Below are 71509 nucleotides of genomic sequence, written 5' to 3'. Positions count from 1 at the left end.
CTTCAGTAGAAGGTTCAGGATGTGCAGAAGCAGACAAAAAGAGTTTGGATGTCAATGGCAATGTTAAAAGGAAACAATCTGAAGTAACTTGTGAAGCACAATATCCTAACAAATCACCAAAAAATGATCACGATGATAAAAAATCATTGCCAAGCAATAGTTTGGGCTCTTTCAAGAAACCTTCTGGAGATAAGCTAGATTGGAGTGTTCTTAGACCATCTAGTGTCAAACAAAGTAGATGATTTTATTGATTATTTAATAGCAGACAAATTATGCTAGGTTTGGTTCTGTTTCAGGCCTTGGGCATTTATATAGGTAGTCGTGGTTCTGTTGGGCTGTTCTTCCGTTGGTATAAAGACCTTCACAATTTCTTGTTAAGATTCAGGAGTAACCAGATTTAGTTTTCAAACTTTTAGATTAAAGGGCTAAAACAAAAGCCTCGCGAGTGTTTTTTTGTATCATTATATATTGTATTTTATGAAACTGTTCGTCTATTGGAGATTTGCTTTTAGCAGTTATATATATTATGATATCAAATTGTAACGTGGTTACAATTGAAATATTAATTCATTTCCGTAAGGATTTGAGCTTCTCCGACCTTTTTTCTTTGGTAATTTGTTTTTTCTGAGAAAGGATTCATCAGCCTCTCCTCCCTTGATATGAAATTGTGTTATGTACATCAATGGAGGTGATTTGACTTGGCTTCCAAATAATATTCTGACTTCGGACCTTTGAATCCTCGTGTAGAAAAACGGGGACCAGTCAAACTGAAGTTGCAAATCATACTGCAATCAAAGTTAATGAAGGCTTTTTGAAATGATTGGAGTCATTGATTGATAAATTAACTTGGAAATCTCTGAGAGGCAAATACAGTATATAGTGCAGAATTGAGGACTAGATCGTAAAGGCTGCTTGTTTTTCTCACATAAGACAGTCAAAACGTGGCACATTATTAAAGATGTCCATATCTATTCCTTATATGAGAGTATTGTCTGCTACTTTTACTCAGATGTAGCTGCTGTTTTTCTGTTTGATTTGTTCATATGATTTTTACTAGATTTGGTCTCCATTGTTGTATCCTTTTTCTTATTTTTGTTTCTGCCTTTACTTACGATCAATAGTTAATTTGTGCTTCATCAAAAATGGAAATGTGTCATGTCAAACCAGCTAGAAAGTGAATTGATCAATATCTAAAATGAAAACACAAACGGAGAAAGAGAAATAGCAAAGAGTAGTTTATTGCATTTTTATAAAACAGACCTATAAGTAGATTACTAGTTACAAGATACATTCTTGACATTGCTTAAGCAGGAGTCCAAGCAGAAATGGCATTCAGAATACGCCCTTTCCACCCCTGCAAAACCCACTTGCCATCCTCTGCCACTACAAAATCTTTGTGATATTCCTTCTTCACTATTTCTTTGGCATCCTTCACCAACTGAGGATCGAAACGGACTTGCTTCAACCCAGCTCTCAGGTTCCTGACCTGCCATTGCTTGTAGGTCTCTGGCCTCTCAACCCTCTCAGCCCCCTCACACGCTATAACATTGATGGCATCAGTTCCAAACATCCCTTTCTCAAGCATCACTCTTTGCGGGTCTTCACGAAGCACATTAACCTCAAACATATCAAACAGTGATGAGAAGTGGTAGAGTGCCTCTCTGAACCGAGTCAGGAAAAAGGGTGCACTATAAGTGCCATTGACCACCCCATGGACGAAGATGTTTGGATTGATCTTCCTGATCAACTTCAACACAGCATCTCTTGGACAGTTCACTGCCACAGTTTCATCTGGCAGGTTCTTAAGCCTGTACAAACAGCTAACAACAGTTACTTCGTTCCTGTCTATCTTGAGATCCTCAAGTGTTATAGTTTCCCATTTCTGTGCAAGGCAATTGTATTCAAAAGGAACCTTCCACTTCTTGCAGTAGTTTTCCAGTCGCCTTCCGGTCTCCTCAACCCTTTCTGCAGGCCGAAAACCCGGTTGTGGAAGTTCAATTCCTGTTATACGAAGTTTTGGAGGACCTCCTTGCCTTTCTGACAGCAATTTGACAAGGCAGGGCCACTGAAAACCATAGCAAACGCCAAAGTCAATGACATGAACGCTGCTCTCATTTTTCACAAGACTAAAGATTGTCTTGGTTGTCAATAAATTTGACAACATCTGCAAAGGAGAGGATGTAACGAATAGTTTGTAAGCTTTCAGCATATCTGCAGAAGTTGCCACTTCTAGGGGCATGTATGATGGGGTCCCAGCAGCCAACCTTATCTCAAGGCCATTGGCAAAGTAATGAGCTAAACGCTGGAGTCCATCCCCATGAGGTGAAGAGTGTTGCCTTATCTGGCTGAGTAATTCATTTGCATTCCTTTGGTCAAAGCTTGCCACTGCCTGTGCACATTGAGTTAGAAGGGTCCATAAATCTACAGCTGCACCTGCTTTGGTTGACCCTTTCTTTGAACGTGAACGTGTTGCCTTTCCATTGGACCCTCCTAAATCAACAACACTCTGTGATGGTTCAATAGTAGCACAAAGTTTGGATTGACTTCTTCCACATTGATAACTCAGAACCTCATCTAAGATCTCTGGTGCCTCTGACTCGTCAGAAAAGACAGCTGAAACCTTGTTACCTCTTCTTCCTTCTTGTTCATGAGAAGCATCATCATCATCATCGCCCATCTGATGGCTTCTCTTTTCTCTTGGTGCTGAATCTGAAGCAGATTGAAAGTAGTCTTCCACCATCAGTGGCTTGGTCTGAGACTGGAAGAGATTCCAGGTTCCATCATGAAAATAACCAACAGCTTGTGACCCCCCAAATTGATCATGAGGGGTTTGTAGTTGTAGAAAAGAAGAGTCAAATTCACCAACAGTGTTAACCAAGTCAGACTCATATGAGTTATCAGTGGTGCAGCTGCTGTTGCTCTCAAAACTAGCAGTGCGACCATAATTTTCATCAGAGTCTGTGATGTCAACGCTTTCATAACAAGAAGGGTTTTGACGTTGTGATGAAGGGTAGCTATGGCCAAGGGCATCGTAGAAGGACTTTTCAGCAGCCTGGAGTCTCAAACACTCCTGCAACATGCAGGGTTTCCGCTCCAAATCATCTTCCTCATCCATGAGGATGTCGCTTATGTATCTGAGGATGGGGTTGGCATACTTGGTTACCTCCGTGGATTCTCCAATTGAACTTGTGCCAGAAGAAGGGGACGATGAATCATCAAACTCAAACCCCTTCGTTACTTGGTTCTGATTTGAAATTACCGATATAGGACCACCATAATTTTGCACAAGAGGATTCGAAGAAAACATGTTGGACTCTACCAAGAAATTAGAAGACATGTATCTGAAGAAGTGAAGATTGTTTCTAAAAAGGAGTAGGAAAGTTTGATCGGAGCGAAAGAAAGAACAAGAAACAGATGAGAAAGGGAAAAGAATAGCCCAAGGCAAGATTGAGAAATAGAAATCTAAATAGGTGCCTCTAGACTAGACTCTAGTGATGAAAATCATAGAAAATATACATGATAAGAAAGGAATGAATGAGAGTATAGAGCGTGAGGAAAGGAGAAACCAAGTACTACCTCGTAAACTCAGACAATCTACAGCACAAGTTTAACCGACAGTGGCTGATGCCATTGTTATATACAAGTTGGAATGATCCATTATATGTTTGAGGAGCAAAGGAAGGTTCTAGGAAGGACAACCAAGTCCATTAGTCAAAGCCGCCGAGCCCTTTTTCTTTTTCCTTTTGCTTTGCTACTATTTTTCATGTTGACTAGTACTACATTTTTCATGCATCATAAGAAAATTAAATTTAATTCAAATATAATATTTTACTAACATCAACTACTAATAGACTGACACGAACACGGGTTAATGGTGGAAATGGATCCCTTGACTTTGTGGTAGAGGGAAAGTTAGGATAACTTAATACATTTAAACCGTTAGATTTGTAATAAATGATCAGATTGTGATACATGTACATTTAAGTTAAAATATATATTGTACACGTGTCACAATCTGATTTATTTTTATACATTTAACAGTTGAGATGTATTAAGTTACTATAACTTTCTTTCCCCAAAGTCAGAGAATCCGGATCCGTTAATTGTTTGGTGTTATCTACTAGAAATTATTGAGTCATTGGAAATAATTTCGTGTAGTAATTGAACTTTTAATTTATCAAAAATAGTTAATAAAATTAAACTATACTAATCACTGTATCCGTGTGATGCACTGATTTATATATAAATAATAATATATGAAATAAGTGAGGTTCAATTTTAATTTTTAAATTTTTTATTATTGATTTTAAAAAATTAAAATAATAATTTTTAATGACTCAATTAAATGACATAATAACTATCATTCAAATTTTACATATAATTAGTTATAATTAAATTAAATATTTGGAAAATCTTACTCTATACAAATTTTTTAAGGATAATTTTTACAATTTTAATTTATTTTAAAATTTTTAATAATTATTATTTAATATAATTAATCTTTCATTACATCTCCTCTCTCTATATATATTTCAAAATATCAAAATTTTACACATATAAGGATATAATATCGTTTTACAATTTAATTAATAAAAATGCCCATATACATTAATATATGTATTTCTTTTTATAAAAAATATGCAATTGATAATTAATACCATTAAAATTTTGTATATTTTATTATACCTTTATAGTTTTTAATAGTTATATCAAATGAAAATTTATTTACGTAAATTTGATAGAAAAAATCATGAAATTTTTTTATTTATAATAATTTAAAAATGTACATAATTATTCGCATTAATTTAAAAGCATTCATAGTTAATAATTATTATAAATAATTATTTATTATGTCATGTTATTATAGCTTTTTGTATTAATAATTTTTTATATATATTTATGTGAATTTTATATAAAAAAAGTTGGTGGAAATTTTTGGAAAAGTAATATCTCAATACATAATATTAATTTTTAATAATTTTATTCCATCAAATATTAATAATTAGTATAAATATTTTACATGAAATTTAACGCAATAATTAATTTTAATCAAATTATGTGATTTTTTTCATTTATAATTACTTTAAAATTATAATAATTAAATACGTTAATTTTTTTATGACGTTGTTACAAAATTTTTTTAATATGTTATATAATAATAATAATATTATTATTATTATGTTGTATATTACATAATATGTTTTGAACCAATATTTTGTATTTTTTTTTGTAAAATTTTTTAATTAGTTGTATTTTAAAATTCTCTATAATATGAACTTTATAGAATTTATTTTCAATAATTAAATTACTTTTATTTTAAAATTACCCATAATATTATTTTCAATAAAAAAATTCCAACAAATATTAATAATTAGTATAAATAGTTTACATAAAATTTAACAAAATAATTGATTTTAATCAAATTATGTAATTTTTTATATTTACAATTACTTTTAAAACTGTAATAATATGTGTTTAAATTAATATTTTGTATTCTTGTAAAATTTTTAAATAATTTTTTATTTCTAAATTAATATTTTTTTATTCACAAATTAATTAATTGTATTATAAAATTATCCGTAATGTAAATTTTTTAGTGAAATATTTACAATTAATATAAATGTTTTACATTAATTTTTTAAAATATTTTTAAAGATATACTGTAATAGAATAATTTGATTTAAAAAATATATTTTAAGAAACTAATTTGATTAATGTTATAGATTTTGATTAATTTAATTTAATTATTTCTGTAGAAAATTTTAAAAATAGTTAATTTTTTTATTTGTTGACATGAATCTATAATTATTTTTATTCGATTTTACTCATTTATTTTGTCTAATTTATCATTTATATTATAAATTTATGTTAATTACTTTCAATAATTAAATTAGTTGAATTTTAAAATCATCCATAACATTATGTTCAATAAAAGGAATTTCGCCAAATATTAATAATTAGTATAAATATTTTACATGATGTTTAATACAGTAATTGATTTTAATCAAATTACGTTATTTGTTTTTTTATTTACGATTAAATTAAAACTTTAATAATTAATTAAATTAATCTTTTATGACGTTATTATAATTTTCTATATTAATGTGTTATCATATATATATATATATATATATAATAATAATAATAATAATAATAATAATAATAATTTTTTGTATAATATATTGAATGTTTTGGTGAGAGATTTTAGAGGAAAAAATACAGTAAAAGGTTTGTGCTTTATAGAGATAAAAAGATTTTTATTTTTATTTTTTTAACGTAAATATTTGAAGGAAATATGTTTTAAATTAATATTTTTTTATAAAAAATTAAATTAGTTTTATTTTTAATCTAATATTTTGTATTTTATTCACAAATTAAATTACTTATATTATAAAATTTTCCATAATTAATGTGAATTTTTTAGTCAAATATTTACGATTAATATAAAAATTTTAATTTTTTTTAAAAATATACTGTGGGAGAATAATTTTATTTAAAAAATATATTTTAAAAATTAATTTGATTAATGTTATAGATTTTGATTAACTTATTTATTTATTTTATCCAACTTATCAGTTATATTGCAAATTTTTTATTAATTATAGAGATAAAACTTTAAACATTTTTATCAATATAGTATTAATTATTTTGAAATATTTATTTTCTTTTAATTATTTTTAATATTAGTTTCTTTTATAATAGAATATATATATATATATATATATATAATGTAGAAGGAGATTTGGGGAAAGGAAGAATGAAGTTGCAAAACTTCTTGATTTTATATTATTAATAGATATCATTCATCTAAGACTATTATGTATTTGGTTGGAGTAAAATTGTACTCGAATATCTTATGGCAAAATTGATACATTCTTTGCATTAATAACATAATAATAATTAATAATAAAATAAAGAATTTATGAAGACTATAAACACAATATGCTAAACCATTCAATTATTTTTAATTCTCCATAGTCTTCTGTCTCTGAATAAGAAATGTAAATTAAAAAACAAACTCTTGCGAAGTAGTCAAGATTCAAAAGTACACACGTGGTGTGGCGAATGGTGAAAATCCTTGATGCTCAAGTCATTGAACCCATTCTATTCCCACAGAGAAACTCTGATCATATATTTTTTCACATTTTTTGAAGCGTCTATATTTTGAGATAATAAGGGGGAAAAATAAATTTAAACGTGGTCAAAAGAAAAAATGAGTTTTAGAATATTTAAAAATAAAAAGTAACATATGTGATATTACTGATTTTAAGAATTTTAAAAAAATAATGATATAATTAAAAAATGTGCTAAACCTTACTAAATAACATGATCAAAATCCATATCCATATTGTATAAAAGAAAAGACAAGGCAAGAAGCGAAATGCTCAGAGACAAAAGAATGAAAATGATTTTCCCATATTGAATGAATAAAGAGTGGGTTATATATATATAACCTAAAGGAGGAATAATAGAAATGATACACCTCAGCAAATTCTAGATCCTAGTATACAGTTATGAATAGAAATAAAATAGAGAAAAAACAGGGTACTACAGCTGTACAAAAGATAAGACTGTATAATAGGTTTAAAAAGAATGGTAATCTTAGGTTTAATTATGATTTTCTTCTTCTTTTATAGTAAGAAATTAAAGTTGACAAAAATGTCTTTGGAAGCAACATTGAAATCCATATAGTAAAAAATAAAAGTGGACAAAAATATTACACGAATTCTTTTATATTCTCATAGGTTACTGATATATAAAAAATGAATGGTCCGGCATGGACTAACAGAAGTCACTGTCACCCACACGGGAAATAATTACTAAGCGTTCTCCAATTTATTTTTATTTTTTATCTTGAGTGTTCTAATCTATAGTCTCCATTCTATGAATGTGAGATGTAAATCTTAAAAATAAATATACAAATAACACCCACTCACCTACCCATGCGAAGCAGTCAAAAGTGATCCTTGACCACATCGATATCTTTTATTCATATAATCTTTTTATGAATAAGAGAAAAGATAAAAAGAAAGAAGATACTTGTAAAATGAAATAAGTTATGCGATTAAAAAAATATGAATTATAAAATATTGTTTTAATTGACGTATAACTCTTGTAGAAATAACGTTTGTTCTCGTATAGTTGTAATAAACTTTTTTTTTTTTTTTTTCTGAATGTGAACGCACCCGAATGCAATGTTTTCTTGCGTCGCATGATTCCTCCCCATGATGAAGTAATTGACTTCTCCTCAAAATCTTAGGCAAAAGAAAAGGCATTGTTTGGCGACAACAACGGATTATATTATATAAAAGGGTTCATTCAAAGCAAACTTTTTATTTTTATTTTTCTATGCATAATAACATAATGATTTAGACGCTATTCGTGTCATATATGACTTCCATTTGAAACTTCAACCATGTCGTTTTTATGCTTCAATAAAGTCTAAGATATATAGATCCAGATACATACCCCCTGATATAAGTCCTTGTGTTGACTTCCTCTATGTTTTATTTGTCCTTATGATTTGATGCCAAAATTAATACTTTCTGAGCCATAAATGCACATGTTTATACTTTGACTAATCTTCCAAGTAATAATCTTGTGAAAGAAAAATTGTCTAACCAACACTTTACCACTTGTCTTTTTTATTTTTCCACAGTACGTTAAAGAAAGATGGCTAGAATTTTGTCCTACTAGCAAAACTGTTAGATGGCGCGTAAAGTGGTGTAGAGATTTCTCTCCAATAATTTTAAGAGAATATCCTACATATCCATAACTATATGTTCATTTAGGAGATTTGATTCTCTTATGTTCTGACCTAAAGTTTTAACTCGAGTAGGTAAGGAAGGAACATAGTTTGAGTACCTCATCACTAATCTGTCTGTCTACTCGTAAAGTGTTGCAGTAAAGAAAAAGTTCTATAAAATGGATAGTGATATTATTCAAGTAGTTTTGGTTATTAATTTGATAAGTTGAAGAGAAAAAAATGAATGGAATCTGCATTAGAATATTCGCTAACAAACATCCATAATGCATCTTATCATGAGACTACAGGCAATTAACCTGAAAACATTCCAATTCTTGGTTGAACCAAATGATATGACCTATGAACCTGGACAACAAATCTTGACTATTAAGTTTTAGTTCTTTAGTGGACTTATTGGGATAATAATATAATATCTGCCCTAAACTTGTTTTCTTTACCAAAATAAATTTGAACCAAATGTGGCCTTGAATATGAGTTTCGAATATGGATTGCACCTAACAGCACTCAGTTTAAAAATACAGAAATAAGATCAAATAGGGCCACGCAGCCATGCATAATTATCCTATATGCTCTCAAAGTAAAAGGGTTCTTTCCAAAAGTTTCCAACCGAGGAGACAGATGCATGCCCCCGTGAGATCCAAATGTGTCGTCCAGCACTAAGAACAACATAGATTAGTGGAACCAAAATATTAATCAACACAATCATGGGAAGGAGAAAAGTGACGTTCGATAAAGAATAGCAGCCAGGCCACCACGACCAACAAAAAAAACAAAGCAAAACAAATAATATCTCTCACACATTATGCCATATCTAATAAGAGTTCTTAATTATGTTCTTAAATATAATAATCATTTCTTGTAAATATGATCACTACAGTAATTAACAATCCTAAATAGATTTTAGGATTGGAGATGCTGTTACATACTTCTTTTAATACGCTTTATTAGGGGTCTAAATTTATTAAAAATAATGTAATGAGAAAAAAAATAATTTTCAATAAATTCTTCTCATTACGTAGTGTGTTAAAAAAATAACGTTTCTAGCATTTCTTTTTGAAGGAATGAGCTCACGGAGACACAGACACTGTCCTGATCCATGGGATTGGGGGGAAGTGTGGTCCAACATTAATTACCGAATGCCAAAATAAAAATCATTGAAGTGGTTGTCAAAAAAAGAGTCAAATTTCTTTTCTTATTTTAAAGAATCAGAATCTGTATAAAGTAGAGAATACAAGAGAGTAAGAACAAAGTGTAGATGTACGAATACAGGTCCACAATCAAATTGACCAACGCACGGTTTGATTGGCTTTACGAAACACTCAACCGCACTCCCGTCTCATCTATTAGTTTTCTCAACATAAAACAAAGTATATATATATATATATATATATATATACTTACTTCTAATTTTTATCTTTTTCTAACTCTATTTTTCATAAATTGTTAATGTAAAAAGTTGTATACTAATACTATCAATAGTATGACTTTAAATAGTTATCCTCCGCTTGGTGGGATTGATTTAATAGGGACGGGTGAATTAGAGTAATTTTTTTCTTAAAAAAAATGTGTTTGGTAGAAGATATTTAAGAGAAATGGTGAGAAATTAGAAATGATTCTCACATTATTTTTATACCCTATCAATTGAGAAAGTTTTTGTGAAATTTGAAAGTCAACATGTAAAATTATGGGGTTAACCTCGTAGTTACTATTATATGTTTTGTATTTATTAAAGACTTGTTATATTCAACTATTTTCGATGATAATGGATTATGTAATTGATTATATTTGACTGTTTTTATTAAACACTTACTATATTTAATTATGCTTTAATGGTAATGGATTATACAATTCACTATATTCAACTATGTTTGGATGCTAATACATTATGCAAGTCATCATATTTAATTATATTTGAATGCTAATGCATTATGCGATAATATATGACTAATATAAGATAGAATAATCAGTTATGCTGGTAACATAACCGATTATGCTCCTAGATTATACATAAAAAAGATTATAATTCAAACTATACATGTAATTGTAGAGAGGATAAAATAATAATTAATTAACATTATTTATGTAAAAATCTAATTATGTAAAATACAATTTTAAAATACTAATTTTTTTTTATTTCTCACATAATTTTAGTCTATTAAATAATTACAAATTTTACTTTATTTTATACATATTTCAGTATTTTCTATTAAATCAATTATCACTTATTCTCTCGTATTTCTTTATTCCTACCCTTCCTCAAACAAAATGTTAGTATAAAAATCAACATACTGATCTTATATGTATAATGTATTCTTTTTTTTTTGGTAAAAATAGGAAACATTACAAAGATGGCCGCAATGAGAATTGAACCTAGGTCCTCATACTTCTAACTACTCCGACCCCTCCCCTCCCAACCACTATTTGACAAAATTCTATATATGTATAATGTATTTGTTCCGGCCACGAGGTGCACTAGGGTTTTTTCCTAGGTCAGACCTCAAAGTCAGAGCATTCAAGAGTGTAATCTGCCTTCTCAACTCTAGGGTTTTTTCTTTTATAGTTTCTTGTTTACGGGCTTTATGGACCCCGAGAATGTAGGGATTTCCTTAACCGTTTTGATCTGGCTAATATTTGGTAAGGGACAGTGGGACCTTGCCCTTGCTATCGGGTAGTCCCTGTATGCGAGAGTTGTGTCGGCCCCCGACCGACCATACTCGTACTGAGGGTACAGTCGGGTATTGGCCGAGTTGGTTCTTGTAAGTGGAAGGAATCGGAAATATACCGACCAGGTTAAGTAGAGAAACCAAGTCGAATAATAACCGAACCACTCTTAGAGGGGTGATCGGCGAGAGCTACTGTCGGCCTGACATATCGGCGAGAGCTACAGTCGGCCTGACATATCGGCGAGAGCTACAGTCGGCCTAACATATCGGCGAGAGCTACAGTCGGCCTGACATATGTAGTAGGCAGGTTAGAATCCGACCTGGACCGTACACTAACCCTCCAGTGCTGAGCCTATAAGGCGGAAGGGCTTTGCTAGACAGGGGGTCGGCTTAGCCATGGCCGACATGTCCCTCGTGGAGGCCCCTAGTCGGGTTTCGTCCTGGACCGTACATTAGCCCTCCAGCCTTGAGCGTGCAAGGCGAGAAGGCTTATCCTCAGCCGATACATACAATTAGATTCTTGTTGAGCACACTTTTATGGCTAAGGCAAGGGACAGACAAGGAAAATTCACTGACTCGTTATCTCAATTCGTGGCTCCTCAGGCTCTGGTAGGGGATGTGAGAAAATTCACCCAGTTAAAAAGCTTCAAATGGAGTAGTCGGTTAACTATCCGACTCAGTCACCTTGGGTTATTGAAATACCGAGTCGAAATTCACCAAAATCAAGTCGCCTAATTTCTGACTATAAATGATGAGAAAATTTTTTTGTTACAATGAAATTCGACAATCCGATCGGCGAAATACCAACTCACAAAATGAGTGGAAAATTTTCCGAGTTAAAATGAATCCAACTAATAGCCCCCATGCCCACCATTCCGAGAGTGAAATAAAAAGATGTTCTTCTAGCTAAGATGTGGCATTTTTGGCTGAGGTGTGGGACATGATAAGCCTACGGGTCAGACAAATGCCGATCTCTCTAGAATGATTTAGTATTTTGGGTGTTCTCTGATGAGTTTTGCTTCCCCCTAGTTCGGATTTTTACCGAGCGATCATGAATTTGTGTCTTCGAGTTATTTTATACTCGCCCAGTCGGATTTTTACCGATCAATCATGAGTTTGGTCTTCGAGTTATTTATACTCGCCCAGTCAGATTTTTACCGATCAATCACGAGTTTGGTCTTTGAGTTATTTATACTTGCCCAGTCGGATTTTTACCGATCAATCACGAGTTTGTCTTCGAGTTATTTATACTCGCCTAGTCGGATTTTTACCGATCAATCACGAGTTTGGTCTTCGAGTTATTTATACTCGCCCAGTCGGATTTTTACCAATCAATCACGAGTTTGGTCTTCGAATTATTTATACTCGCCCAGTCGGATCAATCACGAGTTTGTCTTCAAGTTATTTATACTCGCCCAGCCGGACTTTTGCCGACAATCACGAGTTTGTGGTGCCTTCAAAATAACACATGTTAGAAATCATATAAGATAAATAAGGGATGATGTTTATTAGGATTCAGGAATTATTGGTTTGCGGTGCCTCATTAAAAACCTTCTCAGCAAAAAACCTTTTCACATTTTTATATGGAATAAAAATCTCTTGGGACGACCCCAGCTTCTCGGCTTTCAGCTGCCCTTTTATTGATTTGTCCCTCCTCCGTCTTGATGTGACTCAGGGCGAAAGCTCTCACCTCCAACATCGTTTGACAACTCGCTTTCTCTAGCGCGATGTCGAAAGCTCCAGACCTTAAGCCCTTCTGGAACGCGATGACTGCCATCCTTTCATCCAAGGACGCTATCCTCAAGGCGACCTCATTAAACCTTTGCAGAAAGTCCTTCAACGACTCCTCCTGCTGTTGTTTGAGATCAAACAAGTCCGACGTGATCGGTGATTTCTTCTTGTTAGCGGCGAACTGTGTCATGAAGAGCCGACTAAAGACATCAAAGTCGGTGATTGATCGGTCAGGGAGACCACTAAACCAATCCAGTGCTGCTTTTTTGAGTGTACCCATGAATAGTTTGCAGCGGACTTCCATACTTCCTCCATAAATCAACATTTGAGCGCGGAAATTCGTCAAGTGCTGACTGGGATTCTGAGTTCCATCAAAAGGTTCGACTTGGGGAATCCGATGATCCCTCGGGATGGTCTCGGCCTCTATGGCCTCCGAAAAAGGTCGAAAATCCCTGGGGACTTCCATCATGACATCTTCCTCCACCGTCCTGGCGTTGGCCGTTATCATAGCCTGCATCTCAGCCTCCTAATCTCCTCGTTTTCTCGTTGAATAGCCTCCTCTCTCTCCCTGGATCGTGCATTCTCCTCCCTCAATCCGTTGATCAATGCCATCATCTCCTCCATGGTAGGTTGTTGTGAGTCGTTGTTGGATGTGCTGCCTCTCGCCATGGTAAAGTGCGGGTTCTCCTGTGTTACTTGGGGTGTAGGAAAAGTTTCACCGTAGCCCCACGGTGGGCGCCAAAATGTTCCGGCCACGAGGTGCACTAGGGTTTTTTCCTAGGTCAGACTTCAAAGCCAGAGCATTCAAGAGTGTAATTTGCCTTCTCAACTCTAGGGTTTTTTCTTTTATAGTTTCTTGTTTACGGGCTTTATGGGCCCCGAGAATGTAGGGATTTCCTTAATCGTTTTGATCTGGCTAATATTTGGTGAGGGACAGTGGGACCTTGCCCTTGCTATCGGGTAGTCCCTGTATGCGAGAGTTGTGTCGGCCCTCGACCGACCATACCCGTACTGAGGGTACAGTCAGGTATTGGCCGAGTTGGTTCTTGTAAGCGGAAGGAATCGAAAATATATCGACCAGGTTAAGTAGAGAAACCAAGTCGAATAATAACCGAACCACTCTTAGAGGGGTGATCGGCGAGAGCTACAGTCGGCCTGGCATATCGGCGAGAGCTACAGTCGGCCTGACATATCGACGAGAGCTACAGTCGGCCTGACATACGTAGTAGGCAGGTCGGAATCCGACCTGGACCATACAGTATTCTAACTAATTTTTTATATATAAATAATATACTTTAAAATTAAAGAAAATATCTTTTTATTGTTGACAACATTTTCTTTAAATAATCACTACATCGTATATTAAAAACAAGCAAACACTTCATCAATAAAAGAAAGTTTAGGAAGAAAAGCAATAAATATAAATAAATAAATACAAAGGCCATCCCAAATTACTTGAAAAGTTGAAAACAAACAACTGTCCCCGGTTCTAACTGTTCATGGTAAACAGATTTTGGCGTTGAAAGTAAACTGTGTTTGGATTCCCGTTGATTTCAAAATTGCGACAAATGTAAAATATTCTCTTCATAACTTTCTTTTCCCTGCAGGTCAATAAGCTAGCTCATACTGCCTCTAAAATTCCATTACACTAGAAGTAAAAAAAGGTAATTTTTGTTTCAATCAATTTCATTTGAAATCTTCTTTCGGAAAGGAAATAATCATTCAATAAAAGTCTATACTAATTAAAATGAGACCAGGTTCAAAGGTCTAGATTCAACCATATTATTTCTCTTAATTGATAAATATCTGAGATTAGTCAACGAACGGCATCCGAGGGAAGTTACAGCAGCGTTCAATAAAAGTAGGAGCTGAATTTAACTTTTTTTTAAGAACTTTCAAACTGTGTTCTAGGTGCTGCAAGTTTAACCAGGGAAAAAAGGCTTTGAGAAGTTGAGGTATGTCAGCATTTGTATCCACGAAGAACTTAAGTAGCTTATATGAAATTTCGTTCCAGTTGAGCAAATTACAAGCCAATTTCCATTGAGATGCGTCGAGTGTAAACTGAGAGAGCATCCTAGACGCTGAAATAAAATTAAGTTTCAATAACAAAGAAGCAAAAATTGTCACTGTAAAGTGTTAAGCTTGATGAAATAGTCAACCCATCTATTCCAAATCAATCAAATCAGTAGCTAGTTTTATCACGCGATACAAGATATCCTGCAAAAATCTTTTACCAACTTTCTTTTACATATCTGAAGTTCCTATAATACATGTCGGTCAGACAGAGGAAAAAGAAAAGGAAAAGCATCGTAAAGAATAGTTTGACTACTAATGTTGGGGTCCTTATCATCGTAGGATTTGATGCTAATCTGGAAGGAAATTCTACCACTGTTATACAGGGTGACCCGGTGCAAACCTGGGAAGAATATTCATCACAGTTCACAACAGCCTAAGGTGACCTGAAACCGTAAAAAAGAACACAATTAACTTTTCACTGTAACATCATATATGCTGATCTAACTCTGGTAACTGCCAAGCGTTGCTAGGATTATAATCCAAAACTAAACAAGGACGAATCATATAAGTGAAAAATTTAGATATCTACAAGTGATCCTTAGAATCATACCTTCAATCCAGTAATAGTTCTGAAACAAGAGCTAAGTGACATATCATCATGCTGGCACCCAACAAGATGAAGCATACAAAATGCGACCCTTCCAACCTTGAAGCATCCAGTTGCAATCTTCATCAAAGACAAAATCCTTGTGGTACCATTCCTTTAACTTGCCCCTAAATTTGGCCATTATCTCCTTATCCAGCGGCAGCTGCTTAAAACCAGCTCTAGTATTCCTAGCCTGCCACTGTTTGTATGACTCGGGCCGTTCAACCCTCTCAAGAGCTTCACATGCTACAACATTCATGATCTCCCGACCCGAGAATTCTCTCTCAATCATCAACCTCCACTCATTTTCACGGGATATGAGAGTGTCAAACATATCATAAATCGAAGAGAAATGGAACAGTGCCTCCCTGAAGCGCGTGACAAAGAAAGGGGCATTATAAGATCCATTTACTATGGCGTGAACAAAAATATCCGGATTCATCTTCCTGATTAAATTCAGAACAGCATTTCTGGGACTCTTCACCTCAATTGACTCATCAAGCAAATTCTTAAACCTTATCAGACAGTTCACAGCAACCACCTCATTGCTCTGTATTTTAAGGTCTTCAATTTGAATGGTTTCCCAGTTTCGTGATGCTATGGCGTTGTACTCAAAAGGAACATTGAAACGCTCACAATACTTAGCTAGACGACGGCCGGTCTCCTCAATTCTTTCAGCCGGACGAAAGCCAGCTTGGGGATACTCTATTCCTGTGATCCGCAGCTTGGCAGGCCCTCCACTTCTACTTGATAGAAACCTGATAAGAATTGGCCACTGGAAGCCATACAGGATACCAAAATCAATTATATGAAGCGTTTCTGCCTTTTCAGCTGTTTTCAATATCATTTTATTTGCAAAGAAATGTGAAAATTTCTTGAAGGGGCAGGCAGATATGAAAACTTGGTAAGCTTTCAGGTAATCAGCAGCAGTGAACTTCTTGTGGCTCATGTAAAATATCTGTGTTCCAGTTCCAGCACCAACCAAGCGTGCCTCGAGACCATTGGCCACATAATGAGCCAACCTCTGGGAGGCATCACCCAAGGGTGTAGAATGCTGCCTAATCTGCTTCAGCAATTCATTAGCAGTCCTGTTGTCACTGGCAGACACAGCCTGTGCACACAGAACCAATAGGGTCCTCAAATCCACCGTTTCCTTCTTCTTCCCTTGCTTCTTGGAACGAACCTTCCCTCCATCAAACACATGGGTTTGCTCACTCTTTGTGCTACCATCACCCACTGCCACGGGTCCACTCTTGTGTTCAGCACAGAGTGGCACATTTTCAACACTCAGCAACACCCGATCAAACATTTCTGATATTTCACTCTCTTCCTCAGCACAACCTGCGGACTGCTTGTTGCTTCTTCCCCCTTCTTCTTCATCTTGGCGCGCGTGATTCTTCCTACTCTTCACCCCATGTGAATTATTATTCTCCATCTTCACAACCACCCCTCCTCCCTCTGGCTCTGCAGAGACCATGGTGGTGGTGGTGGTGGTGGTGCTATTGCTCTCCAACCCAGTGAAAAGTTGAGGCCTTTGAGGAAGAAACTTGCTAGCCTCCTCCAGCCCTCTTCTAAACTGCAACATGGAGTCTGCATCACTGAAAATATTTTCCGCCATCAGCTTGCTTGCCGCAGAAGAATCTAAATCCAAGACTCCATCGTTAACTCCAGTCAAATCATGCGGTGGAACAAGAGAAGAGGAAATGAAAGCATCAGCAGCAGCAGAAACAGAAACAGGTGTGTCAGGTGAATGAGGCTTCAAATCTTGAGAAATGGCGGAATCAGTGGTGGAATTTGAAGAATTCCCATCGGGGCTCTCCAGAGGGTGCTGATTAGGGGAAAGAGGAAGCGCTGGATCCAACTCCAAGACATCGTAGAAGGATTTCTCAGTGTGTTGCAGAGTCAGAGGGTCGTAACACATGCAGGGTTTCTGGTCAAAATTCTCTTCCATGAGAATTTGACTTATGAACTTGAAGGTTTCCGTAAAATCAGTATCTTCCTCGAGGGGAGGATCCGCCACCGTGGCGGCGGAGGAGGGGTCCGGGTTTAACATTGAGTTGGCAGAAAACCCAATTGGCCCCACATCGGATTGATAAGAAAAGTCCCAGTTCCCTTGATGGTCAAAGGCGTAGTCGGTAGCAAGAGAGTTTGGATCCATGTGAAGTGGTCATGCAGGTGGTAAAGAAAACAAAAGAAGCACCTGAAACTGAAAGGTAATGGAAGCGAAGGAAGAAGGAGGATGGAAAGTGTTTGGCGAAAGTCGTGAAAGAGAGTTATTGTTGGTGAATGGTGAGGTCTGAGGTGGGTGTTGAGTTAAATAGGGATAGGGATACGCCTTCCTCTTCCTCTTTCACGTCTATCTTCCACGAAGCTATCAGCTATCAGCTATCAGCTATCAGTATGAATAATTTTATTTTTATACATCCAATCAAACCAACACCGTTTCCTTTTACTCCCCTGCCTAGTAAACTTTTATTTTTCTATTTTTCTTTCTATATTTTATATTTATCTTCTTTCATTGTTTTTTATTTTTTTTAATTGAGTATTAAATATATCTGTGTTTATTTTCATCTGTTCATAAATTAATTAAATATTTTTAAATAAATAAATAATAATTATAAAATTATATTAATTAAATTTATTTAATATATTTTTATACAACAAATATATATATATATATATATATATATATGTGAAGAAAGATCCATTTACTTTAAAAGTTAGCTTATTTAGATTTATTCTATTTAATAACCCATATTTTATATTAAATTTCAACGATTCAATCGTTCAATTTAAAATTCTTAATGTTAGATCAAGTTTACAAATTAAAAAAAAAAAAAAAACTTGAAAATCATCTGATACTTCGTTTCATTAATTCAAATTAATGTTAAATTAGTTTTATGATTATCCGTTAATTTAAATTAATGAAATGAAGTATTAAATGATTTTTAAATTTTTTAAAAATTTGCAGATTTGATCCATGCATTAAAAACTTTAAATTCAACAATTGAATTATTAAAATTTAATGTAGAACATGAGTTATTAAATAGAGGTAGCGTAAAAAGACTCTTCTCTCTCTACATACATACATACATACATATATATATATATATATATATATATATATATATATATATATATATATATATACTTAATAATAAATTGTCTTAGTTACTTCAAATTGTACACAATTTTAAAAAACAATTATCTCTTTCTTTTTTCTTTCAAAATAAATCATTACATGTCCTGTTTATCAAGTTTTTATCATGAGTTTGAATTACAAGTGTAGGATTTAATGATTGCTATTTTCGGGATAATTTAAGGTCATTTTTAGCCAAATAATGTTAACCTGGAAACACCCATTGTTAAGCATCAATTACACCATCAGGCAACGAAGTTGGCACAACACTAAAGGGTTGCAAGACAACCACTTGATGATTCATAGTCAAACTCTCACGCCTCATAATTCGCAAGGTGATTCTACTATTGCGAGACGTCTTTCTTAAGCCATTTAGTTTAACTATCATCCGACAAATATGGGATAACGTGATGACACTTTTAGGGGACAAATGCTCCCGCCTTAATATTCACACGGCTACCTTTCAGTCACCTTGTAGATGTTCTTGAGCTAATGGAATCGCCCAACAAGATGTTGTACTGCTTGACGAGCTTGGACAAGACAATGTCCATTTATTGTATCAATTCAGATCATGCAGCAAATGAGTACAACCATAGGGCAATATAATTTTCCTTTTTAAAATTTTTGTTGATTATGTTTTGAATAAAATGGAGAGAAACAAGAATGTTAAAGACTTACTATTTTATTGTTGAAAGAGCATAGTAACAAGTTGTTGCATCTTTCCTTCATTCTATCAAACATCTTTGTGGTTGCTCATAGGAATGGGTAACTAATTTTATCATTGTTGGGGTTAGATGTAATAGAACTTATTTTCATGTATTTTATTGTAATGAATATAATTGTCTTTGTACTTCAATATTAGTATATTTACTTTTGTATTTGATGTTTCCTATGGTTTGATTTCTCCTGTCTTGTTTTATAATTTTGATTATCATTGGGAAATGTTATTTTAACCTTGAACTAAAGTAATATACTCAAGAAGTCTCATTTTAGAAATAGATGTGAGTCTTTAGTATCTTGGAAAAGTATTACTTAATGCAAATCACTTTATTAGATGATAAAGAGATTGACAATAAATAAAGTGATCTAGTTTTTTTCCCCCAAGGCATTAGAGTTAATATATTCCACCTCTTGAAATCTTATGAGTTTTGTAAAGTCTAACCCTAACATGTTGCTTTATATATGAAAACACCTTGTTATTACTTCTCTAACAACCTTAAATACTATTTCTTTTAGATAAACTTTATTAAGTAGAGTTTATGAACATGTGAATCTATTTATTAATTGTAAAAAGCTATAAAAGAACAAAACTCATATAGATTGCCAAATATTATGCAAGTTTTTAAAAGATTGATCCTCTACTAATTTTATAATACTTAAACAATTTGGTTTGCTTATCATGTCAATGCCATGTCATTGGACCACATCACTTCTGGAGTGCCATACCATTAGTTCATGTGAGTTGTCATATCATCATCAAAGTGTTATCAGTCTATATCAATGTTATTATCATCATGTCACATTTTAATTAGTAAAGGGGACTAAAATTGTATAATATTAAAAGTTGAAAAACCAAAATTACTTAATTAAAATAAGTAGAACTAAAATTATAAATCAAAGATAATATGAGACTTAAAAGTGTAATTTATTCAATATTAAAATATATAAAAAAAAACATGAAGACATTTGATTCATTAATAACTTTGTTAAATTTTATAATAATCTTATTAGAATTTATATAAATTATATTTTTATTAGTTGTAAGTGTAAAAATTTTAAAATGACAATGTATAATCATTAAATTTTTTTATATAAATAAATAATCTCTACATTAATTATGTAAAAGAGTTTTATATTAGCTTTTGATGATAAACTTTTATATATATACGATAAGTTTGTTGACTTTTATTTAAATAATTTTAAAATATTAAATTTTTATTTATTATAAGTGTAAAATTATTTATATTAATAATACATGACCACTAAATCCTTTTACATGAGATAAATTGTATATTGTTGTCAATCATAATATGTCATATGAAAAAATAATTTATATATTTAAAATTGTAAATAAGTTTTATATTATCATTCAATCATAACATGTCATGCGTAATATGTTTATTGATTATTATAATAAATATTTTAAAAGTTATATTAATATGATAATTTTTTATTGGTTATAAATGTAATATTATTAATACTAATTATGAAATCATTCAATTTTTTCATATATCATCGAATTGAATGTTTTTATATTAGTGGTTGAGTGTTTGAAATATATGTATGAGGGCTTAGATTTAATTTTAATTGTTATTATTATATTTTTTATTAATTAAAATATTGTTTAATTAAAATTATTTAAAATATACTTTTAAAAACATTATTATAAAATTAATAATTTTATGATATAGAATAATTTATAAGTAAAGAAATATAAAACCCTTTTTCACTATAATAATTATAATCAGTTTTTTTTATATAAAAATAAAAAGGTGAAAATTAATCTTGGTCCACAGAAAAATTCGGAGTGGTCTCTGTTTTGTCTTTTGCTGTGGTCTTTCCAATTCATAAGGAATTAAAAAGAAAAAGAAAAAAAAAGACTAACTAAAACAAAAACTGTGAGTAACAAAATGTCAGCTGTGTCAAGTGTCAACTTTCTGTTCGCCAGACATAGCATCAAGTACCGATTTCGTAAAACAGCTTAATGATATATATTTATCTAACTAAATTTTATTTTCCGTAAAAAAACTCTGTATATATTTTTAGTTAGATAAAAAAAATTACAAACCCTACTTCTAAATAACTACTGTTGAGACAAAAGAAAAGTAGCAATTAAGATAATTTAGAATTTTTATAAAAAAAATATGATTTCTTCACCTTTCCCTTGTTAGGGCGAAATAGAAGTTTTTTATGATGGGTCTCGATGATTTCTTTTCTTTCTTTGCCTTTTTAAATTTCATTCAAAGGATTGGAAAAGTTATTATTTTTATTCTTTTTTCTTCCCCTTATTTTTCTCTGCAAAATTAAAGAGAGTGATAAGAGTTTTAAATTCATGTTTGGATACTGTGAACTTAGCACCAAACATTTTTTTTTTTAATTTTTCGGTGAAAATATTTTTTTTAACCTTATGCATGAATCCAAAAAAATAAAACCTTATGCACATGATAAACTTTTTCACCACTAAACTGACCCAATAATTTTAAACACATGATAAGTATTTTAATATTTCACATAAAGTTAAAGGAATATATTTAAACACACACATACATACATACATATATATATATATATATCACATTTAAAGGAGAACCGGTTTGATTGTATCTTCAATCAATATTCCAAATAGTTACTCATGTCAGAGTGGATTTTAAAGACTACATGAATTTGTTTAACAGTAATTAAGAACGGGTCGATTTTTATTTTGTTTTTGATAAATCTTGCTTTAAAAAATATTAACTCGGTGTCTAACAAAATGTTATTTTTAGTAAAAAAAAATTTTAAAGGTTATTTAAAATGTTATATAAATAAAGTGTTTTTTTTTTTTTAATTTTAGTGTCTAGTATTATATTGTACGTAGTATTGTAAACTAAATAATAAATACAATTTTACTTGTTCAGCTGCTCAAATAAAAAAATGATCTATTTTAGAAAAGAAACATTATTATTGAGAATAAATTTGTAATGTGAGTAGCCATCCTCTTTATTTTCAAAGTGAAGAATCTTTCTTTCGATTCTTTTGCTAGCATTGAACTACATAATCATCTGAAGTATTATTATTCAGTGAGGGTTCCATAAGATCCTGTCTTAAAGCTCTGAATGGTATAAATGTTTAGTCTTCCATGAATGTAGCTGACGTGGTCTGATCGGAAAAGGATCATAATTTTCCTACCTAATCAGTTTATATAACTTGTCTTATGCATTTGTCATTTTCAATATCTGAAAGGAATCTAAACATTCCTATCTGGAACGAAGCTACTGCTTCCTAATCCTAACATGCTAAAGATGTTTGTTTGGCAAATTACACACAAAAAGGTTTAAAAATGACACCAGTTCCTCGCTACCCTTGTGCCAAAGCTATATATATCTCACGTTACATTTGTCCTCTCTATCATTAGAATCTATATTTGCAAAAATAAAATACAATCACAATTAGAATATTACAATTTCAACTCTTCATTTTTTGATCAAATGTTTATATGGTTGTATTTTATTCTGAGTCAATCTCATGTCCTGATTTATGTTTGAATACTTATTCTGGTCCTCAAAAATGTGAGTGTATCATTTAATTGGAAAAAAGAAACTAGAAAGTGATATCTCAATATAAATAACTGTTTTAAAAATTTCAGTGTTAAAGCAGCACCTGCTTCCTACAAAACAGAGACGTATACAAAATAAACTGTGAGATTATCAATATTAAAATTGTGATAGTCAACGTTCTTCGTAGATAAACTCATGTTAATTCGAATTAAAACGTGTAGTATGAATAGTTGATTGAATTGGTATTGTTTATTTGGATGTCATGATCAAACAGTGTAGTATAAATAGTTGATTAAGTTACTATTGTTTTACTTTTTCGTGTTTCTTGGTTGCCAAGCCTACAAACTTAATCCGTACGTAAACAAACGGTAAACTTTGACAAGGAAGCAAGTCTTCATTTCAGATCAGTTACGTAATTTTCTGTATGCTCTGCTGTTTGAAATTTCAGACACTTTACAAAGACATGCTAAAAGTTATATAGTATTATTTTGACACATTATATGTTCCCTTTACCCCGAATCGAATAGATTTTTATCTATATCTAAAACTTAAATTTAAAATTAATTGATGTATGTTAGATGTTTAATACACAAAATTTTAAACATTTGAAATGTAAAATTTTTAGAATTGGACATGTGTTTGGTTAACAAGTGAGTTATGAATTATTAATCTAATTTAATTTTATAAATTAGCCTTCACTTATAAATATGAGCTTTGTTACTAGTGATATAAGATATGGTGGCATATGTGTTGGTTGATATGCATTTTCAGCGTGGGTGTCACACACTAAACGCAGGCGTGACAATGATGCGGAGGCAAAACACGTTGATACACACGCTTACACATGTTGTGCACGGGTCACAGCTGAGGTACCAGATAATAAAATCAATAATATATTAATTATAATTTATTATTTAAACAAGAGAAGATGCAATGCAGAAATATCATTCTGATATGACGCACCTGAGAATTGACTCTAAGGTACTGCCAAATCAATTTTATTCTTAGTTTTAAAAATTCAACTCATTATATTGGGTTAGTAGTTTAAAAGTTAAATCCGTGAATTATTAATTAAATCACATGATTTATTTTTTATTATTTTTTAAAAATATTCATGTTAAATATATTTTATATTTATAAATTTTAATAAATTTATATTTTATCTTAAATTTTAATTTTTATCTTATTTAAAATTATCTTTATTTTTATTTTAGGTAAAGAAATACATAAAAAACTACATATTAAATTTTATATTAATATAAATTAAAAATATAAATAATATATATATATATAATATACTTGTAATTGATATCATTAAATAATATATGTAATATTTATATAGATATTATATTATTAAATATATAGTTTAAAATTAATAATATACTATAAAAGTTATTTAAGTTGTATATATTACAAACAAATACATTAGAACAAGTAGTCATTGTTATTGTTATGTTTGATAAGAGCAACTCCAATGAGAGTTGCTTGTCCAATGAAGCAACTCAAGTCTCGGTTTCTTACTATCGGAGAATTCTGACGCGGTAACATAAGTTGCTTGAAGAAGAGAGAGAGTTGTTTCCTCAAGCAACCGTTTCTTACCAGATTTCAAGCAGATCTTATTGAACATATTCGGAAACGTTTCAAAAATAATAATGATGAAAATTAATTTCGTATAATGTTTATGTATTTACTATTGCTTTATTTTATTTTTAATATCTACTTATTGTGTATTTTTTCTTGTACTTTATTTTCTTTCATCGTAGTGCAATTATCTTTTTTAATAAAAATTTAAATTTGATTCATAAATGATTAGAAAAAAAATTCTAAAAGTTAAATTTCTTAAAATTTCTTACCATTGGAGTAAATTTGTGTTTGAATTGCTTAATGCTGACATAGCACACTAAAGACTATTTTTTTCATTTTTTAATGCATGAAGCAACTCAAATGAGTTGCTTGCATTGAAGATGTCCTAAAGTTTTTTGCTCTTCCATAAGTAAGGACAAATTAAATGCATAACGAATCTAACTCAAAGCTTAGACTAACTAGACCATTGGTTCTACCGTTCTGATTTTTAAAACTCTGATTTTATTCATTCTATGCTAATTGGCCCGCTAATTAGGTTTTTTTTTATAATAAAGTTAATTAAGATTCTCACCTAGCCTTAGCAACATGGATCAAATCTCTCCAAGTAGGAATTTGAGTTAATTTGCTCTATGATTTTGTTTGAACGAGTGTTTCACATGCCCTCATTTTGGAATTACATCTCATTTACACCTAAATACGTATCAGATGTACATTTCAAAATTATACAATGTCATATATGATAAAAAAATAAAAAATAAAAACAAAAAACAAAGAAATGTGTGAAGTGAATGTATACAAAAGTATGAAAAATGAGGATTTGTTTTCCAAGCTGATTTAGGATGTGTTTTCTTGTTAAGTTATAGCTTTTATGTAATGTTCTCAAAATTGAAACATGAAGGTATTAATTTATAGTTATTGGCTTATGTAGTTTTTTCTCTCTCTTTACAGATGGTTTAAATATGGTTAAATCGTGATTTAATCCATTTCAATTCTTTAAACCGAATTAAAAATTAAAAACAGAACAAATTGTTAACTATTTTTTTAAATCAACTTTTTTTTTTATTATTTAGGTCACATTATTTTTTTATTCTTATGTTTAAGGTTGAATCAAACCGAACTGAACAGCAAGAATAATAAATTTGTATATGTTTTTTCTATTCAACCCTTAAATAAACATGTTATTATTTTAATTTAAGATTTGTGTAATTTGGACCAAATTGTGATTTATTGTGAGATTTGCTTCTTTATATATATATATATATATATATATATATATTATGTATTTAATTTAACTTTTCAATTAATAACTATTGACCCTTAAATAAAAATTTAGATACTAAAAGGATTCATGTATTGATTCAAAATTCTACTCTTATTATAATTAATGAAAATACATTTATTTTCCGACTAAAAAAATAAAGTGTTGTTTAATAAATTTGAAACAATTAATCCAATCTCCAATGCAAAAGACCCAATTGAATCGATTTAAATTTGATATTGTTGTCAAACTTATCCAAATCAAATTGCAAGCACCTCTAATATTGAATAATAAAATTATGAAAATTTAATCTTTATATTTTAAACTAGTATGAAATAAAAATATTTAATATTTTGTAAAATAGAAAAATTATAAATAAAGTTGTACTGAATTGTAAAATTCAGATACATATAATTAATACATTTTCACAATGTAAGAAAAATATAATTTTTATTTGCACACTAACAAATAAGAGCATCTCCTATTTAAATAAGTGACTCATTTTATATTAATTTTTAAGTGAATTTATACATTTCATTTTAATTTTAACTAATGTTCACTCTATTACAAATTTCTATCAATAAATTGGTTAATTTATAAATACTTTTTCCCCTCTTAAATATCTTATATTCTCTCCCACACAAAAATAATTTTAAATAATCTAAAATTATATGTAACTAAAATAATATTTGTTAAAAAATAATATTTATTTTTGATTATCACCCAAAAGATCTCTCTAACATTGAAGTATGTGTATTCTTTATAAGTTGTTATTTATTCTCTTATTTTATCAATGTGAAACTTGTTTATATCACACTCCTATCATTTGCAATTTTTCATTTTTAACATGAAGCATCCGGGTGGATATGAAACATGCTTTGACATACATTTGTGCAACAGGCAAAGAATGCTGGAGGTTGTTATCTATAAATAGTTGTGAGGCTCGGTAAGCATGCTCCAGCCTATTGGAAGCAGTCTTATGTTGAGATAATGGAGAGAGAGGCTTTGGATCTATTATAAACTTTAAAATGGATAACAAATTTCAATTTCTCTAATGTTATTTTTGAGTTGGATTGTAAAGCTGTTGTAGATAAACTGCATGATTAAGGACTTGATAATTCTAAAGTTGGTTCTCTTCTTACTAATTGTTTTCATATTCTAATTCAATTTTTACACTTTTGTGTTGAGTTTATTAGGAGAGGAGCTAATGTTGTTGTTCTTACGCAGCAATCACCAATGCTAGTCTTCACTTTATCATTACATACCTTACTGTATTTCTTCACTTATACTTTATGAAATGATGAGTTTACTACCTTCAAATAAAAATAAATAAAATAAAGCAACCGAGTGAACCACTTTACAAGCGGTTCAGGTTAATTTGTCGGTTCGGCAACTAGTCTAGTTCTATATAAAAGTTCTAAATACGAATCAATTAGCTGATATCCGACTATATTCTGCTACACATTCATACACTAATTTTAATCATTCACACCACAAACACGCGTTGTATGAGACTTTATGAGCGTAATGTTTACTTAGTGAGCAGTCACCATGTAGCTTGTAAACATGGTTGTACTTTATCTGGTAGCTCACTTGCATATAGTATTGCAGTTAAAGCTTCTTTACTAAACTAAGACTAAAATCGTTAACAGTAATTACATGAAATCCTTCAAGGTGCAAATTTCTATTTTTCATTTTCATAGATAAATAAGGAATGAAGCCAGCTATTGCCGTATTGGTAGATTGAAAATCAAAGATTTAATGCTCTGGGATCTAGTTAGTTCTGTATGTATTCCTTTTCAAGCGATTGCCCATGTCGTGGATGAGGATAACCAGTACTGCTAAGGTCAAGTTGGTCAAAATCAGATCCAGGAAAAAAAAAAACATGTGTGTAATTGAGGTAAGTTCATAAACAGTTCTGTTATTTGAGGTATACATCTGTTGAGCATGTACTAACATTAGCAATACAATACCGTTCAAGGCTCTCAATTATATTTGTTGAATTGTTAGATATGTAAGTACTAAACAAACTATATATATGTGGAAAGAAACTAACTCATGATTTTTGTCTTTCCTCATATCAAACAAAAATTGAGCTAGTGAGATTCAAGGAAAGTAGTAGCTTTGTACAAGACTAGATTTGATAATTTGGAAGAAATTAATAATATGATACTGAATGTGCAAGGCCTATTATGCTGGTACCCAACAAGAGGAAGCATGCAGAACTCGACCCTTCCAACTTTGTAGCATCCAGTTGCCATCCACCTCTAGATTGAAACTAGGGTTGTATCCATCATCTTTCAACCTATTCTTCACTCTTTCAATGATTTTGCAATCGAGAGGAAGTGGCCTCAACCCTGCTCTCATGTTCCGAAGCTGCCACTGCTTGTATGTCTGAGGCCTCTCAATCCTATCACAACCTTCACAAGCCACAATGTTCATTATCTCCCGACCATACAACTCCTTCTCAAACATTAACCTCATGGGATCCTCACGACCAACGGTGGTGTCCAACATGTCAAACAATGCAGAGTAATGAAAGAGAGCCTCCCTGAAGCGTGACACGAAGAAGGGTACATCATAGCTTCCGTTGACAATGCTATGAACAAATATGTCAGGGTTGGCCTTCTTGATCAGCCTCAAAACAGCATCTCTTGGATTATTCAACACCACGGTCTCATCAAGGAGATGCTCAAAATGAAACAAGCAATTCACAGCCACGAATTCGTTAGTCTGTATCTTGAGGTCCTCAACTCTGATGGTGTCCCATCTCTGTGCAATTGCGTTGAACTCGAATGGAACATTGAAACGCTCGCAATAACTTGCGAGTCTACGCCCCGTCTCGTGCACCCTCTCTTCAGGTCTGAAACCTGGTTGTGGCTGATCTATCCCCGTGATGCGAACCTTGGGATGCCCACCGGGGCGACTTGATAGACGGCTTATGAATTTAGGCCACTTGAAGCCATAGCGGATACCAAAGTCTATGATGTGAATTGTTTTCTTATCCTGGGTTCGATTGAAAATTGAGTTGTTGGTGAAACTGATTGCTAGCTTCTCAAACGGACACACGGAAACGTACACATGGTAGGCTTTTATCATGTCTTTAGCAGTGGTTCTTTTGGAGGATAGAACCCTGAAAACCTGGTAACCGCTTCCATCCAAACGCGCTTCAAGGGCGTTTCCAAAGTAATGTGCAAGCCTCTGAATGTCATCACCTATTGGAGAAGAATGCTGCTTAATCTGCTCTATTAACTGCCTAGCAAATGAAGGACTATTAGAAGCAATAGCCTGTGCACAAAGCATCAACTGTGTCCTCAGATCCACAACTTCCTCCTCACTCTTCCCACCAAACGTGCTTGTTAATATTGTCTCGTTGTAGAGGGGCGTGTTTGGAGGTTTACCTTTTCCTAACCCCGTGTTTAGAAGCACTTTATCAAAGAGTTCAGGTAGATCATTTTCATCCACATACGCTGCTGATTGTTTCCTGCTTCTTCCATCTAAATCGTACTCTTCACGCTCACGAATTCTCCTTCCTCTTGACACAAAGTCTTCTTCTTCTTCTTCTTCTGTCTTGATTACCACATTCGGAGGGTTTGTGAAAGAAGGGAAAAAGTTAGTGTTGGGAAGGAAGCGGGTACCTTGCTCCACGCCTCTCTCGAACTGCTGTAGAAAAGTAGAATGAAGAAAGGGATTGTGGAGGGTAGTGAAGTTGGGGGTTGAATTAGAGGGAGGAAGAAGGTTAGTAGGAAGAATAGGGCTGTGTTCATCAGCACTATAGGGAGAGTCAGCGGAATTGGTGGTACTGCTACTGCCAATGCTATAATCAGTGAAGGTACTAGAGAGGCTTTGATCGGGGCTCTCCACGCTGGGATAGTTATGAACGTGAAGGACAGTGGAAGAGGAAGAGGAAGAGGAAGAAGAAGAAGAAGAAGAATAAGAAGGTGGAGGTGGAGGTGGAGGGTTGTTGTTGGCAATAACCTCGTACAATTCTCTCTCAGTGTGTTGGAGAGCTAAGGAATCTTGGAACATGGAGTACCTCTCCTCGGTGTCGTCTTCCATCAGCATCTGCTTTACGTAGCTAAGAACAGCGGAGGAATCATTCTCGTCCAAGTAAGACTCTTCATCACAAGTATTCGTGGTCGAGACTCTTCTATCCATATCTATGAGTGGGAAGGATTGAATTAATGTGCGCCTTTTATTTATATATACATGGCGGGGATTCTCCGGAATAGATAACACTTAATTAACAGGAATAGGAATAGGAATAGGATCCAAGAATATAGATGTAACATTTATTTTTTAACTTTTAAGAGATCTCATTAAAGGAAAGAAAACCTAAAAATGCGAATAAAACTTCTTTTTAACTTTTAAGAGATTTTACTATAAATCTAAATAACATTAAAATATATTAATTACAATCTAAAAAAACACAAAAGATGTAAGTGTAACTTATTATAATTTTTTTATTGATAAATTACAATAACCTTAATTCTTTATATATTTATCCTATTTGTATAATCACTGAATTCACTCTTGTGATTTTATTATTACATAATCTAGTCCTAATTATCGCAATTATCATCTCCTATGAAAAAAAATAAAGCATTTAATAATAATCGAAGATAAAATGTTAATATTTCCAGATATTTATTTTCATCCTTCTTCCTCTTCCATTACATTCTCTCTTTAGAATTAAGATCTCCTTACAGTTCAAAATTGAATTGCAATGAATCTCCGCCACCAATTAATATTTTAATTCATAAATTTTTTAATGAAAAATATAATTAAAAGAGAATGTACGTATACGGTGAAGATGAAATTGCATGCAATTAATTATCCTCACAATTGTAGGGTATCGAAATCCCTCTTGTCTCCAAAGTCCAAACAGGATAAATCGAATATGATATTGTACAGCAATTTAAGTTATTTATACTTTTTATCACACTTTTTTAACATATATTAATACTTTTGTTATTGGCTGAAAACCGTTAAAAAAAACTTTAAAGTTGTATAAGTAACATTTTTCATTTAATAAACTTTACTCATAATAATTTTTAATAAATGTTAACTAATAATTATAAAAGTATGCTAAAATAAATGTGTTGCTAGCGTCCCCTTCTCATTATTTTAAAAATATAATGTTCATAATACTTTTTTCCCTGTGTAAACTAAGGATATTCCAATCAGTAGCCAAACCAATTTATTTCAAAACGTAGAAATTATTAAATTAAGTTTTGTTTGTCCCTTGAGAGTCTTTCTTGAAAGCACAATTAGAACTTTGTTAATTAGCATGTTTAAAGAACTAAAGAGAATTCATTTCCCCGTTTCTCTATGAAGCACTCAGGTACTAAATAATCATCTTTTTAAAATCTGAAATATTTAAATCATTATACCTCCTAGTCTTGTGTTTTGGAAGCTAACATGCTGTTTGGCTGTTGTGTACGAGGCCATTTGTTAGTTGCATCCTCTTCATCCAGAAGCCCTCAAAATGGCATGCATATGATACATCACCACATAGGGTATAGGTATGAGTTTTGATACCTCTCCAGTTTTCTGTCTCAGTGTAAGTAGCAGGCCACAATATATACACAGTAAAAGGGCAATGAGAAAGAGAATGGCCAAAGCTCAAAGATTAACTTACAAGAAATTCAGTGATACCCATTTGAAATCACCTTGAAATAGAATGTTAGTATTGAAATTTTATATTAACCATTTCTGGTTATAGTTTTATTTAAAAATGTGATAAGAGCCAATGGCTTGTGTTGAAGAATATAAAGTTATAAACGAACATGAAAAAGTAAAATTTTAGAAGTAAAATAAAATGCAATTTACTTTTAAAAAATAGAAGATATTTTTTGCATAAGATATTTTTTTTGCACAGATGATGCAAGTGTTTGAGTGAGTCAAAGATGAATGTGTACAAGAGTAAGTGGAAATCTTGAAATGTTGGAAGAAAGAGATTAACAGAAGCAAAAAGATAACCACCGGCCACCGGCCGGTTCAGGTCGAATCCAACTTTGGCAGCTTACGTTCTTTCGTTGACGATGAAATTTGTTTATATCGCTTCTGCTTATAGTCACCGGCCACTGGCTAGAGACTATAGAGTGCCTTCATTTAACACATGTCATGTCTTTTGGGAGATGAATCATGGTTCATTAATTGGCTTGCAGTTTCAACTTTCAAGCTTCAAGAGACAAAAATATCCTACAAAGTCACCACCCCGTTGTCAAATTTCATGGTACCTAAGGAGAGCAACTGACTCCTATCTCTCACTAGCCCTAGTCAAGCATTTGCATATAATAATTCATTTGTTTTGAAAAATGTAACTGTCCTTGTCGAGTCACTTTCCTCTTCCAACTATGTTTTTCATATTCACTGTAATAGAACTTCCAAGACCTTGTTTGGATTGAAAATGATAGAAAGAAAAAAGAGAGATAAATAAGATAAGAATGCTATATTCATACTATTTGCTTAAAAAAGTTAATTTAAGCATGTTGAATGTACAGAATACCAATAAATTCAATAATAATTAATAATTATTATAATAAATTTTAATACTATCTTAAAATATCATTGATCAATATAAGATATTTAAAAAGAGAGAAGTTTAGAAAAATATCCAAAATTATTTTTTGATTTGTACTAAAGATACAAATATCCATATTAATAGTTGAAGGCTAAAATTTTTAGAGACTAAATATTTTATTTTTAGGTTAATTTTTTAAAATTTTTATTTTATTCATTTTATCTTTTAGTTTTTTATAATTTAAAATAAATATTTCTAGTCATTATAATTATATTTTTCAATTCTTTTTAGTCTCTATAGTTTAAAATAGATCTTTTTATTCTCTATATTTGTAGTTTTGTTGTATATTTTGAGATATTTTAAAAGGTTAATTTCTTTGTAAAATTATTTTAAATTTAAATTTAAATTCAAAATTAAAATAATTTTATTAATTATATGTTTTAAAACTTAATTAATATTGATTTTAATGAGATATAATAATGTGACCGTTGTAATTTTAATTATCAAATATTTTAAAATTAATTATTTTTAATTCTTGTGATTAATTATTATCACAATAGTCAATATCTTCCCCTCTATAAATAGATAGAATTAGTAAGAGTTAGTAGAATTGAGCACTGCTCTCTTATTTGTTTTCTCTTTTCTAAGTTAAAAACTTGCTAGTTTAGCACACTGGGAAGATCTTGTCAAAAGTTTTTTATTTCCTTTTACTATCTATTGTTAATTTTTTTTGTAATGTGTGTTTGTGTTGATATTTTAAATGTTTCAATTTTATAAGGATATAAAAATGTTTCAACAATAGGTGCGGCAAATAAAGATACAAAAGAAGCATGGAATGTTGAAAGACCTAATTTACAATAATTCTTACAAAATAAATTTAATATAAGACACAAAATTGAATTAAAACCTTTGTCATTTAACAAAAAAAGACTGTTATAAAAAAAAATTAATGACAAGAGCAATAATTAAAAGGATTAAAAAATATAAATATAGAGACTAAAAAGATTTAGTTTTGTACTATTCGCGCCAAACACTGAACTCGAACTCGGCGCTAACCCCCACACGACATCGGATAAGTGCTACAAGACGTCGGCCAAAGCAAAGCCCCACTATCTAAATGGGCCACGACCAACCTCAGGCCCAGATCATCCCTAACCTCACCCAAGAGGGAAATTCTAATTCACATCAAGGTACGTACACTACATATATGAGATGCTTACACTATCAAACACCAACTTCAGCATCGGAATCTCTTTTGCAGGTACCACCCCTATCTCAGAACCGCCGACATACCTAGCAAAGAAGGCTCACCACTCTTGTCAAGCAGATCGTCTCTCCTGATCGATCTCAGGTAAGAACAAGTTTAAATTATAGGGACTAAATTTTTTTTAAAAAAATAAATATAAAGATTAAAAATATATATCTTAAATTATAAGAATATTAAAGGTAAAGTAAGTAAAATTATAGAAACTAAAAATACTATTTAACTTCATTTTAATCGAAAAAACGAGTAATTTGTATCTCTCCATACGTGGTTAATAGAATGTACAATTATTATTCTAAAAAAAAAAAAGAGATGACAAAAAAAAAATAGATCCTTATTAATGCATATTTATTATGAAATATTTATTGTGAAATATTTATTGTTGGAAATAATAACTAATCTTTCCCAGAAATGATGACGACATTCCAATATAATTTATTTCATACACAAAATTTAAAATAGTTTATCATGTTAATTAAATGACAAAATGGTGAAATAAATGTGAAAGAAAAAAAATGAGTATATCATTATAATAGTTATATATAAATTATATCACCAAAAATTAAAGTTAACAAATTATCATTTATATTATAATTTTTAAGGTATACCCTAAAATAATGAATAAGCTAATATTTATGTTATTATCTATTTCAACAAATTTTTAAAAGTAAAAATAAAATAAGAGAGGGGTGTAGCAAGTAATTAAAGGATAAAGTAGTAGATGATCTAAAGAGTAGTTAAAGGGTATAGTAATTCAATAAAGTGAAAATTAAAAAATGGTGTCTTCTTTTATTATAATTATTATAAATTATCTATATTTTATGATTAATATAATAAATTCCTTTAAAAAACCATTAATAAGGCGATATTTACTTTTTTATATATTACATTTTGGACTATTTTTTTCTTTAACTATGATAATAAACTGTACCATTATATTGTTTTAATTACATATAAAAAATATTTTCATTAACTGCATATAAAATCCAATTTCATACATTTTTATTTCTCATTTAACTTTCATCATCTTTCTTATATTTTTATATTTTTATATTTTAAAATAAAAATATAATTTTACATTCCACTAATTGCATATAGAATTTACAAGAAATGTTACAATATACAAAAAAATATCATTATAAATATAATATATGTAGATATAAATTTATTAAACAAATACTCACATACAATTTTAATATTAATTTTAAATAAGATTTAATAATATATTTTATTTGTCACTATAGTTTATATTTATATATTTTTATTAATTATATACTAACATATATCGTATATATATTATAGATAAAAGTACTTTTTAATCACATGTATTATATCATTACATAAAAATTCTTTAGCATCAAATGTTTTTTTTTTCTTTTATTTAATAATAATAATAATAATAATAATAATAATAAACATTTATTATTACTAGCTACGACGTGCTTTCTTACAATACATTTTTTTCCGTCTTATACCATTGGTACCTTAAAAATTTATTATAGACTCTAACTTATTTGAGTAGAATGGTGTAAGAGAAGATACCTTTTTTTAGTATCTATTTTTTAAAAAAATATATATATATAGGCTTAAATTTCACTTAAGTAAGGATCATTAAGTTTTTTTTTTATTTAATTTTTTTTTAATTTTTTAATATTTTTTATTAGAAATATCATATATATATATATTACTGTTTTTATATAATATTTAAAAAATATTTTGAAATTAAAAAATTAAACCTAATGACATCTCACTAATATTATTTTCTGTTTTACATTAAAGCTGAGGTCGCAAACCACAATATTATCATGGAATTATTCTAAATAGGCTAAATATTGTTATTTTTTTTTATTCATACAAAATATAATGTCCACAATAAAACTCGAATATAAAACATTAATTTATGTATATTATCTTAATATTACTATTTATTTATAATAAGTGATTATATATACACAAATTATATAGTTGGATATTTTTTTTATAAATACTCTTAGTATAATTTCTTTTAAAAAAATTATAAGTTTAAATTAACTTATACACTTAATAACAAATTAATTTTTTTATAAATTGAAAATATATTTTTACAAAAATTAATAAAAAAAAATATCTATAAAGTAACTTATGTATAAACTAGTTTTAGTTTTTGAAAAAATATATTTTTTATTTTTTTCCCAAGACACAAATTTAGGATTAAAAGTTGTACCCTATGCGTCATCCTAACATCGATCTAGAGGTAGGTCGAAATTCATATAATTAGGAATTTATCTTAGTATCCAAGGGATCTGTCTCGATGTGCAAAGAAGGTGTTACAATTTACGGGATCATAGAATATCAATAATATGCATTTGATAATATCCTTAAATGCTAGGATTCGTAAAAGTTAGGAGATTGCATCAATTATTGATTTAGAAGCATAAGGTAAGAGATTATGATCTCAACATGGACTTGATATATAGGAAGACACTTTCAAGTTTAAGTTTAAGATACATTCATTAAATGTTTTGGACCAGGATAGTAGCTGAAATTCTCTAACAGTTATCTCACATATTAGAACATTTTGGCACCCATTATGATCTCAACATGGACTTGATATATAGCAAGACACTTTCAAGTTTAGGTTTAAGATATATTCATTAAATGTTTTGGACCAGGATAGTAGCTGAAATTCTCTAATAGTTGTCTCACATATTAGAACATTTTGGTACTCACTATGAAGCATAAGTAAAATTCTTTTCCATACCTTAGTTGCCAGACGTGAATGGTGATTCACAATAACGAGACTACTAGTAACGTCGGAGGGTCCAATGCTGACAGCTTTAAAGGTATTGGTGCCAATAGAGCAATAAAGGCATAAAAGAAAGCAAAAGAGGTGGAAAGGTTTTAAAGGGAGGATCTTGAGGCCACAAATAACGACTCCACCCTTTGGGGGATCATGCCAACAATGGAGACGTTGCATTGGGACAATGAGAAGGCACTGAAAAGACATCTTCACTATCTACCCTTCCTTATTATGATATAAACATCTTCAAAAGTCTTCCCTTTTCCCATCCATATCTAGGCATGTCAATTTAAATGTTACAACACTCTAGAAACCTCCAACTATCTACTACATGACGAAGAGTCATTCATAGCCGACACATAAGGGGATTGTTTAATACAAAAGTTGTCATGCCACCGATCCACATCTCTCTTGTACTTGAATTACAGATAATCGAAAAGACACTTATTATTCCTTGAGGGTTGTGTACATTGCAAGTCATTCTGACATCAACTTACCGACTTACCAACCCAATGTATACATTATGGGTCATCCTAACATCGATTATAGATTGTCATATAGGTTATCGTGTTGCCAACCCAAAAACACCATTGACATATAGGCTCCTCATATTTACACATTTGAGTTTAGGAGGTTGTCTATCCTATAGGTTGCCATGCCACCAACACAATGGTGGGTCAGCTCTAAGAGACATGGCCCAACACCAACATAGTTAGGTTCTTCGTGGTTTATGCACTCGAGCCTAGGGGGTTGTGTACCCTATGGATCATCCTTACAAGGGACTCCTCTCAATGTGCAAGGAAGATGCTATAATTTACAGAATCATAGGAGATCAATTATATGCACTCCATAATAGCCTTAAATGCTAGGATGCGTAAACGTTAGCAAACAATGTTAATTACAAATTTAGAAGCATAAGATAAAGGATTATGATCTTATGTTGGATTTGATATATAGGAAAACACTCAAGTTTAGGTTTAAGTTACACTCATTAGATGTCATAAATCAAGATAGTAACTAAAATTCTCTAATGATCGTTCCACATACCAGAACAAAATTAAAATGTAAATAAAAAGAAATATTTTTTATCAAGGAGAAAAAGAACTTTTTCCATAAAAGGCTTTATCATATGAAGTTGATTGGTGACATTAGTATAACAACAATAATAATAAACCCATGATAGATTTATTTAATTTCCATTACATTTGGAACACAAACTTTCCAAACTCGTTAAATTATAAAGGAGCCAACAACAATGGTTTTAGATTCTATACATTTGGTATTTGTAAAGATATTTTTCATTTTTATTAATAATTATAAAATATATTTTTCTTTAATATTTACATAAAATATAAAAAGTACTTTTTTTCTCTCTCTAATTTATACTATTTTATATAAATATTCAAAAACAAAATATAAATTGAAAATAATATACTCATTATTTTTTTTACTTAAATATTTTTTAGTCTTTCAAATATGAGATAATTATTTTTGTCTCTCAATTTTAATTCTTTTTTTTTTAGTTTTGTAAATTGAAAAAAGTCTTATTGTAGTTTTTCTACTTAAAAATTGATAATGAATTTGTCAAAAATTTACAAAATATTAACCTATTAGTATCCTTAATAATGAAAATAACACATTAAATCTAACTAATTCTGCATAATTATTTCAATTTAACACTATTAGTTATATAATTGATCATTTAAAAGATTAAAATAAAAATTTTTAAATTAAAATATTTTTAAAAATTAATTTTAAATTTGAGAGAAAATAAAAAAGTTACATAAGAATTTAATAGAATTGGTTAATAAAATAAATTTTAAAAGAAAATAAAAGTTAGTACCAAAATTTTAATTTGTCTAAAATAGTAATAATTTGATTTTGTTTCAATTCAAAAGTAAATTATGTAAAGAGTGGATTATTACTTTGATTATGTATGTGTCTTATTCATTTAATATTATCATTTAGAATTAAACAGCGATTAGCTAATAATAGATAAGCTCTAGCTACACTGTTCGGTGGGTCCATAATTGAATTTGCAGATTTATTTCTGTGATTAACATGTGCATCAGTGCATGCATCCTGGTGCACCTCCAATTACACACCAAACATTGATTATGGAGACAACCTGCTAAGTAACTTTTCTATAGCTTCTTCACATTGTTATGGTATCATTTCTTTACATAATAGATGAAGTGACATAGTACTAAAAAAGGAAAGTGGTAAACACATATTCCATAAATACAGTAAGACAAAGTAATAAATGGTAGTGTTAATGACTAAGGGTCATAAAGCTGAAGAGCCAACCCATCTACAAGCCACGTGGTGGTGTCTATTAAAGAAGAAGGCAAGGTTTTGAGTGGTGCCTGAGGTGTTGCTTAGTTTGCTGCTGGGACCAATATGCATGGGCAGTTAGGACCCTATCCAAAAGTTCTTGAGGAACTGGCTCTCCCCTCCTTTGCTGAGGGGATATCCTTGCTGTGTGCACCAGTGTTTTCCATTTATCCTGCACTATCCCATACCTAAATCATATGCCAATACCTTTTCTCTAAGGGGGCAACCAAAATCATAGTCCTTCTAGTCCTTTATAAAAGAAATTAAGTTCTTGCTAACCGGTGTCCTTAGGAATCAAAATGTTTTTTTTTTTCCTTGTTAAAAACTGCAATAAAGTTCCACGAGAAAATATACAGATACACTTTTTAATAAAACTTTTCTACTTTTGATTCCTTAACTAGTGTCTTAAAGACACTTGTTAATATTTTTCAAGAAATAAATAACTAAGTCACAAAGATCGATAAAAACAGAAAAGATAATTAATTTTCACTAATAATGTCTTATGCCAAAAATATCCATTGAATTGAATAATTTAAATAGTGTTTATATTGAGACATTACACCTTTCCACTGATGTCCATAACTTGTTAATAAATCAATAAATACTTCAACTTGCATAAAAGGTAAGTAGGTGTCTTACTAATAAATTTCACAATAAATAAAGCGAATAAAAGAAATTAACAATTGGTACATCTCAAGGTGAGTTTGTTTCTTATAAATAGGACTAGAAAAAAAAAATTTGCTTTTCTTTGTATAAAGGACCAGATGGAGTACTAGTGAAAGTGACCCAGTTCTTTCTTTTGGATTCTATCACTACCTAACTTTACAGAAAAAGGATATGATAATTAAATTTTCATAGATCAAATTCTATTTTGGTAAACGTTAAATCAAGTAGCTAGAACTAGGAAAAACATTAGGCATTAGGCGATGAACATGTACAGCAGATGTCGTGTCTGGCCGGTTAATATTGGAACCAAAGCAAGAGATCATTAATGAAGCAAAAATAGTTTGCCTAATATACAAGTACTTGCCTTGAAACAGCAACTACTTGGTTTTAAATAAAAGTTATTGGATGATGAAGATTATAGAAGAAAGCGTGCCACCCAACAACCTGAAGTGTGACAACCACGTTCTTTTCAACAATCCATTTGAGCAAGAACAAAATCCAATAACGAACAAAAACTTAGCTATGCATAAGGGTAGCAAAAGCTTTTACCTTCAAATCCACATATGTCCGATGCTTTGCATTATCAAAAGCACGAAGTTTAACATCACGCCACCTGATTTTCATCCCCAAAAAGAAACTATATGAAGGGATTGTCAAAAGGAAATATAAAATGAATAAATCTCTCAACACTTGAGGCAAAAACACGGTGGAAAGCAAGAAGCAAAAGACAAGTCTTACTGACCAAATACTAATCGTCAGACTCAGTCACTAAGAGCATGTTTGAATATAAACTTATAAGAGTTTTTAAGAGCTTCTTTACTGGAAAATACTCTTCATTTTCAGTAGAGAAACTCTCAAAAACCTTTATAGACTATATTCAAACAGGTTCTAAGTTGGACTGATCACAAGCCAATTTAAATCTTACCTTCCAGTTCCAAGTTTCTCAACTGCTTGAACGAGTGCTTCCACTTCAGCAACCGAAAAAGGCCTACGAATTCGGCGCTGTGCAATCTCAGTTCGCTTAGATTTCTGATGCACAGGTATCACAGCTAGTGCCTCCATACCCATTTCAGGAACATTAATCAGCTCTTTGGAATCTTTAAATTTTTTTTCACCAGATGTGTTGATGGGTGAAGGTGCTGAATCATGATCACTTTCAACAAGGTTACCTAAACCGGCTATTTGATGCTCAGCTAACATGTTAGAAAAGCATTGAATCCTCTGATGAATTACAGCAGGACTTGAAGTGTACCTGAATATATCAATGATCTAATTCAATTGTAGAAAGAAAAAAAAAAGACTAAAATTAATGCAGTATATGAAAATGAGTTATGTTAGATGAAAATATTCTGCAATGCACATAATTCATATCAAGTGAAGTGGGCCATCAATTATGATGAAGGAACAAGGAGAGAGAGAAAGTGAAGTTGTTGATTGAGGTCAGGAATTATGTGAGGAAAATATTATTAGTAAGTAACATTTCCGTGTTAACATCTCAAGGGAAAAATGAAATATCAACAAAAATGCAGAGGCATTAATCCATGTAATGCACTATTAGTGCATTCAATTGGAAGTTAAGCATTACCCTATTAAAGGCTGAGGCATGTCTGCACTAGGAACACAGAGAGAATCTGTAGCACATGCAGGTGATTTGTTTTGGGAAGAATTAGGCTCCAGGGTGAAGCCCAAAGCATCCAGGTGGTTATCATGAGAAATTCCAGTCTGAAGTAGAGTTTTATTGTCATCTCTAACCTTCTTCCCATGGAGAATCACACCTACACGTAATCCACTTCCAAGTACCGCAGTCACTGCCTCCATCACTGTCCTCTGCAAAGCAAATTGTTGTAAGAGCTTCATCCAACGTATGTGAAAGATGCAATAATAATCATACCACATGATGAAGCAGCATGGCAAGAATACACACACAGAAACAGATGCCATCCATAATTAACATCTAAATACAGGATAGGGTGATTGTGTGTATGTTATAATAGAATTTATCATACCCTCAAGGATCCAATGGTTGCAGTTTCTGGAATCTCAATAAAAAGCTCGGGCACTCTAAATGATTTGATCCTAAGCTTCACTGATTAAAAGAAAGACATCTTCATGTAAGAACCTCTTTGAAGACATCAGTCAAGTCAGAGTACATAAAGAATCACTCCCTCAAATTTCAATCTTCCCATACCATGAGAATCTCCAGATCGTAATGCAGAGTGATCCAAGGATGATGTTCCATGATCTGCATCAAAGATTTGGAATTTATTCAGCAAAAGATTCCTGAGACCTTTAAATCAAGTGGCCAAGTAAAACCAATTTGAATGAAAGAAGGTCATTTAAAGTAAAACCTTTGCTCATCCCAGAAGATGAACAAGAAAAACTTTGATTCGTGTCATTCTTGGGTGAATAATAGGTGTCACCTCTTCTGATATATCCATTAGAATTTGTATCAGAGCTACAGTTAAAAATCTTCCTCTTTTTGAAAGGAATGTTCATTTGAGATCTTTGGCTTTTATAATAGTTCTTCCTACTGCTGTAAACTGGCTTCATATTTCCATCCAAAACTAACATGTTTTCAATTGAAAAACAGATTAGTGAACAAGCAAAGAAGCATGAAGAGTGAAGAAACAAGAAAGCCAGTAGTTTCATATGATATGCGTGAACTTACCACTGTTAGACAGTGTATCATGCTTTGATTCTTGAGCAACTTCATGATATTTAGAAGCCAATCTTTTATTTATTTTTCTATCATCTATAAAAGTAATTGGCCTAAAGGACTTTATTTTGGTACTAGGGTGAGCACACCCAGAAAAGTTTTCGTCATCATCTCTACTATATACTAGAACATTGTCACAACCTTTGGACAATGAGCTCTGAGGCATGCTGTCATCATACCCAGACAACTTGACATTGCCACATGAATTGATCAGTGCTGGAGGTTTTTCATCCAAGGCCTCAAAACAGCACAACTCAGTCCCGGTATCAATGGGAACCTTCCCAAGCTTATGCAGCTCATCTTTTATTTTACTTACATCACCATCTAACTTGAAACCGCTACTCTCTGGACATCCAGAGGAACCTAATTCAACTTTGCTAGCTGAATTTTCCATTCCATTTTGGCCTTTTCCATCCACCGGTGTCTCAGCAACAAACCTCTCTGAGCAACTAGAACTTGTTACTATAGAAGCAATGCATGAATGGCCATCATTTTCATGTTGCAATTGTTCCTTCGAACAGCCCTTTTGATTGTATACTTGTGACGAAATATTAGAGAAGCATTTTCTGTCACTACTTCCTTCGTCGGAAAGCTCAGCTTTGAATGGTTTATTTTCTTTAACAAATTCATTCTGGTATCTTCTGTCACAACTTGCTTCATCAGAAAGCTCCGCTTTGAGTGGTTTATTTGCATCCAGGCACTCCTCTTTAACAAATCCATCCCTATTCTTTTGCGATGATCTATCACTAGATGTCGATGGATTGTGTTTCTCTTGCAATAAATTGTCAGCTACGGTGGCCAATAAGTCAAATGCACACATTTGATTGTCTTCCAACCTTCTTTGAAATGTAGCATTCCTCTAGGAAATATTAAAAAAAAAAAAAAATTGGTTTCATAGTCTGTAACTAAATAGACAATAGAAATCCCCAGATGAGAAGTAGAACTTATTTACCCTAGCAGATCGGGTAGCACGGCGCTTGGTTGGAACCTGATAGCCATTAAAGCTATAGTCTAACCTCTTCTGCGGCACCATATCTCAGGAACCATGCCAATATAAGAATTGAGATCAAACATGAAACATCAGCAATCCAATACTCATAAATAAACTTGAACTCTGCATGTTGCTTGACTCCACTGGTTTCGTTTGGAAAGCCTGACAGTTAATGCTCATTAGTGATGGCTCAAATACACTATAGTGAACTAGTATAAACAAAGGTTTATGCTACTAATGTTGTGAATGACAAAGCATATTATCTGATACAGAAAATAAATTCTACTAATCCATATTCCCCTACACCATTCGCGGGCGTGATGGGGCATCACAAAAACTAGAGGGAAAACAATATTAGCATAAATGAACGCTCAAAAAAGGCCATTTATCAGATATATTAAATATATTGTATATTAATATTTGTAATCATTTTACCAAATGGGAAAGTAGGTGCCTTAAACTAAAAAACCAAAACCTTTGCACGGAGAAGTAAACCAAATTTAAGCTGGGAGAAGGATACAATTTGCAAAAATAAAATATAAACCCCATGAAGCAATAGTTTTTGAAAGGTTCAAACGTGAAATTAAAAGGCAAAGGGAGAAAGCAAAATTTATGAGACATAAAAGTTGAACTAGAACACAGGAAAGGGATTCCAAAACGAGGCTAGATTCCAGACATGCTAACGAGAAGAGAACTAAACTAAATTCAGACCAAAAGAGATCTAAAATCACGGAACAAAATGGGTCTCAGAAAACAACCAACAATCATCACGTGCAGCCCGGACACCAGAGATCAAATCATCACAAGCTCGAATTGATCAAAGGGACACATGACATAAAAACAACTGATGCATTGTGGTCGCGGAGAAACTGAAAATTCATATCTTATTGTCTCAGAACCACAAAACAGTGCCCGCATAAAATCCTACGTCAAAATTCCAACTTCATCTTCCAGTCCCAAACCCCAAGGATAAACTCGACAGTTTAGAAGGGAAAAAGTAAGAAGAGAAAAAAAAAACGAAACTTGGCATATTTTAGAGAAGCAAAACCCATCAAAGCTCAACATGATCACCTCTTGGCACAGATTGCCGTTCAAAGATCAGAACTTTTACTTCCAAAAAGTGGAAATTTCGGCAAATTTTGGAATTTTGAACCGAATGAGAGATGGGGAATAGTGAAAGAGAATTCGGAGTGAAAATGACTCCACCCCAGAAAAAAACAAAAAATAAAAATCTCTCAAGTCTCAATTATGCAGGAAATGTTTGGTTTGAGATAGAGAGGGTGGGCATTTTGAAAATTGTGTTGTTCTCTCATTGTGAATCTGAAATCTGAAATCTGAATCTAATCTGATTATGATAATGTGTGTTGTGTTGTGTTGTGAATGGCTAAAAGTAAAACCCTGTGAAAACCACCAAAGCTATGCCTTAAACCCCAAGAGTTTATAGCATTGACCGTGTGTCAGTGTCACCGGAGCTATCGGTGGTTGCAGGAAATGGCACCGGATATAGTAGGTGGACCTAAAGACCGGTTCCACGCAATTCGATGAGCCATGTGCCACCAGATTCCGACACGTGGCTACCCTTTCCATCCTGTGGTTGCTTCTGGTCCGCACGATCGGGAAAGACGCTCACTCCTCACATTTTCTTTTTCAACTCCCGCTGTAATTAATTAGACTTTGCACTTTCCATCTTATTCATTTCAATTTCATTTCTATTCGTCTGCCTCAATAATACTTTAAGAACAACAAAAACAAATAGTGGGGATCGCCGAAACAAAGGGAACAGACTAGTGTTTTTTATATAGGTTACTATATTATAGGTCAAATTATGAGTATAATTTCTACTTTTCAAGTTTATTTTGGATCTTAATTTGAAATAATATAAGATTTAAGGAAATTGTTCACATAAAAAATCCTTGTGGCTTGTGAGTGTCCTAAAAAAAAAACTTGTGAGACTAAATTTAAATAAAAAAATGTAAAGGAATTGAATTCAAAGTTAAATTAAATATAGAAGGTGGAAATTATAATTATGATGCAAATATTACCAATTTGTGCAACCAAGTGTCTATATTTAGTTAATGGTTGTCTTAATTTAATTAGCGATTAAATTTTTAATACAAGATATTTGTGATCTTATGATAATTATTTATTATAAAAAGTATAAAAAAAAAAATTATATTGCATAAAGTAAATATATATTAAATGACTTTGATAAAGTTGAAAAAATAATGAACTTATTTATAAAATAACATCAAATATATTTAAATATAATAATTGTCAACATAATAAATCAAAATGGTTAAAAATATTTTTTCTTTAAATTATTTAAAATATCAAAGGTGGGCTTTTTGGCCCAGATAAATTAAAAAAATAAAAATACACAAAATAAATTAAAAAAATAACAAATTACTAGAATAGGTAGTTTTTGACACGTAAGAATACACATGGATGGAGAAAACGCGGGAGACTGGACGTTTTTTAGACGAAGCCTCCTCTCATGCGCCTTGTATGGGCCCACGTGGCACATGTCTGACGTGGAGAAGAAAGAGCAGGGGGAGGCGTTTTTTAGATGGAGTCTCCCCTCAGGCGCCATCTGTGCAGATTTTGTCACGTGGTGATGTGCCTCCACCCTAGGCACCATCTGTGCAAATTTTTAAACAATTTTTTAAAATTTATAACAAATTCAATTTTTATTTATTATAATTATTTATAAAATAAATTATAATATTTTAAAATAAATTATCAATAAATTAATTTTTATATATTAAATATTGCACAAGAGTTTTTGTACTTTTTTTAAGAGATTTTGTATTTATATATAAAAAAAAAGCACTTAAATTCTTTTAACTAAAATATAAGTAAATTTTAATTAAGTCAACTTTATTAGATATTTTAATTCAAAAATATCTTGAGATAATAAATGAGAGTATTATTTATAATTAATGTGATTAAAAATATTTTAATAAATATAATATGCATTTTATATGAAATCATGAAACTTAAATATATTTTTTTATGTGAAATTAGTTTTTTTCCTCTTATATATAGAGAAAGTACTATTTTTTTGACGGGAATGTGTTTAGAAATTCTTGTAACTTCTTATTTTTTAACTAAATTAATTTTTTATTTATCATATTTATTTATGAATTAAAATTTTAAATTTTTTAAATAAATTAGAAATAATTAAAAATAATATTATATTAAAATATAAATTATTTATGTTAAATTCATATATAATTTATTAAAATATATTATTTATTTATATGTATAATTTATTATATAATTTAGTTATATATAATAAATATTTAATCTATGAAACACAGACTAAAATACTAATACAAATAATTTTATGGTACAATATAAATTGTTTAATATAAATTTAAAATATAATTTATATATTTTAAAAATATTATTTATTTAATTTTTAAATATAATTTATATATTTAAAATATTATTTGTATACATAATTTATTTTAAATTTTAATTATATATAATAAATATTTAATTTATGCATTACAAATTTACACTAACTAAAATATTAGTAAAGCTTAAATTTGATATCTATATTTTAACCTTTTAGCACATACTAAATAGAGATTTATGTCTTGTTTAATTAATTTGTTCATTTAATTTCTCTCTTAATTTTTAAAAAAATAATATAATTTCAATCTTTTTGTTTGATGAGATGAGACTAACAATTTTTTTATATGACTGATACGTATTATTTTTTTAATTTATCACAGAAAAAATAATTATATTTAATGATAGAAGGATCAAGTTAAACATTAAATAAAATGATAGACAAAAACTAATTTAGATTAATTAAAAATATTTGGTTCATTCTTATATATATCATTTTTATATTTTTATTTTTTGATAATTTCATAAATTTTATATTTTAATCTTTATAATAATAGAAAATTAAAAATGATATGTATAGAAAAAATCAAACATAACATTTTAAAGATACTTAAAAAGGTAAAATTCATCCTACTATATAGATAAAAAAAAATTTAAATCTATAATATCAGCATACAATATATTATAAAAATTAAAACTAAAAATTACAACAATTAAAATATGTTACTCACTTGCACTACCCTGGACCACCAAATAAAATATAATAGCACTATCCTGGACTACCGGACGAAGTAAACTTTTGCAAAATCCAATAACACGTTGTAGACTTTAAGTATTATTGGTGTGTTTGAATTTGATAGTGCCTGGGGCTGGGGCGCCACATGTACAACGTGCCTAGGGGAGAGGCGCTATGCCAAGTGTCATTGCAGATTATTTTTAAAATTTAATTTATAAATAATTATAATAAATAAAAATTAAATTCGTTATAAATCTTAAAAAATTGTTTAAAAATTTGTGTCATAAACACATACATAGTGCCTAGGGTGGAGGCGCATTGCCACTCGCAAAATCTGCACAGATGGCGCCTGGGGGGAGGCTCCATCTGAAAAATGCATCCCCTACTCTTTCTTCTCCACGTCAGACATGGGCCACGTGGGCCCATACAAGGCGCATGGAAGAGGCTTCTTCTGAAAAATGCCCAGCCCCTTGCATTTTCTCATCCACGTGTCTTCCTACGTGTCAAAAACTACTTATTCCAATAATTTATTATTTTTTTAATTTATTTTGTGTATTTTTTTTTTTTTTAATTTATCTGGGCCAAAAAGCCATCAAAGATGAGGTCATGCAACTTGAACAGAGATTACTTGACGTAAAACCCATTTGAAATGTGAGTTCACCCAAGGCAACGGGCACAAAAATAGAAAGAAAAAAGATGAAGGTCTACCAGAAATTTGCCAGGTCCACAGATTCAGTAGACCAAAAAAACCGTTTAAATCAGATAAAGAAAAATGGTAAGAAAATTATGTATAAAAATTGACGTAGTTACGAATTTACGCTCTTGGTGTAAACGTTTAAACTTAGTTGAACAATAATTCTAAATGTGTGATTCAGCGGTAAGAGTTGATCCACGCTTAAGCAAGGTCAGGAGTTCGAATTTTTGGGTCTGCTATCCCACTCTTTGAGGTGCCTTCTTCGGAGATTAATCACTACTATTAGTGATAGATACTCCAAGGACAAAAAAAAAAAAAAAAAACTTAGTTAAACGGAATTTCAGTCACGTTTTGTTTATTAGAAAGGTGAAACGGATGTGTCAATGGTTAAACAACACAGCTTTAAGAAATACTGTTAACTTGATGAAGGCTCGTAATTAAAATTTATTATTAATATAACTTTTAAGATGATTATTTTAAAAATTAACAAATTTAAAATACATATATTTTTTGGCTAAGGCATTGAAAAATTGATGTTATTTTTTTCACTTTCGGTGCGCAAACCAGTACCTGTAATCTATATGTTGCATTCAATATTTTACTTTTGGTAAGGCATTGAATGATTGATAAAGGTAAATAGAAAGCTGGGTGTAGATTCTTCACCCTACTTGGTTGAGTGCTTGATACTATGCGGCTATGCATCTGCGTGGAGTTTCATTAATTTATTGCAATGTCTGTTTTGATTATTTTTCTATAATTTATATTATGCTTATCCGTCGTCATTTATCAATGTAACAGATAAATGTGCAAATAAGTGGTTGGAAAGCCAAAAAAACGTGTAAATTACATAAACATCTACGAAAGTTTTATCAGGTTACATAAATACTTTTTATTTTTTCTACTCCTACAATATTTTTTAAAAAAAAATTGTTGAAACATTCTTTGTATTTACATTAGCTTCTTTTAGTTATTTGAAAAATATTAGACTACGACTTCCTGTAAACAATGTTTTAAAAAAAAGTGCTTGTACAAAATCTAAAGGAGTATGGTTATAATTTATATTAAATAAATAAAGGGGAATAAGAGAGGTGGGGGTGGCTCTCGTTCACATAAAGCATTTAGAAGAACACGGCAGATGGTGTGTTTTTCTCATTGCAGACAGAAACAACATAAACAGAGCCCTTCTCACCTATGTTTTCCCGCAATTATAGAAAGAGACGACACCGGTGTAACTTTTACTAAGTGTTACACCACTCAATAACTTAATATTAATTTTGAATTTTGAAAATCCAACCGTTAGATTGAAAGTTCATATCTCTTAGATCATATATATCAAATTTTGTTAAATTTGAATAACAACTTGAAGGTAATCAAAGTGTTTATATTTTAGTATATTTTAAAATAAATATATTACGTCAATTTTCTTTTATGCGAATGAAGTATCAAATCATCTTGGATTAATATAAAATTTTGTATATGTGATCTAAGAGATATGAACTTTCAATCTAACGGTTGAATTTTCAAAATTCAAATTTAATATCAAGTTATTGAGTGGTGTAACACTTAGTAAAAGTTACACCGGTGTCATTTGAACCCTCCTCTTATAAAAATGTTTATTTTTTGTTTATCAAAAATAAAGCCGTTTTACTGTATTTTTTTGTTCATTAAATTGTTTCATATGTGGTTATTTCATATATATAAACCAAATAAACATAAACCAGCACAGTACGAGCCACCCAAACCAGCAAGCTTGTCACATTAAACTTGAAAAAACTATTTTCCAAAACTCACTTCAAATATACTCTTAACAAATTCAACGCTTGGACACATTCTAGGAGGGAATAAATGAACAGAAAAAATTACAATCCCTCATATGTTTGGAAGTTCAAAATCCTTCGAACTTGCTGAATTTAAGATACTAGAAAATGTATATAGAAAGTAATAATGACTAGTTTTCAATAGATACAAGAGGTTTTTTTTTTAATTTTCCTCTCCTCCCCTCGTTAATAAAATAAACTCCTAAACAAAAACAAAATTACTTCAGACATTTCCTCCCAAGTCCAAAATATAAAAGTTGATGTAAATGGCAAAAGGGGGTTGAGAAAACAAACTATCTTTCCCATTCTCATGTTCTCTGTTTAGGTCTTCTATTATTCTTTCCAAAGGCGTGTTTGGACAAATATAGGTAGGGCAACTGTTTTATACACGGTAAAATATCGAGTATTTGCATGCTACTCTTGGCAAAATTTTGATTAAATAGCACGCCGAAATGATTCACTTCTTCAACAACTGATCTATACGGCCACATGCAAAATCTTATGCATCTCATTTGAAAATTCTAAGATCAAGATCACCGTGAAAAGAGAAAAAAAAAATTGATAAGACTGAATACTGAACAGCAGAGATATTGTACACAAGCCAACCACCAGCTAAAAACAAATTTCCCACGTATCAATAAAAGAAGTTACATGAACTAAATGTGCCATTCCAAAAACCAAAAGCACATTGAAACTACTCATTCCGTGGACAAATTACCATACTGCCATGGATTGAATTCAATTTCTTTATTATCAACATGATCAATGCTGCCTGAGTTATCTATAGCAGCCCGATGCTCGCTGTATTTACCATTGTATTGGTAGATCTCCAAATCACCCCAAGGAGTTTGTGTCACTTCTTCAGTTATATCAAACCATCTTGGAGTGAAATTATGCCCTTTGGCTTCTCGAGTTCTCTTTTCAGCACGTTGCTTCTCCTCCAAACTGTAAGGGAAACCAACTCAACATCTTAACGGGAAGTTATGCACATTATGAAAACACACTAGGGCTAGGCACTATAGTAGAGTACTAGATCAACACAAAGCAATAAATTTCTCTGCTATCTTGATGATTGACTAGAAACACATCCCCCTTCCCTCTCCTAAAAAGAAAGTAAGTCATCTAATACAAATTGTTGTACCCTTGTACTAAATATTGTTACTAATGAAGACAACATCGACCATGCAAAACAGTTCCTCTTTTTATATTTGGACTGCTTTAATAATATGCGCACTAACTACCATATTTTCAAGCAAAAAGGGAATGAAAGTAAGGATAAGCAACCTGCTCTTTTCTGTTCCTGATTTGGATAGATCACCCAACTCAAGTGCATATCTATCTGGGCGTAAACGAGAATCTGATGCCAACAATTTTTTAGGGGCAGTGTCAAAGCTGTTTATTTTATGTGCAAAGTGTGTATACTGGAATTTATCATTCGGTGGAACATCAGCAACATGCCAAACCTGCAAAATAAAACCGCAGAGAAAATAGCAACAACAATTATAAGTAACTTTCTTAGTTCCTTCACCAATTGATGTAGCAGCAGAAAATATAAAACTAAAACATTTATCATTTTAAAGTAGTGTTAGATTCTCGATACTCCACACTGAGTTCATAGGATCAGTTCAAGCTTCTTATCAAAAAAATCACCAGCAACACTCAAATGAAAGGATTATTTATCATTGTCAACAGTTTCACAAATAATTTATTTACACATAGAAAAAGACAATGCATAACAATCTAATTCTTGAAACCATAAAAATGTGTGCCCACTTCAAAAGATAAGTTTATAATCATATTTTTAAACTCAGGATTTGGTCTACACTATACAAAAACTAAAATAGACTAATAAAGTAATAATAGTTGAAAATTTGAAAGAATTTGCTATTTCTCAGCTTCCATGCCAGGTGGGAAGCAAAAATAAAGGAAAAAACCCCTCTTCTTTTGAATGGAGAAGGAAGAGGCCACAAAAAAAAAGGATGGCTAGAATAGAACTGGTTGGGTAGGGAATAGATTGGTCTACAAAAACTAAAATAGACTAACAAAGTAATAATAGTTGAAAATTTGAAAGAATTGCTATGTCTCGGCTTCCATGCCAGGTGGGAAGCAAAAATAAGAAGAAAAAACAAAGGATAAGGGATGTCTACGATAGAATTGGGGTAGAGAGGGTGGTGTTCATGGATGGAGGATGGTCATCTTTTAATTTTTATCCTATTATAATTGTTTGATTGGAAATAGAGCTGCCCTTCTTCACAAGTCAGTACAACTCTATTTTTACCAATCACGCAAGCAGATAGACCAGGTAAACAGCAAAAATCTAATGTTAGAAACAAAGTTACATCCCATTAGCACAAGTTGAATCTAAATCCAATATCGTAGTAGCACAACAGGTCCTGATCATTTTTTAGATTCTTTTTCTATAAAGAAACACCTCTTTCAATTCTGTATCTGGAAGAGGCTCTCCTTCCAAATCACAGGGTTGATAACTCATTGACTCATTCCACTTCCCAGTCATCAATATTTTAGGCTCCTCGGCAGAATTATAAACATATCCATCTACTTCATAGCGACCAGCCCTGCAAGATATCAAGAAAAACACAAAAATCTATTTAAAGAAGCTAATATTTGAACACAGAGAAATAAAAGAAAATAGAAATCATGATCAGAAGGGATTTAAGTCATTCATTTCTCATTAAAAAGAAATTCAATTACAAGCAAAAATAAGTAATTTACTGGTTCTGGAGAACCAGATTAAATAGTCAGGCAAGGCAGGAAAATTCAATACCATGACACTCCCAAGACATTTTAATTTCATTATACATCGAAATCCAACTGTAATGCTACTTATATAATAGCCCAGAAGTTGAATCTAAATCCAATATAGTACTGGTACAAACCAATAAAAAATGTTTTAATTGAAAAACAATACAAGAAAATGATGTTACATACCCAAACCATCCACATGGTTGAAAGTACAGTACAACTTTGTCCCCAGTTGTCAAATTTGTCATTATCATCTCCCCAGGTGAATCAATCCATGTCCGGCCAAATATCAAATTATTAACCTTGGTTGGAGGGGGAACCAAATCTAAGACTACACCATCCTTCTTAAGGGTTACGCGTGTTCTGCAAAAAAATTATCACAAAACCTATAATTATTTCCCAACTAACAAATGACAAAAAAATGACAATTCTGCTGAGAACAAGATAAGTCAAGTGAAGACCAAATTTGTTGTATATTTATATAACACTGCATGCTGCATCTCAAAGCAATAGTGTATGAAGACTCTTTATAAAATAGAATGTGGCAAACTTCTTGTGAGATTCTTGAAAAGCATTTTAAGTTTGATTAGAAAAGCATGCTAAATTATGTGTAAAATACTGTTATATGTCTCTACCCTAGAAAACACTCAACCCTATCTTTTCAACCTTGAATAAATAACTCTGAAAAGAGATGGTAAGCAAACTCTCATGTTGAGTGTGGCATATGAATGGAGAGATAGGAAGTTGGAAGAATAAAAATACAGACAATGAGTGGCAATAAGAATAGAATAGAATAATAAGGTAATCTACAAAACAAATGCAATGTATTGATCACCTTCCAACAGGGTAAACATCAACAGAATTTCCCAAAAACTTCGTCTTTAACTTTGAAGTCACATCGTACGTAAAATGCTCATTCTCAGCATGCCCAGCACTCATTGGGGGATGGTGACTCACCTGAAAGTAAAAATATATCTATAAGACATCCAATACAAGGGAGAAGAAAACAGAGAAGGGAAAATAAAAATCCATAAACAACATGTTCACCTAACAATGCAAAAGAAAGTAAGCGTGACAAGAACATAACAGTTCTCCAAATGCTGGTAGAGAGAGAGAGAGGGAGTTCTCATGAGAATCGCATACTTAAATGGTACCTGTTCTGCTAGGAATGTAATTCCACCATGGTTAACCATCTCATAAGTCTCTCCAAGGATAGGGTTAAAAGGCTTCCAGATTCGTTGGTATGCAAAGTACACAGATATAGCCCATGACGCTGCAATGATTAAATAAGTTATAAAAGACATGAAACAATCAGAAAGTACATGCAAAAGGCTTAAAGATACTTCAATGTAATTAGAAGAACAATAACTAACACAACACCCCCTAGCTGGCAATATTTTTGGGTAAATTCAATCATATACATCCTTTTCTATGAATAACAAAAGAATCATATACAGCCTTGACCATGTGTCAAAATTAGATTTAACACTTCATTCTTTTTGTTAACTTCACACTCCATTACCTTTAAGATAACAATTCAATTAATGAAAAGAAATAAAAAAATGGAAGAGAAATAAGAGAGGTACAAATAACTCACATGCATACACCAGCCGCATGTACGGGTCCTCACATTCATCTGCCTTATCTAACAGGTAGGAGTACTCCATCAACTAGTTCAAGCAACTCAAAGTTCAATCAAGTGCCAACACAAACAAATAAAGCAATTTAAAAAAGAAAAAAAGTAAAGCTATGCAAACCTCTGCCATTTTCTGAAGCATAGTCATTGGTTCAAAAATAATAACTGGTAGTGTTACCATTGATGTTACATCCGAGCCGATATATTTGTGCATCATCTTCCAGTAACCATCTCTTTCCTGTTTACAAAAGCCAAAGATAGGAAAGAATAAATGTTTTCACAACAATGTTAGTATCAGGTATGTGCTAAAGAAGAGAAAAATAGAGTGAAACCAAAAAAAGGAGTAGAATCTTTACAATCAACAATAAATAAAACTAAAAGCAACACAAAGAGAAAATTTAAGGGAGACATTAAGTATTTTCAATGTCTATACATGAAGTAAAAATAAGGCAATACTGAAAAAGTTGGAACTAAAAAGTAACATTAACAAAATAAGCACCTCTGGTTTCCATCTTCCTCTTTGAGCTTCCTCTTCTGCATCCTCTTTACCACCCTCTGGATTTATGACTTCTACCCCTTCATATCCCAGCAACCTAAAATAAAAGGAGAACATGTGTAAACTTGCATTCCCCATAATCACTACACTTCTTGGTGATGAAACTGAAAAGTTGCACTGGAAAGATGTAAACTATGAAACTAAAATGAATGGAGGTGTGATAAAAGGATGACCAAGGACCTAAAAGACTGAGATAAAATTTCCAAACGCTTTCTTTATTTCTTTAGAATGTCAGTGGTTAATGAGATTTCACTTAGATAAACAGACAGTTATCTTTACTTTACTAATTACTAGTAGCTCACATCCTTGATGTATAAAAGTAAAGCAGTTGAATATTACTCTGGAATGCAGATCCATGAGGGAACATTGGCAGTACGGTGTTGAGAACTAGGAACTACAAACAAGTACACGGTACGACGATTCTCTCTTAAAATAACACTATAATAACAGCATGCCTTTTCTATACCGAATACTTTGTAAAAATTAAGATCTCATCTCTTCTTCTCAATAGCTATGATCATCTATGCACTTGGGATGAATACAATCTCGGGTGAAACATACCATACAGACATAAATAATTGAGTTAGATAAGTAACCGAGAAATACAAGTTGAATCACACAAGTGAACCTAGGCTATAAATCAAAGTAATAATATAAAAATCCAACAAGTATTACATAACCATCTGGTGTAGTCAATATATACATACACATAAGTGGAGACACAATGTACGATGACATATATGATTAATATACATGAACAAGAATAGGAATAGAAATACCCGTTGACAGATCGGTGCATGGCGTTGCTGAACATGGAGAAGCCGGAAGTCATGGCGGCGAAAAAGCCCTTATTTTCATTCTTCTCGGGGCTACCCATCTCTCAGTAAAACCCTAATTCAGAAGATCAGACAGAAGGGGAACAAATCGACGACGCTCCACGGCGCTGAGGCAAACCGAATTGAGAAAAGAAAAAAGAAAAAAAAAAAAAAAAAAAGTGTTTGTTTGAAATGAAATGAAGATAAAAAGTGAATAATTGGAAGCAGAAAAGAAAGGAGTGATTTGAGGAATGAATGAATTGAGTGAGGGGAGAGAAGAGGAAATTGGGTTTGGATTATGTTTAGGTGTTTGGATTTGTGTTGTTGGAGTTTAGAAATTAGAATTAGAATTAGAATGCGAAGAGAAGTGTGGATGAATGAACGAAGGTATAACTAAAAGCACTCACTTACGCTACTTTTATGGCGCGTGCGGATACAAGGGACTGAGTGAGACAGCAACAGGGCCACAATTAAAGGAAAGCAAAAATATGTTTTTGACTTTCTACTTTCTACTTTCTTCTCGATAATACTTCTTCATTTTTTAAACCTCAAGCGTGTAGTTCAGCGGTAGAAGTACGCTTAAGCAAAGTCAGGAGTTTGAATCCTGCCAACAAAAATAATAATAATACTACTTCATTTTCATTTTACTGTTTCACAAAATTACTTTACAAATTAATTAAAACTCATATCCCACAATCACTATATTTCAAGATTTTTACGTACATGTTAACCACCTCAATAAATGTATCAATTTATACAATTTTATTAAAATACTAACTCATTTTATCAATAAAAGCATAAACAGTGACTTAATAATTTATGAAAAATAAATTAAAAAAGTCAAATAATATTACATTATAATGTGAAAATATTATTTATTTTGGAACATTTCAAAATGTTAAAACTAGAGTTATTGTGAAACGGATAATGCATTAAATTAGAGAAAATTGAGATTAGATAAAAAAAAATGGTTGAAATATTAATTTATTTTATATATTTGCACAGATTTACTTTATAGTTCTTATATTGAAAAACTATTTTTTAGTTCTCATACAATCACTTTTGATTCTCTTTTGGTTTCTACCTCAAAAAATATTAACATAACTAATGGTGAATCAAATGGTAATGAGATGTCTGGTACTTTAAATTCTAATCTTATATTTTCACTATTTTTACATTTTACTCCATGAACTTCTACAAATTTACCTTTTAGTCAATGACTTAAAAACTACTCATTTTAATTCTTATACACCAGATCAACACTTTTTTCATTCTTTTGTTTTGCATGTTATATTTCTTATAAATAATCTTAAATCAATTAATTTTTATTTTTATTAATGTAAAATAAAAAAAGTTTTGAAGTTTTAGAGTTTATACTAAACATGATAATGGATGACAATAATTCCCATCACTCATCCCATTTAATGCATTGACTAATGAATTTCTTTTTATATATATATATATATATATATATATATATGTATGTGTGTGTATTTATGTTTATTCATAAATATTTTTTAAAATGTAAAATTTAAAATGAAAATATAAAAAATAAAATAAAACTTAAAAAAATAATTTTAAAATATATATTTATATGAAAAAAGAATTTTGTAACATATTTTTATACTAAAAGTTATACATACATATTTGTGATAAAAAGTAAATTAAACTAAATTAAATTATATATAATTAAAAATATTTTAAATACTTTTAAATGTGAAAGTACTCACATATACATATACAGTATTACTCATCTTTGTCTATATTAATTATCCATTTACAATGTATAATGAATTTTACTCACAAATATATGTATGATTTTTTTTGTCATCCTTAGTTTCAAGGTGTTTATAAGATAAGAAAATATAATTTTGAGTAGTGACTTGTGTTAACACTTTTACCAACTTGGTTATATAACACTATCGATATATCTCTAAATAATGATAATATTGATATAAAGTATTTTTTGTAAAAAAAAAAAAAAACTAATATTCAACAAGTATTATAAGAACATATAAAATAAATATCTAATATAATTTTTTTTTATCTAAGATTAAAATTCAACCCCTATACAACCTAATTAAAAAAATACATATCACTGCCGATTGTAGGTAGACTGCCAATATTGCTAACACTTTTGTTATCTCTTTAATTTTTGTGCATCAGTAGTCATTTACTTTTTTTATTTTATATTTTGGTTCTCTAACACTGCCACTGCATTGACACTTATTTTGATATCTCTTACACTGCATTACTACTTGAGACAATTTTGGTTATAGATGTAAGAAATATTATGCTATATAAAAAACCAATTAAATACATGCTTTCATGTTGTCAAGCCTTTTGTACAGTAGGATTAAATTTCCTTCTTCTAATATAATTTTTTTTTTCATTTCTCAAACATATTTCTCTATACAATATGAGTTAAACTTTTTAATTTTCTGTGCAGATTTTTTTATGATTTTTTTTACAAAAAGTTTAAGCAATTTTTTTGCTCTAATTTTGACAAAAGCATGATTATTTCCTTGAATTTATTGAAAATTTCATAAAATATTTTGGTTCTCTCTCTCTCTCTTTTTTTTTTTTTCCCGTATTCCGCAATGTATTGACACAAATGCTATGATTTAAGAATAATTTCAAAAAGAAGAAAAAGAGAATAGATGACAATTATGAGTATATAAAATGTATAAGGAGGGCTAGTATTATAGAACCATCAAATTGGTGATATTTTCCCTAGTAGATACGATACCTATGGTGACAATGAAAATGATAATTGAAATATTGAATTTTATATATGCAAGGTTGTATTTTTTTTAAAAGAATGGTGATTAAGTGGGTATTAATAAGCCTTATCATGTGCAACAAGCAAAACCTTTTACAGGATGGAAAACTCAATTTATTATTATTATTAATAAAGTTGTGATTAAGTAATCTCATATACAGTGTTTGGTAACATGAAATATTTTTATATTTTTAGAAAATGACAGAGGTAAAAACCTCGTACAAATGTTTTTTAGACACAGATACCATAACATGTTAATATGTGAATAAAAGAGAAATTTAATTTCAGTATTGGCAATTGGAAACATACTGGTTTGTATTTAATCATTCATTACTAAAATTATATTTAATATCTATTACAGCTTCAAAATATGAAATCGTTAACACTAACACGCCATCAAATAAAGGAAGAACTACTTCCTTTCTAACAGTGCTACAAGATGGCTTCTGATTTCTAACAAAAATGTTTTAGACTATGAAGAACTGAATAGAAATTGGCTTTATTCATTCCTTACTAAGAATATTCACAATCATAATAAGCCCCTGATGAGAAGAAAATTTACAGTCCTCTCTGGCGTCTGGATCTACGAACAAGGTAAATACGCCCATAAACCCATTGTCTACCTAATCTTAAAGCCGGTTGCTGCAAAATGATAACATCATCTGTCATGCAAAGAGCAAAATACCTGCTACTCTTGCTTCACATTGTGTCATGTTTTTATTCTCTCTACTCATAAAATGAGAATTAAATAGCAGTCTAATTTTATGAACTGCCTTATGCAAGAAGTAAAAAATATATATATTATTACCTCCACTTTGGTGCGAAATTCCAATAAGCATTCACACACATGACAATCTGCTCTATGGGGTGAGTTATTAGCCTTGTCCGTTCTCACAAATGCAAATACCTTAAAGAAAATGAATTCAATTCCGTGAGGACGATTTAGGTGAAGTTAAACATTAAATATGTGCTTCTCTAGCCGGACAAATAAGACCACTCAGTGAAGCAATGAGTTGGAAAACAAACCAGAGACCACTCAACGACTCACCTCTTCTCCACAATTTGGACATGAACCCTTTAGTGCCGCTAAATCATTCCTCCACAGGCCTTGAAGCACCTTAACTGTGAAAATGTGCAGTTAATAACACATATACATATTTCTAGAAGCAAACCCGTTGAAGTGAATGATTGAGTGCATGTTTATTTTACCATTTGAAAAAACTAAACGTACGTTCAACTTAATCCACTTACACTCATACTTTTCCATTTGAGTGTATGAGAATGTGTGTGGATGAGTATTCAAACACAGCCTGAGTGTGTTCGGATTGGTGTATTTTCGGCAAATAGATAAAATCATGGTGAGGTCACAGTAAAAACAACTATTTGTTGATTCCAAAAATTATGGTGAGTTCAAACTCACCGATCCAAACACAAAATGAATATCTTTTTTCTTGAATTACCAAAAGGACAAAACTTTCATGCAATTTGTTAACCGTTAGGTGCTATTAGTGTTCTCTAAATTTTACCTCCATAATTCACATAATAAATTTTTAGATTAAAAATCAACAAAAATTTCTGAGGTGAAACTTTAATTCTAATTGAAAATCAGCAGTAAAGTATGTAAGGAACCGTTTGTACGTGTTATCCTTACCAAAACCTCTTCCATCACGAATTTGATCAATTGAACTAAACCCAGCCATTTAATTTAAACTAATGTTTGAAGTTTAAATTTGAAAATGATTTTTACCTGAAGCTGAAGCAACTGGGTAGCCAATGACCAAACCCAGCGCCATGAAGATACTGCTATTTACCGCAAAAAGAAGCCCTAGTCCCAGTCCTGATGCTTGGCTACCATATGATAATCCTGAGTCAAATGCTTTTTGATAAGCTGTTGTAACGGTATAAAACATGGGCCAAACACACGCCAAAGAGCCAATTGCAAGAAATAGGGACCATAAGCTTGCTAATGCCAAAGCCATAGACAGATCTTCCTGTCCTACATCCACACACAACACTCAATACTCAAGTGAAGAATCCAAGACAAGAAAAAAAAAAAAAAAAAAAGAGGCAGGAGAACCAGAACATCAAAACCACTTAAATATGTCCTCGTACCCTAAACAAGAAGGACATTCATTCAATAAAAACATATGACACCACACATAAATGTAACTAAACCTTCCAACATATTCCTAACATGAATGTGTTGCGAACACAAAGGAGTTAAACACTATGGAGAACTCCGTCAGCAGGTCATGAGCAAACTACACAGATAAACTCAACACCAAATCTTAACCAAAAACCTTAAGACATCAAATTTATAAACTTTATCACTTATATGTTACTCAATATACCCAACTTTATTTAATGTGAGACTCACATTCACATTCACACTTGTATAACAAAAACAAACGAAAACATAATAATTGAGAGAGTGGAATTGGTGAAGAAAATTACGTCGGCATCAGCATAAGTTGAATGCCTCCTGATACTGCATCGAGGGTACTTGACAACCGACTTAGAACCATACCATTTAAGCTTCAACTGTTTCCATAATTTAAGTAAGACGAGTTAATACTAAACACTTAATGTAATAAGAACCTTTTAGTGTTGAAGAAGGACGAATAGATAGATACGCTACCTCTACTCTATCAAACATGTCATCAAGAATCAAAGGCTCCCCACTCCCACTGTAATATGCATCCCGCGCCTATTGAATAAGCAAAACTAAGAGCAGATTAAAAAACGGAACTTTTTAGAGTGACATGAAATGGGTACAGAAAAAATGAATGTTGAAACGACCTGGGAGTAGAGAGCTTCGAGGGTTTCCTTGGTGGCGGTGTGGAGGGGACCAACGTAGATGCAGGATGGGCCACGAGGGTGGTCGTTGCAGGCTCGAACGGAGAACAGAGAAACGGTGCGGTTGCTTCTGAATCTGGATATGGATAACTGTAACACGCTAGCACCTCCCATCACCGTGCTACGCTTCGCTTTGGAATACAAAGAAATTGAGAAAAGGGGAACAGAGCGTAACCACATAAACAAATAGAGACACCGATTCACCAAATTGCAATCATATTCCAACTATCTATTTTGCTCTGTCTTTTCTGTGTAGAGACCAAAAATGAGATATTATTGCGTTAGCGTTAGACCAAAATTAAAAGGGAAGCTGCGTTTGCCGGGAGTCGAACCCGGGTCTATTGCTTGGAAGGCAATTATCCTAACCGTTGGACTACAAACGCCTTGTTGATCATTTGGTTGAAGTCTCTCTATTGGAAACGTTACTGTACGAACCAACAAAAATATAAAACCATCAAGCATGTAATGCCATTTTTATTTAAAAATTCTAAAAATATAGTATTTTTTTTGTTATCTTGTCTCTTAATTAACATTATAAATTCAACATTTTTATGTTTAAATACATTTAAAAAAAATTAGAGAAAGAGGTGTCTCCTCATATCATTTTGGTAGTTTTGGGTTTTTTTTTTTTTATTTATAAATAAATTAGATACATGTTTGGTGTTGCAAATTGAGCCTTGGGTTATATATATACCACGAGCTAAGAGTAACATGTGATAAAAGTCTCCTTGTGAACTTGTGAGTGAAATTCGATTTTGCTTTGTCCATTAATCTATTGAATTATTAATCTGTTGAATGAAGGATGTTATCATCCATGTTACTTCCTAGTGAGTAGTGAATAAAATAGTGAGTTAGTTAGATTATAAATTGTTCATTTTTTTTTTTTTGTGTTACCCTCAAATATGCTTTCAGACACAATGAGAAAACAAAAACAAAAATTGTCCTATTTTTTTTCTCTCTCTTTTAATTAAGCATGTATATTCGTCGTCCAGCTTCAGCACTGTCTCATTTATGTTCATAATCTAGAAATAAATAAACAAAAAAAGGAGCAAGAAAAGAATGAGAATGTTGTTTTTTGGCAGTTAGCGGAGAACTGGAAATGAAGAATGAGGGTATTGCTTGGAAGACAATGCAGGAATGGAATTGCTTTAGAAATTAGAAGACGAGGACGATGCATACATTCTTAGACCCTTTTCCGTAACGTAACTATAAACATGTGTTCCCCACGTCAACATCATAAAATCAAACCAAGAATACAAATCCATTACGCAAAAATATACGTCTAATAAAAAATCAACGTGATAAAAAAAAAATTGTCATGCGGCCCCTTCATATTCCAAAATCAAAATTTAGGCAAATAAACTATTCTTTCAAACTCGACTCAACAACTTATTATAATTCTTTCACATTTGTCACTTTGCGTCGACATTTTTTCTTAGACGAAATACAAATATTTGACTGTATAGCCATAAACGTCGAGACTGATGTCGTCAAAACTTACCATTAAAATAATGGAAATAATATATTGTCACCCCCGTTTATAATTCTATGATATTATGTAACAACAAAACTACTAAACTAAAATACTTCAAATCGTGTGCAAATGATTAGCGATCTTGAAATAATCATGAAATCCCAGGTTTTAAAAATATATTATTATACCTTAATTATATTCTTACATACAATCCCACTGAAATTCGAATTAATTTAGGCATACTGCTCACTGGCGTACTGAGGTAATTTTGTTATTTTATTTTAATAAAATTGTTTAAATGTTTTAGGATTGTAAAAACAAAAATATTAGATATTTTAATTTTTTTTCTTATAGTGATACCAATACCGACACACAGTAAAGCGTGCATAATTACAGAAATATGGACCATATTATTAATGTAAAATAACCAATTTTTAACCATGACTTATACCTATAATAAATATAGTTGACTAGCTATGATGAATCTCTCATTTCAACTATTTTTTCAATCTGTTGAGAAATCATATAAATAAATTATAGGAGTACTATACAACAACAAGTCAATTAAATCGACTTGAGACCTACTGTTTCAAGAAATCCTTGGTCGAATTCACAAAAATTCAAATTGGCTAATGACATCTAAATCGACCTAAAATGCCTAAACCAACTTAATCACATCGAGACCGACTTTTGTCACATTTTAGCCAACTTTATTATGCATTGGTTTAATAACTCACACGTGACATTGTACTTCTATTATATATGACACCAATGTCCACATGTAATAAAATATTCTCATTCTTACATCTTTCACTAAATATTTTATTTTATCTCTTATTCAATATTATATTCAAGGTCTCACATCACAAATATTTATTCATTTCTTTGTTACCCTTGTTACTCTATTGCATTGTTTAGTGATATTAGTGTTGAAGGACTTGAGGGATGAAAAAAAAATAGTATTGTAATATAAAAAAATTTAACTATTTTGACCAAAATTAAATTATGAAAATGTAAAAATTAAATGTATCTAATATATTATGTTTTAATGTGTTAGTTCAATAATCTAACAACGTAAGTTTCAAAAAAAGTGATTTGAAAAAATTTGTGTTAATTTTGTTGGACCTAATAGATTAATCAAGTTATGTTAGTCGATTAATTTTTAGGTTTAAAATCTACTGAATTTGTTTGACTTGATTTTTTTAATATATTTTTTTATATAAAAAATTTAAATAAAATAAAGTTTACAAATGTGTCTCATCTTGATGGATCATCAAGTCAAAAATATTTAATTCAAAGTATCATAACAGTTTAGTATAATTCGAATTAAAATTCAGTTCAAATTTTTATAATATAATTAAATTTAGTTTAATGAAATAAAAAAAATACTTCAGTTTAATTTATCTTAACTAATATGCAATTTAGTTCAATTCATATAAACTATTTATAGATTCAATATAAATTTTATAAGTTAAATTCAACTCATTTTATCTACTCTTAAAAGTCTTAAAAGTACTTGTAAGTGAGAACCATTATTTACTTTAGTCACTAAATATCATCTAAAAGTGACTTTTCTTAATATTTTATGAGTTTAATATCTTATTTAAATTTTGAATATAAAATAATATTAAATGTTAATTTAGAGAGCGATTTTAAATGTACATAATGATTTTCTTATACGTGAAGAATATTATCTTTAATGGAAAGATAAGTGTTGTATATATAATATATAAATATGAATAAAAAAAAAATACGATAGCATAAAATAATTTGATATTAAGGCGTAAAAAGAAGAAGAAGAAGAAGGATTGAGAAAGAAAGAAAGTGAGTAATTGGTTAGCAAGTAAACTAAAGATCGGTAGGGTAGGTGGCATCGGTTAGAGAATTGGTGTGGAAGGCAAAGAGAAACAAGTAACAAGAAACGAGACATGGGAAACAAGAACAACAACCAACACCAACCTTCCATTTCATAACTTTGCACGCTGTACTTTTGTTGGATTCCGTTTCCCAATTCGTATGTTAATTACTGCAATGCGTTAGAACCTTCCATCTTTCTCAAACGGAGCAGGAAGATCATGGGGACCGACCCATCTTCTTCCACCGTCGAGGTCAAGGTCCATCCACGCCGCGACACCGCCGAGAGGGGCCGCCGGAGGCCCTCGCCGAATCCCCCGCCGCCCGATCGCCACTTCAGCCTCTTCAAGCGCTGGTTCCCGTGGCTGGTGCCCGTTTTCGTCGTTGCCAACATTGTCATATTCATCGTCACAATGTATATCAACGATTGTCCTAAGCATTCCTTTCACGGTTCCTGCGTTGCCTCTTTTCTCGGAAGATTCTCCTTCCAGCCTCTTAAGGAGAACCCCCTCTTCGGTCCTTCTTCCATCACGTCAGTTCTTCTCCTCTCCTCACCTAAAAACATGTTTTTTATTTTCCTTATAATGATATTTCAATCATGGGTCATGCTATAATTGTGCTGTTGACGATAAAAATTCAATTTTTATTTAGGTTAGAGAGGATGGGTGCTCTTGAAGTGAACAAAGTGATTCATAGACACCAGGTTTGGCGCCTCTTCTCTTGTATATGGCTGCATGGTGGGGTTGTTCATGTGCTTGCCAACATGTTGAGTCTTGTTTTCATTGGAATTCGGCTTGAGCAAGAATTTGGATTTGGTATGGTTCTGGTAATTATCCCTGCATTGTTTTAGTTTATCATTCATTCGTTTTCCTTTTTCATAACCAAAACTTTTCACCTTGTTAAGGGTTTATTGCATAAATGTTTTGGAAGAAAGTTAGCAGACTTTAGCTACTATCTTAGTTTCTGATTGAAACTTCTACCTTGCTTGTCCTTTTTGGCAGTTAGAATTGGGTTTCTGTATGTGATATCTGGTTTTGGAGGGAGTTTACTGTCTTCCCTATTCATACAAGAAGGTATCTCCGTTGGTGCTTCTGGTGCATTATTTGGGTTACTAGGAGGCATGCTATCAGAGCTCTTAATAAATTGGACAATATATGCCAATAAGGTGAATGAATTAATCAATCCATGTGTTTGTTAAATTCAATAGTGTTTGCTTCCTAATGAATGATCCTCTCCGTCTTTGTGCAACACACATTTTATTTCTTTTCCATTTTGTTTTTGTATTGTTTTGCAGTTTGCGGCATTATTGACTCTTATAGTCATCGTCGTAATCAATTTAGCTGTTGGAATCCTTCCTCATGTGGACAATTTTGCTCATATTGGAGGATTTGTTTCTGGCTTTCTTCTTGGATTTATCTTTTTGATTCGCCCCCAGTTCAAATGGGTTAGTAGACAAAGGAATTCTCATTCTGCACCACCATTGAAATATAAGCACAAACCTTATCAGTATGTACTGTGGCTCATATCCTTCATACTACTGGTTGCCGGGTATGTTCTCTTTTGTATATTTTCTTCTTTTCTGTTTTGAACACCTCCTTCTATTTTCTTAGGGGATCTAATTGCATTGATATCTACACTAGATTAGGATGTTGATAGTTTTTTTTCCTAAACACATTGCTTCATTTAATGTTAAACAACAAGGTTATCAAAGTGGGGATTCAAATTGAAAATTGCTAAACTAATTTTTGATTCGTTAATCATAGTGTACCAAATCATAAGATTCAAAAGCACAATGTAAAATGATTTGAAATGTATTATATATGTGATAAGTGATGTGTAATGTTCAATGTGATAATTTTAAACTAGAAAGTGACATAACAACTTATCCAAAAGTATCACAAAACAAATCCTATCATAACTGTGTGAATCCCATGTTTCAAAAGATTGAAAGTAGAACAATGGAACGTCCAAATAAAATGCTCCTTGAGTTCCTTAAATTTAAGCTTATCTTTTCAAATTCTTTGATCATTTAAAAAGTATAAAGTAACAAATTGATAAATTGAGTGATTCAAGTTGATACAGAATTGTACCAATTTTATCCTTGTATCACACAATTCAAAATCATCTACAATTCAAATTGTTGGCTTGCCAAATTGTACTATTTGAATCACAGCCTGTCAGATTCTAACAATTATGTTAAAGAAATTTGCAACTTCGTATTTAAGATTCTATGCGAGTGTCTGTTCATGGGTTTTACAGAGGCTTTCTTTGTCAGACATGCATTAGTATTGGAAAGCTCTCTTTACCTGGTAGGGCTTATTTTTGGGAGGGGGAGTTCATAGTTGGACATATGTCCCTCAACTTTAGTGGGCACTCAAGTTGTTACAGAACCAAAGCTCTAGTGGAAAGACAATAAAATTTCATTATACATGCAGTGTCCCGTGAGATAATTTTCTTTGTTAGTTCTTTGTACATTGGCTATGCTTTTGTTCCATTGGAAGATGCATAAATCCATGTTACAACTATGGATTCTTATGGCCTGTGAAGTACTATTTATCTTATTACTACCTTTGTGTTTTTATCTCTGTTGGGTGCTTTGCAGTTTGCTATATCACACTAGGCCCCCAAATCTGAAAGTTGTATATTTTGTCAGGTTGATCACTGGGCTGGTTTTGCTCCTTCGAAGTGTTAACTTGAATGACCGTTGCTCATGGTGTCATTACTTGAGTTGTGTCCCTACCTCAAAATGGAGCTGCAAGGCACAACAAATGTATTGTGAGGTTAGTGCCTTTCACTGTGTACTCTGCATCCATGCAGTTTCCTATAGCTGCAAACAATGGAATGCATTATGTGGCTGGGTTGATAGAAATTGTATGATTTTTTTGCCAAATCTATAGATGATTTAATACCTGAGAATTTCAAGCACTTAAAAAGGAAATTGTTTACAATGTTTTTCTTGTATCTAAGTTGATTTTGATACTGATGTTTTCTGCTGCAATGGTGCAGTCAACACAAATAGGAAACCAACTTAACATAACATGCTTGAGCAATGGGAGAAGTGACATTTACCCTTTCTCAAATAGTAGCTCTACGGAGGCTCAACAACAGCTATGTTCTCGACTTTGCAATTGATAGATACACATGCGACATTTCTTAAAGCAAATTCCATTTAACAACTTGTCTATATGATCATACAGAGAAATTATTTCTTCTGGATAGGCAATAAGGGTTGTTATGACCGCCATTATGAGTATATTCTTGTCAATGCATTTCCATCTTAGTTATGAATCACAATGTGCTATAATTCTTTTGTAACAGAAGAAGAGAGGAAGTTGTATTTGATTAATGAAGCAAAATACTCCTCAAGTATAGTAAATGCTGTCAAATGGAATGATTGTAAGAAAACAATGCATGCTTTAGAGTTTTAGCTTTGAATTTTGTTTCTAAACAAAGTCTAATCCAGCGATTATGTGTTTTGCTAGACATCCAAAATCTTATAATTGTTATATCCTTTGATGATACTGGAAGCTGCAGTGCTTTTCATGTGTTTTTTAGCTTCTACACATCAAAGTAGGGCCTGCTGAATTTATAATTTTATTGTACTAAGCTTATTGTAACCGCCTTTGATTCGTTGGCCACCTATATGGCTATATAGTTCCAATTGGTAATTCGGTGTATATATTTTTTTTAAAATAATCACCAATTGTTTTACTTCATTAACTTATGTTTGAATTTTGTACTTAACTAAAATTCAGCTACTGAAGAAAAAAAGTCGACTGGAGAATTGAACTATTGAACTAAAAACCCTATTTGGCACAATTCTGTGTCAAGAGACACTATAATTCGTTCAGAAAGAAATTCAATTTTTTTTTTGGATAGTGAGAGCAGAATATAAAAAGAAAAGGATTATATAAAGACAAATCTTATTCTTGTAAAACTTTATTATTATTTTTTTTTACTGAAAATAATAATCACAATTTTTATATATTTTTTTAATCTTATCCAAAATTTTATTTTTATTTCTAAAGTTAAAAAAGTTAGTAGATTTCTTCTCTCCGGATATGTTTGCTTCCTACGTGTAAGATAGAAAAATGAAAAAAGGAAGTACAAAGAGAGTTATCATTTAGGTTGTTCGGTAAGATAGAAAACAAAAAGAGATATATGAAAAGGAAAAAAAAAGAGGGGGGGGTGGGTGTTAAAAGGCATGTATATAAAATAACATAATAATCTCAAATAAAAAATGTGATAAATAGGAGTATATTATTGTTATACTCATATAAACCATATCTCATGGGATATAGGACTTAGATCTATTTAAACACACTCCATTATTTAAGCTTAGCGGGTGGATAATATAATGAGTAACAATTTCTTTTAATAGATACAGGATAAGTTACGATAAGATCTTAAAATATAAATTAGTGTTTAACTTAATTCTATGAAACTGATTTATAGAATAAATATTGTCTCCAACTTATATGTTTTATTTTGCTTTTATTTCTTGTGTATATTCTCAATAATAATGTCGGTACACTTCAATTTCATTATCCACGTTTTTTTCTTCCTGAGATTAGAAGTGATGTTATTATTATTTTTGTTTCCATGGTAGACATGTAAAAAAAATTGTATTTCATTCCATTTCACTTCACAGCGAGAAAATGATTAAAACAGGGAAGATCATCAAAGCCAACTCATGCCTGTGCTTGGCTGCACAATGTCTCTGTCAGAGTCTTTATGTGTGGCACGGTACAAATGACGTGGGAAAGAAAACATTTAGAATTCTGAATGGTGAATACAAACTCCATTGGCTTAACCAGGTTGCACGGTTCCTGTTTGCTGCCTTGAATAAATGAAATGCTATGATTGTTCCAACGGCTTGCTGAAACAAAGTTAACAATTATTAGTAGTTCAACACTCTTGTCATAATTGGGTACATTTTTTTTTAAGTGTATATATCTGATGTGCCAGTGCCACCTAATTTTTTACGATTGGGTGAATTCGTCAGTTGAATAACGCTTTCTCCTGTTCCAATCACCACAAATTTCCATTCCTAATTCTGTGGCCCCCCTTTAGAATTTCGTAACAAGTAGTTAAATATGGTGGTATGGTAGTTGGTACTTGATATGTTCGACCATGGTAGTTAGGAATACGGAGAATACTATAAAGAAGGAAGTTAGTTGCTCCATAATCTTAGGAACCCCGAAAGGAAAAGGTTGAGACAATGTGACATGGTGCTCCTATGGGATTAGAACATGAAGCTTTGAAATTATGGCAATTCTCTTAAGAGAAAACTTAGCTTTGCAGTGAAGTTAAAGTTGTCTTTTGATTTGTTGGCAAACCGAATCCATGGTTTATTGCTACAATAAAATGGTCTAACGTTGAATGCAGCAGGGAAAGGGGCAAGGGTTAGGAATATGATTACTACGTCTGCATGCATGCCAAATTCGGTACATCTACTCTACGGTACCATCATCGTTCCTCATAATACATTCGAGTTTAATGGTAATTACAGTTTTACACAGTAAAAGAATGGTATATTATAACTTTTTTTTTTATTTATCATAAAAGTTAATTTCTTATCATAAATAATAATTTGTAATTAGAAAGAATGTAAAACTAATTGATATTTCTGTGGGTAATAATTAATTTGGTTTAGATTTAAAGTGATAACAACTAATTAATCGAACTAACTCTAACCAATTTAATTGAATAGGTTTAGTTGGTATCAATCTGATTTGATAAACACTCCTAGCAACTTGAATGGTGGTATAAGAGTGGATGTTAGAAAATTGGAACGTAATACATGTATCCTGTAAGAAAATGTTGATTACTTAGTTTAAGGTGTAATGAATGAGTTAGTCCATTTGATTGACAATGTTGTCTCCTCTTTTTAAGAAACAGGTATTGATCCCCTCTATCTGTTGTCTATTCCCTCCCCTCTCCCCTGTACACTGTACATTCATTCCAAGTGCAGGAAATCATTCCAGAAGAATTGAACGAGGTAGGGTCTTGTAAACTAAAGCAACAACAACCCCATAATCTGCTGTTTTATGTCCTATTTTTCACTACCCAATCATGGGTGAACAAGTAGAATTCTCGGTGCTTCATACAATTCTAATTAACTCTGTTTATAAAGTAAACTAACTTTATAAAAGTAACGGTAAATGCACTCTAATTTTCGCATCCATGAACTAAATCGTTGTTAGAACGGGGTGATATATGTTATTATTATCTCGCCTCAAATTTTGACAAATGGAATGCACCCATAGCTTTATATTAAATATCACATGGAATGAAAATCATTGACAAGGATGGAAAATGAATAAACTCAATATTTGCAACTTGGTGGGGGCACACCATTTTCTCTACGTCAGTGAATAGTGGTTTTTTGGGTCTATCCTTAATCACACCAAACGCCACATGCAATCTTTAGACAATAGTGCTGCATTTCGAGTCGCATCCACACCATTGCAAGACAAATATAGAGAGGGAGTTGAATTACGCGACCTCAAGGTCTGAATTTGATTTGTTAATTTAAGAAATCTTTCACCTAATGACAGATCAAGATTCTTACAAGAAGTGGAGACTTGTTGACTAACTTTATTCCAAGTATGTCATATTTTAGTAAAAAAAGAATGCAGCAACTATTTACAATCAAGCCAAACCACTATATATAGATTCACTTTTTTCTCTCTTTTTTTTATTTTTATAAATCACATGTATTCTTTACCGACATTTCTTCTTTATTGAGATCTATTAAAGAAAATTGATCACTTTTAGTGAATGTTTTTTACGTATACAAATCAGAAATACTACATGTTTTAGAGATAAGA

At 31.4% G+C, this 71509-nt stretch overlaps 9 protein-coding genes and 1 non-coding gene across 18 annotated transcripts in view; 2 read left to right on the top strand and 8 right to left on the bottom strand.

Moving 5' to 3' along the window:
• The window catches only part of LOC109805529 (scarecrow-like transcription factor 11 (SCL11)), a 2757-nt gene extending 2165 nt beyond the window's left edge, over positions 1 to 592 (top strand). The window contains exon 5 of the mRNA XM_020367628.3: positions 1 to 592. This exon is cut by the window's left edge and continues 11 nt beyond it. Coding sequence (XP_020223217.1) covers positions 1 to 242 — 242 coding nt within the window. The 3' untranslated portion in view covers positions 243 to 592.
• A 620-nt stretch (positions 593 to 1212) lies between these two features.
• On the bottom strand, positions 1213 to 3663 carry LOC109805526 (scarecrow-like protein 30). Its single transcript, XM_020367626.3, has one exon. The coding sequence runs from the start codon at positions 3335 to 3337 to the stop codon at positions 1304 to 1306; it is 2034 nt and encodes a 677-aa protein (XP_020223215.1). The 5' UTR covers positions 3338 to 3663; the 3' UTR covers positions 1213 to 1303.
• A 9346-nt stretch (positions 3664 to 13009) lies between these two features.
• On the bottom strand, positions 13010 to 13669 carry LOC145952526 (uncharacterized). The gene has a single exon (XM_083064903.1). The coding sequence runs from the start codon at positions 13667 to 13669 to the stop codon at positions 13010 to 13012; it is 660 nt and encodes a 219-aa protein (XP_082921029.1).
• A 1628-nt stretch (positions 13670 to 15297) lies between these two features.
• LOC109805525 (scarecrow-like protein 34) lies at positions 15298 to 18216 on the bottom strand. Its single transcript, XM_020367625.3, has 2 exons — positions 15788 to 18216; positions 15298 to 15620 (listed from the first exon to the last, which is right to left on the bottom strand). Exon 1 carries the CDS (start codon positions 17979 to 17981, stop codon positions 15834 to 15836), a length of 2148 nt encoding a protein of 715 aa, XP_020223214.1. The 5' UTR covers positions 17982 to 18216; the 3' UTR covers positions 15298 to 15620; positions 15788 to 15833.
• A 9792-nt stretch (positions 18217 to 28008) lies between these two features.
• LOC109805527 (scarecrow-like protein 14) lies at positions 28009 to 30240 on the bottom strand. Its single transcript, XM_020367627.3, has one exon. It carries the CDS (start codon positions 30216 to 30218, stop codon positions 28251 to 28253), a length of 1968 nt encoding a protein of 655 aa, XP_020223216.1. The 5' UTR covers positions 30219 to 30240; the 3' UTR covers positions 28009 to 28250.
• An 8504-nt stretch (positions 30241 to 38744) lies between these two features.
• On the bottom strand, positions 38745 to 44771 carry LOC109806039 (telomere repeat-binding protein 2). Of its 9 annotated transcripts, XM_083065396.1 has the most exons (11): positions 44408 to 44771; positions 43298 to 43498; positions 42298 to 43204; positions 41978 to 42193; positions 41818 to 41871; positions 41636 to 41715; positions 41215 to 41456; positions 40555 to 40881; positions 40179 to 40266; positions 39994 to 40073; positions 38998 to 39135 (listed from the first exon to the last, which is right to left on the bottom strand). In XM_083065396.1, the coding sequence occupies exons 2-10, from the start codon at positions 43376 to 43378 to the stop codon at positions 40017 to 40019; spliced, it is 2052 nt and encodes a 683-aa protein (XP_082921522.1). In that variant the 5' UTR covers positions 43379 to 43498; positions 44408 to 44771; the 3' UTR covers positions 38998 to 39135; positions 39994 to 40016. The 9 variants fall into 9 exon arrangements, with proteins under 9 accessions (XP_082921520.1, XP_082921518.1, XP_029128740.1 ...); XM_083065394.1 differs by lacking the exon at positions 39994 to 40073 and having other exon boundaries at positions 38745 to 39140; positions 44408 to 44769; XM_083065392.1 differs by lacking the exon at positions 39994 to 40073 and having other exon boundaries at positions 38745 to 39135; positions 44408 to 44766.
• A 5708-nt stretch (positions 44772 to 50479) lies between these two features.
• ORP3C (OSBP(oxysterol binding protein)-related protein 3C) lies at positions 50480 to 56116 on the bottom strand. The gene is made up of 10 exons (XM_020368143.3): positions 55675 to 56116; positions 54839 to 54932; positions 54461 to 54577; positions 54301 to 54373; positions 53858 to 53976; positions 53539 to 53660; positions 52890 to 53066; positions 52372 to 52516; positions 51225 to 51403; positions 50480 to 50885 (listed from the first exon to the last, which is right to left on the bottom strand). Exons 1-10 carry the CDS (start codon positions 55770 to 55772, stop codon positions 50639 to 50641), a joined length of 1371 nt encoding a protein of 456 aa, XP_020223732.1. The 5' UTR covers positions 55773 to 56116; the 3' UTR covers positions 50480 to 50638.
• Positions 56117 to 58789: 2673 nt separating this feature from the next.
• LOC109806104 (PGR5-like A protein) lies at positions 58790 to 61698 on the bottom strand. Its single transcript, XM_020368467.3, has 7 exons — positions 61292 to 61698; positions 61131 to 61199; positions 60947 to 61033; positions 60240 to 60483; positions 59541 to 59614; positions 59301 to 59399; positions 58790 to 59134 (listed from the first exon to the last, which is right to left on the bottom strand). Exons 1-7 carry the CDS (start codon positions 61526 to 61528, stop codon positions 59051 to 59053), a joined length of 894 nt encoding a protein of 297 aa, XP_020224056.1. The 5' UTR covers positions 61529 to 61698; the 3' UTR covers positions 58790 to 59050.
• On the bottom strand, positions 61660 to 61731 carry TRNAG-UCC (transfer RNA glycine (anticodon UCC)). The gene has a single exon. It is a non-coding gene; the product is annotated as a tRNA-Gly (tRNA).
• A 2880-nt stretch (positions 61732 to 64611) lies between these two features.
• On the top strand, positions 64612 to 68197 carry LOC109805887 (RHOMBOID-like protein 1). Its single transcript, XM_020368155.3, has 6 exons — positions 64612 to 65208; positions 65328 to 65491; positions 65678 to 65841; positions 65971 to 66224; positions 67330 to 67456; positions 67683 to 68197. The coding sequence occupies exons 1-6, from the start codon at positions 64898 to 64900 to the stop codon at positions 67806 to 67808; spliced, it is 1146 nt and encodes a 381-aa protein (XP_020223744.1). The 5' UTR covers positions 64612 to 64897; the 3' UTR covers positions 67809 to 68197.
• Positions 68198 to 71509: the final 3312 nt, after the last annotated feature.

The sequence above is a fragment of the Cajanus cajan genome, chromosome 10 (genome assembly GCF_000230855.2).
Source record: "Cajanus cajan strain Asha chromosome 10, NIPB_CcT2T_4, whole genome shotgun sequence".
Classification (NCBI taxonomy): Eukaryota; Viridiplantae; Streptophyta; class Magnoliopsida; order Fabales; family Fabaceae; genus Cajanus; species Cajanus cajan.
Note: the sequence above shows the minus strand (reverse complement) of the source record. Positions and strands in the feature narration are given on the sequence as shown.

What these genes read in the sequence shown, in the direction of transcription:
- LOC109805527 (XM_020367627.3), bottom strand. Translation starts at nt 30,218, where the DNA reads ATGGATAGAAGAGTCTCGACCACGAATACTTGTGATGAAGAGTCTTAC.
- ORP3C (XM_020368143.3), bottom strand. Translation starts at nt 55,772, where the DNA reads ATGGGTAGCCCCGAGAAGAATGAAAATAAGGGCTTTTTCGCCGCCATG. An exon ending in GAGGAAGATGGAAACCAGAG is followed by an intron (nt 54,578 to 54,838) that starts GTGCTTATTTTG and finishes TTTTGTAAACAG; the next exon opens with GAAAGAGATGGTTACTGGAA. An exon ending in CAGATACAGAATTGAAAGAG is followed by an intron (nt 51,404 to 52,371) that starts GTGTTTCTTTAT and finishes TTTATTTTGCAG; the next exon opens with GTTTGGCATGTTGCTGATGT.
- LOC145952526 (XM_083064903.1), bottom strand. Translation starts at nt 13,669, where the DNA reads ATGATAACGGCCAACGCCAGGACGGTGGAGGAAGATGTCATGATGGAA.
- LOC109806039 (XM_083065392.1), bottom strand. Translation starts at nt 43,378, where the DNA reads ATGGTGCCGCAGAAGAGGTTAGACTATAGCTTTAATGGCTATCAGGTT. An exon ending in TGATACACTGTCTAACAGTG is followed by an intron (nt 42,194 to 42,297) that starts GTAAGTTCACGC and finishes AAAACATGTTAG; the next exon opens with TTTTGGATGGAAATATGAAG. An exon ending in CAACCATTGGATCCTTGAGG is followed by an intron (nt 41,457 to 41,635) that starts GTATGATAAATT and finishes TTTGCTTTGCAG; the next exon opens with AGGACAGTGATGGAGGCAGT.
- LOC109806104 (XM_020368467.3), bottom strand. Translation starts at nt 61,528, where the DNA reads ATGTGGTTACGCTCTGTTCCCCTTTTCTCAATTTCTTTGTATTCCAAA. An exon ending in ACATGTTTGATAGAGTAGAG is followed by an intron (nt 61,034 to 61,130) that starts GTAGCGTATCTA and finishes TTATGGAAACAG; the next exon opens with TTGAAGCTTAAATGGTATGG. An exon ending in GTCCAAATTGTGGAGAAGAG is followed by an intron (nt 59,400 to 59,540) that starts GTGAGTCGTTGA and finishes ATTTTCTTTAAG; the next exon opens with GTATTTGCATTTGTGAGAAC.
- LOC109805887 (XM_020368155.3), top strand. Translation starts at nt 64,898, where the DNA reads ATGGGGACCGACCCATCTTCTTCCACCGTCGAGGTCAAGGTCCATCCA. An exon ending in TGAGCAAGAATTTGGATTTG is followed by an intron (nt 65,492 to 65,677) that starts GTATGGTTCTGG and finishes CCTTTTTGGCAG; the next exon opens with TTAGAATTGGGTTTCTGTAT. An exon ending in GGACAATATATGCCAATAAG is followed by an intron (nt 65,842 to 65,970) that starts GTGAATGAATTA and finishes ATTGTTTTGCAG; the next exon opens with TTTGCGGCATTATTGACTCT.
- LOC109805526 (XM_020367626.3), bottom strand. Translation starts at nt 3,337, where the DNA reads ATGTCTTCTAATTTCTTGGTAGAGTCCAACATGTTTTCTTCGAATCCT.
- LOC109805525 (XM_020367625.3), bottom strand. Translation starts at nt 17,981, where the DNA reads ATGGATCCAAACTCTCTTGCTACCGACTACGCCTTTGACCATCAAGGG.